Source organism: Patella vulgata, chromosome 4, assembly GCF_932274485.2.
Source record: "Patella vulgata chromosome 4, xgPatVulg1.2, whole genome shotgun sequence".
In the NCBI taxonomy this organism is placed as follows: Eukaryota; Metazoa; Mollusca; class Gastropoda; family Patellidae; genus Patella; species Patella vulgata.
In genome coordinates, this window is record NC_065882.2 from 28,467,230 (window position 1) to 28,539,318 (window position 72,089).

Genomic DNA, 72,089 nt, shown 5'->3' on the forward strand with positions numbered 1-72,089 from the left:
CTGCCTACAGTCTACAGATTGTGTTTAATGTGAAATTATGCAGAACTTTAACATGAACGTGTAGTCTACACAGAAGGAAAGACTATCAGTCCACAAATTAGGCTTCATTTGAAAACTTAAGTGAGAAAAATAGCTTTATTTAGTTAGCATGATCTGGCGTTTTGACTTTTGCCAGTTTTGGAGGGAAAATCTGTTTCCATCATTGATTTAAAACTTGTTCACAAGTTTAAGAGACAGCTATTTTTTTAAAAAGAATATTTATTGTTCTTCCACCTATATGCAGTGCCAAATGTGTCCTGTTTTTCTGTGTGCCATCATTATGAAAGTCAAAGGGATCCTGACTTACCATCAAGACTATTCACGCTCATCATCGACATTGTGTTAACCTGAACTTTGAGGAAAATTTTGTCTTCTTCATCTACAGTAATTTACCTACAGTCATGGTTTGCTAACAAAAGAAGACTAAGCTTATTCAATGACAATCTTTTTAGTGAAGAATTTTGTATCAACAACTGAACAAGACATTTTTTTATTATTTTTTTCCTTGCATTTGTAAAAGAAGGCTTCAGTAATTCCTCTCATGATCAAAATATCAAAATTCTTTTGGCTATGAAATTGCTAATAAGTTGCTAATATCATTAGAAATGTGTGAATTCTGCTGATGAAGGGTTTTGTGGTGTGATTCTGATTATTCATTTTTTTCACGATTTCAATCTTGTCAATTTTCACAAAATATTGCCTATTATTTATTAGTATCTGATAATTTGTTATATTTGTGGAATGTTTCAATTCTTTGTACTCCACATTAGTTTCATGATAAGTTATATATTAATAATTAAGTTCGTTGATGTTAATCTAGCCACTGTTTTCAATTTCTGAAATTTGTCAATATTTTTTTGAATTGTGCATCTAGAACGAATGAAACAAGGTCAAGGTCGTAACGTGAAACTTTATTTTTACGTTTTGGTTTATATTTCTATATATATCATGGCTAATCGTCGCAATAATGAATCTAGTACCGGTACTACTAGTAAGCGACTTCCTACATTTGATAAATTTGAAGGTACACAATTAAATCGAGACCTAGCCTTAGCACATTTTCTGTCTTTCGAAGACTTCTTAGTGTATAATGACGACGAGTTGAATCCTCAGTCTGTAGCAGCAATTGATACACTTTTGAATATTTTTAAGCAAACTTTGAAAGGAAAAGCCCGCCTATGGATTGAAGGCAGAGTATTTCGCAGTCGTCAAGATTTAAAAACACAATTTCTCGAAAGATTTTCTGAAAATAAAACTTCTTATGGGTTGCATCATATGACACATCTTCTACACCTGCTGAGAACCTTGAAGCATTAGAAAAACTTGGGAATCAACTGGAAGTCAGTCGTGCACAACTCAAGCATACGTTCATTTCAGTTCTTCCCACAAATTGTCAGCAGGCTGTGGCAATGACCACTTCTGAAAACACTTCACTAGCTGATATACAAGCTAAGGTTCAATGTTATTTTGATGTTACAGTAAGACTTCAGCTGTAACATCTAAAGAGATCTCCTTCGCTACCTCTGATATTTCTTCTATTCGTGAAGACCTAGATGCCTTGAAGCTGCAGTTCGAATCTAATGAAAGATCTCACCGTTCTACAAGCTCACATATTATGAGACAGAATTCTCGAGGTCGTTCAAACTCACACAGTCCACATAATAGATATGACAGTCCGCACAGATATCGTTATTTAGATAGATCACGTCTAGAACGTTATTCAGATAGATCACGTCCACATCGCTATTCAGATAGATCGCAACAAGATTCCCATTCCCCTAGTAGATACCAGAATTCTAGTAGAGATCAGAATCCGACATATTATCATAATTCACAAAACGCACGTTCTAATCGTTCTTCAGGAACAATCTTCTGTGAATATTCTCTCAAACCTAATTATATCTGGCGATCATGCTATCTTCGTGAAAAGCATCTCGCTGCTAAATGTCAACGGGATTTTTAACTGAGGGAATTTGTTCTACTGCTCAGAATGAATTCCCTAATCACTCTAAACAGACCAAACAAAGCCTGACTTCTTCCCAAAATTCTACGGAAGTAATTTCTATTCAACTCACAAAGAGAAATTATTGTCAAGGTGAATTTTCTGATGGTCAAAATGCGCTCTTATTAGTTGATAGTGGTGCGTCAAGGTCAATCATTTCATCTTTAATAATTAAATTTTCGTCTTATTTGAGTGGTCTGCCTGTTCACAACCTGTCACAATCAGTTAATGGGCAATGGTAATGTTTTGCTATGTAACCATACTATTAAGTTTGATATTACAATTCAGAATGTAAGGTTTACACTTTTGAAGCCTATGTCGCGCCAGAATTAATTGGCATTGATAATGATATTATAATTGGCCAGGAAGCTCTTGCAGAATTACATGGTTCTCTTAATTTTCGAGACAACATATTCAGTTGCAAAACTTCTAACATTACGTTTTCTACTGCCCATAGCGTCTACGTTAAGCCACATCACAGCCGTTTTATTACAGTCCATGGCAAAGTTCCTTCAATGTTTCGGAATCGTGATGTTGTTATGAATTGTAGTTGTCATATTTCTGATGCATGTCCTTCGACACGTTTAGTCAAATTAGACAGAAATAAAGCTATTATACCAATTCACAATACAACTTCTAAGACTTTACATATCAGACTATCTAGAGCGATTTCATCAATATCTCTACATGATATAGTTAGTTGTGATGGTGTTAATCATTCGTCAGACTCTGATGCGGGTCAAGAGAATGTTCCATTACACAAGGTCAAATTGGCTCTTCAGTCTCAGATTGACTTGTCTCATAGTAAACTAAGCCCTGTTCAACGAGACAAATTCTGTGATATATGTCAGAATCAAGAAGCATTCAGTATAAATGGTGAAATAGGAAAGTGCCCTAACATACAGGTAGACATTGAAGTTAATGATGATAAGCCCTTCTACATTCGTCCTTATCCTAAAACTGAAGCAGAGAAGAAAATTGTTGATAATGAATTACAAAAGCTTGTTAAGTTAGGAATAATAGCTGCTGGACATCAGTCACATACTTCTCCTGTACTTATTCTACCCAAGAAAGGAACAAATGAAAAACGTGTAGTTGTTGATTTTCGATATCTCAATTCTAAGATTAAACGTCTGAATCACCCCTTTCCCTTATTTTCAGACACCATAAAGAGGATCGGCCATGCTATGCCAACATTTCTTAGTTGCTTAGATCTCAAGTCCGCCTGACAGTTATTCCTTCTGTATTGCCCATCATGGTGATATCATTCTCTTTAGTCACGATATTGAGTCATACAAAAAGCATTTAAAATTAATATTCAAAGTTTTAATTCAAAATTGATTAAAAGTTGCACCTAAGAAGTGTTCATTTTTTCGTACTGAAGTTGTTTATATGGGTCATAAGATTCAGACGAACACTAAAGGTTCGGTGACAATTCAGCCACTGTCAGATAGATGTCGCTCAATTCAGAATATCTCTAGACCTAAGTCAACTAAGGATGTTAGGAAGTTCATAGGTGCAGTCAATTATGTGTCGAATTTCTTGCCTCAATTACAATCGGTCCTGCAACCATTACACAAAATTTCTAACAAAAAGGCACATTTCGTGTGGACTGATGATGCGCAAGAGGAAACATTTAAGAACGTCAAGTAACTTCTAGTTAAACCTCCTATTTTGTACATGCCCAATGATACAGGCCGATTAACCTTATACAGTGATACTTCAAGAACAGCTACAGGATCTTATCTTACACAAATTATAGATGGACAAGAGCGAATTCTAGCATATTATTCCAAACGTCTTCCTAAAGCATGTGAGCGTTATTCTGTTACAGAGTTGGAATTATTTGGACTTCTTATTAATATCGTAAATTTCCAATATTTACTACGAGGGGTCGAGTTTGATGCTTATGGCGATCATGCTGCCATTGTTAATCATCTTTTAGATTCCAAACGGCAACCGTGTACCAATCGCTTACAGAAGCTTTTAGTCAAATTGTCACATTTCTCTTTCAAAATAGGCTATAAGAAAGGAACAGAAGTCCACTTGAAAATGATTCAGAGATCGATACAATTGTTCCTACAGTTTTTGCACTCGCTACCCCTTTATCTGAAAGACCAGTTACTCTTAATTATGCAAGATGACGTAATATATCTGTTCCAGAATTATTTCCTTCAATCAGGCCCGAAACTGTCCCACCTGCTTTGTCCTCTAGTCATCAACCTGCATGTAAAGGCAAACAGCAGTCATTCAAGAATACAAGAATAACTTGTTTGGCTGAACAGCCAGCTGCTAAAAACTTGGCTCTTCATCCTTTTGAGATACCATCTTCTTCACAGGATCCACGCCTTGTTGATCCTGTTATTGAACCTGAAACTTCAGAACCCGTAGAGATACCAATAGAATTGTGTATTCCTCCAACACCAATAATATATAATGCTGATAATGTGATTCGCACACATTTTCCAAAGCAGAAGGAGTTAGATAAATTAATGAAGGTGATCAAAAAGAAGATAATTCGTGATTTTAATCTCCATGTGGATAAAAACAAACTTAAGTTAGAACAGGAAACTTCCATCTTTTTCAAACCTATTTACGGTTTCTTGTCCCATGGTATTCTTCCTTCTAATCGTAAAGTCGCCAAATCAGTAAGACACAAAAGTGACGAATATATCATGTGCGATCATATTCTCTTTCGTCTACTCATTCATAGCGACGAGAGTTTTTCTCTTCAATTGGCTATTCCGGAGTCATTATGCAGTAATCTCATTGCTATATATCACGACAGTGTCTTATCCAGTCATCGTCGTGATATATAGCAATGAGATTACGTAAGCGAGGATGGTATTGGTGGTCTAGAACAAAAATTAGAGCAAATAATTTCGGACTTTCCAGATAGCAATATTATTCTGTGCGGTGATTTTAATTCCAGAACTGGAAATGATATAAATGGTGACTGCATTTTAGATGACACAACAACTTACTTACCGGGCCTTGAGGACGCAGAGTACAGAAATGATAACTTTAGAATACCGAGGAAGTCCAAAGATAAAGAAACAAACAATTTTGGAAGGGATTTGTTAAGGTTATGTGTAACTTTAAATCTTCATGTAGTCAATGGAAGAAGTGAGGGTGATTCTGAAGGAGAATTTACTTGTATAGAATACAATGGCGCCTCAGTTGTAGATTATGTGTTAGTGTCAACTAATATTTATCATCTCATTAACTCATTTAGTGTAGAGTGTAGAACTGAATCTGATCATTTACCCTTAAGCTGTACATTGAACTATAGCATACCCAATACCCATGTCTCAAATCATGGAAACACAACCCCGTATTCCAAATTAGTCTGGAACGACGCATCGGCACCAACCTACAAGAGTAATATATCCGACAACAAAGACAATTTATTCATAGAAATTAGTGACATTCTTCAAAGTAGCAATACATGTACTAGCATAGACGATGTTCTCTCACATTTGCAAAAAACGATTATTTCAAGTGCCCAAGATTGTATGGTCACCCCTTCTGCTATTAAAATCCCCCCGGTAAAACGCCAACCTGTATGGTTTGATAAAGAATGTATGCAATCAAAGAAAGAGAAATATTCCACATTAAATTTGTTTAGGTTAACAAACAGCCCTAATATTCTCACTGAGTATAAAAATCAGAAACGTGAGTTCAGATATATATGTGAAATTAAGAAAGCTTTGTTCGAGAAAGAGCGTCATAGCCAACTTTTAAATAATTTATCAAATCCTAGTACATTCTGGAAAACACTAAAAAGTTGGAAGCCAAGGGAAATAATCCACCCTGGTATAACTCCCGAAGAATGGGCAAACTATTTCGAATGTCTTCTTAACCCAAGAAACGATGAAACTGGCAATTCGCTCTCGAACGAAACTTTTAGTAGTGTAGATACCTTTGATAATAGCTGTACGGTTGAAAATTGTAATACTGAATTGTTAGTTAATTGTAATATTACAGAACAAGAGGTTAGAAAATGTCTGAAAGACACAAAAGCAGCAACGTCGCCTGGTCCTGATGGAATAAGCATTGACTTTATCAAAGCTTGTCCCGAGGAACTAATACCTACCCTCACTGTGCTGTTTAACACGATATTTGACACTGGCTTTTTTCCGACTTCTTGGACTAGAGCTCTAATAACCCCTCTGGACAAGAAAGGTTCTAAATCAGATCTCAACAATTACAGGGGTATTTCTTTATTGGACAGCATTGGCAAACTATATTCAGCAGTTTTAAATAATAGACTAAAATACTGGTCAGAAAGTCAAGGAAAACTAGATGAAGCACAGGCAGGGTACCGCCAAAGTAGGTCAACAATAGATCATGCTTTTACATTGCAGGGTTCAATTCAAAAATATCTATCGAAGTCCAAGGGGAGGTTATTCGTATTATTCGTAGATTTCAGTAAAGCATACGATACTTTAAGTAGAATTAAGCTAATGTCTGTACTAATAAACAAAGGTTTGCATGGAAAAATGTATACTGCTTTAGATAGCATGTATAAAAATGTCTCCTCGTGTGTGAAATTGAACTCGTATTTAACCTCATATTTTAATTGTAACTCTGGTGTCAGTCAGGGTTGTATACTCAGTCCACTATTATTTTGTCTATACATTAACAATTTGGTTGAAATGTTGGATGAAGAAGGCCATAGAGGCATATTTACTATTACCGACGCATCTGATTCTGTTGGTAATTTACAACATAAGATTAATGTACTAAGTAGCTTTTGTAAAAATTTTAACCTCAAAGTCAATCCTGATAAAACTAAAGTTGTTGTCTTCAGAAACGGTGGAATAATTAAACACTATGAAAAATGGTTTATAGATAATCAAAGAATAGAAACTGTAACCTATTATAATTATCTAGGACTAATATTTTCTTCCAGATTAAACTGGGGTAAGAATACACATAATTTGTTAAAGCGGAAAAGGCCTTGATACCTATAAAAAGTTTAATCCTAAAAACAAGTTTAGGGGTGAAAGATTGTTTCAAAATATTTGATATTGTAATTAAGCCAATTCTGCTGTATGGTAGCGAATTATGGGGTGTAGAATATAGACCAGAAATAGAAAAAGTACATAATAAGTTTTGCAAGTTTATTTTAGGAATAAGCAAGAGTTCGTCAAATGTTGGCACCTTCGGAGAATGTGGAAGACACTCTTTAAGTATTTACTATGTGTTATCTTGTATAAAGTACTGGTGTAAACTAATATATATGCCTATTGAAAGATACCCCAAGCAAGTGTACCTTATGTTAAGACAAATAGACCAAGCAGGAAGAACAAACTGGGTATCCAAAGTTAGAACTATTTTAAACTCTTTAGGATTTGGTTTTGCTTTTGAAAGTGAGTGTATTGGAAATAAAAAAGTGTTTTTAAATCAAATTAAAGTAAGATTAATAGATATAAACTTACAAGAATGGTCAGCAAAATTACTAGAAAGTGAAAGTTTAAGAGAGTATTCTAACTTCAAAACTAGTTTAAGCCAGGAAACCTATTTATCAAGTAATATTCCCTTTAAACATAAACGAAACATCACAAAGTTTAGATTAAATCTTTTACCCACTAAATCAATTCTTTTGAAGAGAAATCTAACTGTCGATTCCACTTGCCCGTTATGTCACCATTGTGAAGAAGATCTATTCCATTTTATGTTTGAATGTTGTAAAACAAAACATATAAGATCTGTTTCTTTTGATACTATGGAATTGTTCTATTTAAATCGACATAATTATTTAAGCTTATCAAATACCAGTGCTCCTCATATTTTGTCTTCAATTTCTATGTATATCTATAATGTTACAAACTACCGTAAAAGTTTGTTCTAACAAATCTGTTTATACATTATATTTTATTTATTATAAATTATCTATTTAATCTATTTACCATGTCACCAGTTCATGATTTATGGTGTAAATATTGTTGTATATATCATATTTGTAACTTTTGGTCTTGGACCTATATTACAGAATAAATTAGTCGTATTCTTATTATTCTTATTCTTATCCAGTCATCAAGGTATCATGAGAAAACTGTTCTATTTTCCCAGTATTTTCAATACCATCTCTACGTACATCAACACTTGTCATAAGTGTCAACAGTTTAAAGCAAAAACAGATCATGCACGAATGTATCATCCACGGATACCTATAGAATACCGTACATTTGATAGGATATGTTTAGACTTTAAATCTATGCCTGAGTCACCAACAGGATTCAAACATATCATGGTTGTCTGTGACGAGCTTACTCGTTTTCTTACCTGTGTTCCACTCAAGACTTTAGATGCCGAGACTATTTGTGAGGCCATTATTCAAAAGATTGTCTGTACATTTGGTCCTCCGTCTGTTCTTATAACTGATTCAGCTTCGTCATTAACGGGAAAGCTTATTTCTGTATTATTTTCTGCTCTACAGATTGATCATAAACTCATTAGTGTTGCCAATCATGGTAGTCTTTTAGTAGAGAGGCATATCAAATCAATTTCTGATTTATTAAAGATCAATTTAAACCAATACGGTACAGATTGGGTTAGGTATGTGTCCACTTGTTCTTATGCATATAATTCCTTTGCTTCCCCTCAATTAGGCAATCACAGTCCATATGAACTTGCTTTTGGTAAATCTCCTAAGAATTTAACCTCATTGAGTAGGAATTTTTATGGTGTTTGCAAGTCATATGAAGATTAGTTAACCCATCTTCGAGATAAATTTGATGCTATTTCATCTACGATGCTCGATCTTCAACGACGACAGCAAGAGAGTCAAAACATAAGCATAAATCATAGCTTGAGTAAAAATCCCATATATGGTTGGGGCCAGTTTGTATATGTCTTAAAGCCCTCGTCGTCTTCACTCACTTCGAAATCGAGAAAGATTAAAGCCGAATGGTGTGGTCCCCTTATAATTCACCAAATTTTAGATCGAACGCACTATGTCCTTTCCACTTTAGATGGTAAGGTACTATTAATAGATTAAAACCATGTTTTGTTCGTTCTGATAAACCAAATCACCATTTAACACATATTGATCAATTAAGACAACATTTGGGTAAAACTGTTAACGAAAATGCTCACTTATCTTCTAATAATGATATAAATTGCCTATTTATCTTTGAAAATGGTTTAGTTTTGCCTGAATATGATGTCGCAAATATTGTTAGTAATAGAGTTACTACACCAGTTGATATTTCCCATTGTGTAAATTATCTTAAAGATAATCAAAACCCACCCTCGGTTACCCAGTGTACTCATTCCGTTCTACTCCACTATACCCTGGGTTAATCCATAGGGTTTCCACGATTTCAAATTATCTGCCCTGGCCTAGAATGTAGCTACAATCTACGAACCAACCAGAAAACAGTTTACAGACCAATCGTAGATAACCATATTCATGTCCATTTACTGAATGATTTATGTAAATAATGTATATATTTATAATTTATTTATATTTAATTGTATTATCAAAATCTGTAGTATGTGTTGTTGATTTCAAATATGTATAACATCTATATATTTGACTTTTGTTATTATTATTACTATTCGTTCTTTGTCTGAAATATGTCATTTTGTTATGTCTATTATTATTGAACTTATGCTTGGCAATTTGATTCACAATAACTTGTCTACGATATCACGTGGACATAAAATTCCGGGAAAAAACTCCTAACATTGTTCGATGAGAGTTACTTACCTTTGCCAACTTCCTTTTCAAATAACAATTTATGGGATTGGTCGATAAAAATAGCACAATCATCAAGGGCGGATAACTTGAAAGCGTGTCTCCCCCATAGATTAACCCAGGGTATATTGGAGTAGAACGGAATGAGTACACTGGGTAACCGAGGATGATCAAAACTTAGCTCAATTTCTAAGTTAGATTATTCACAAATGGAGCAACAGTTAAACCATTTAACTGAAGTTGTTAATGATGATCAATTAATTCATATCAAGAAAGGTCGCATGAAATATGGAACTTTGCAAGTGTTGGTAAATTTTAATTTGGCCAAACCAAATAAATGTGAATGGATCAATGTAAATACTAATCCGGAATTATGTCACATTACTAAACAATTGTGTAAAGATGATAATTTGTCAATTACTGGTAAATTTTGTTGTTACTAATTTGATTCGTTCTTATTCGTGTTCACATCAGATGTTTTAAATATTGTATTCCTTACAATAGTCTTGATATACAATTTAAGTAAACCTATTATAACGTATCTATCTTTATTCCTTACTCACTTTTGTTGTGATGTTCAAATCTTCATTAAGTAAGGTATTTAAATTTTTTGGGGATAGTTGAATATACACTAAGTATGTTTAGAAAATATATATGTTAAGGTTAGAGCAGTACTTAAACTCAAGTTCATAGACAAACATTTCTGAGAACTCATGTAAATATGTTTAACTTTTCATGTTAATCGAATTTTAACTTTTCATGTTTCATTATATATGAGTGAGAGTGTGCAATTTTTTTTTGTTTTTTTTTCATTCTGGTATTAGCAATTTTTTCAAAAATCCTATATGGAGTTTTTGTTTAGAGCAGGGGGATGTCATATATAGCCCCTATTACTTGCTCACTGTTCTACTTTAACAAAGTAGATTAATACAAATTAGTTAAATGTGGTCTGAAGCCTTCTTAAAACCATTATGGTATATAGAGTTGTTACCCTTGTTAATAAAAGGCCTTAGCCCTAGAGCATTCTGGGATTTGGTGAAACTTCAAGATAGATGTTTGTTTGTTGACTCTTAATAATTAAAACTAATCCAGGACAATCCTAGAAGAAACACCCCAATACAACACAATGACCTTCACCATCTATGAGCATTACTCCGCGTTAAAGTATTTTTTAGCTCAGTTTTATAATTTACCTTAATATGTGTCTTAATATGTGTCATATTATGTGTCATACTCTTTGACACATATCAGTAAGAGTATGTTGCATATATAATAAATTGTTGCTGAAGTGTAACTTATTGAATTTAAATTGGTCGATCTGTACTATTGCGATTCGCTGTAGAACTCCCGGAAGGTGTCATTCGGCCTCCAAATGTCATCAATTGACAAAATTGACAAAAACTTTATTTTGTGAATATTTCTTGGGGAATATTTTGTTACGATAAAATTTGAAATGTATTACAGCATCAGATAGCATCGATGTCATTCGTGATCGGGATATCGATCTCTGGAGATGTGGAATTTTGTAAAAAGTTTTGAAGAATATTTTGAAGAATTTTGTTTTATATATTGGTAAGTACAGACTGCATTACTGTATTGAAACTTATATTGTGGTGGTATCCATCGCGAAAAAAATAATTGATTAATGGGTTATTTTGTATTTTGTTTGCGACTACGGAACGCCGAAGGTAGCACGTGCTGAACACGCCAGTAAGCTTATTCATTTATTTGCTTAATCTCTTCCTGAATAGTTTGAATTTAAAGCTATCAATTGACTATACCAATTTTTTTCAGCGCTATATTTTATTGGAATTTTCTAAGCTAAATTTATTAAGCTTAGCCTTGCTATAATATATTATTAAATAAATTATTTTGTGTCTTATTTTATTTAAGGCCTGGTTTGTTGTGATTCTTATTGTATTTGTAAACATTATTATTATTATAATAATTATATTATTTTTCTTATTATAATATCAAATTTCGCGTGTGATTTATTTCAGGTAAACTTTTCATTGATATATATAGTCTACCCATTACATTTTCTTTTTAAATTATAATTGTAACCAATGAGTTTAAATTCCTTGAAAAAATATATCAAAAAGGATACATCACCTCCAGATGGACAGAGGAAATTAACTCTTGTCATTCTTTCGGACAGCAAAGGTCGGTATTTGCAGGACCAAGTTTCCACCCCCTTTCAACACGAAATTATTTGGAGACACCGAGAGGGAAGAACAACTAAACAGGGTGTTGATTGGCTTAAGCAAAATATACGTCGTGTGGTAAGAGACCTGGGAGACATTTGGCTGTACGTCTGGCTCGGTACCTGTGATCTAACATCAAAAACAAAGTCTGGTTGTATCAGTTTAACGTCCACGGACGACAGTATTCTTGAGGACATTTTTCAACTACACAAAGAACTTACAGATATCCTCAACGAATATCCTGTATGTAAACTGACCTTTTTGGAGACACCAGTATATTCGATCAAATCCTGGAATTCTAAGAAAAAACACAAAGAACCATCACAGTTCGATGCCCAAGACCTACAATTACAAACTCAGGTTTTGGCAATAAATAAACATATTCGAGCTCTGAACGATTCTAACATCCATCGTTCACCTCAATTTTCTTTGAATCTCTACAGGACTTCTAAATACAAATCGAAACCTGGGGTAGTGGCCAAGACAAGAGCCTACTACAACTTTACACTGTACAAAGATGGCATTCATCCTTGTCCTCTACTTGCTGAGGCTTGGTTGAAAGTAATCTGTGAGCAAATAAAGAAGGATTGCTGGTAGTACATTGTACCGACCACAAACAGTACCACCGAGAAGAAACAGCTTTTCTTGCTAGGGCTTGATTTATGTATCTCTGGGCAGACCGATTCTCAGAAATAATTGTTTGTTAAAGTCAGTTGAGGAATGACCTCGCTAGTAGCGTCTGAAGCACTACCTCCGCTACCACTAAGAAGAAACAGATTTTCTTGCTAGGGCTTGATTTATGCATCTCCGGGCAGACCGAGTCTTAGAAATAATTGTTTGTTAAAGTCAGTTGAGGAATGACCTCGCTATACTACTAAACATTGTTTCTTGGATTTTGTCTTGCTCGTCATTGATCAAGTCTCTAGTAGCGTCTGAAGGACTACCTCCACTACCACTAAGAAGAAACAGATTTTCTTGCTAGGGCTTGATTTATGCATCTCCGGGCAGACCGAGTCTTAGAAATAATTGTTTGTTCTAGTCAGTTGAGGAATGACCTCGCTATACTACTAAACATTGTTTCTTGGATTTTGCTTTGCTCGTCATTGACCAAGTCTCTGGTACCTGACATTTCAAGATGGGTGTCTCCAGAAAGAGAGCCAGGCGTACTTTCAACAAAGCTTTTGGTAGGTATGCCTTCAAAAATCGTAAACTTCCAATTAAGATAAAAGCCAAATTATCACACTGCTCAGAGTTCAGTAAAAGAATACCAAATGACCAGCAACAACCAACTTTGATGAGCAGCACAGAAAGCCAATATCATGAAACAGAAGAAAATGAAATGGTGATCCAAGTACTTAATAACAAACATGCATTCTGGACAGATGGATCCTCATTGTTATCACAAGATCATTCTCGAATAGCAATATCAGGAACAACCCTTACCTCTATTGAGAAAGAAATCATTGATGATGTTAGACCAATTCTACAACGAGTAGCATCAAAATCATCAAGGCTTTTTGGAAATTTTACAACCAATCTGGCTGTAGCGTGGATGAATGTCCGAGCCAAGTTTGACGGTGGTAAATTCTTCAACAGATGTCAACGGGGCTTGTGGCATGCAAGATGCTATGGTGGAGCGCTTCGACAAAATCTAGGTGTTGCTTGGTCTCCTACTGTGTGGAAAAAAGTGACCAATACAGACCCAACAACTGCATTCACTGTATTATATGATGCTAGAGAAAAGAAATGAAATGAAATGAAATGGAGTTTAACGTCCTACTGTTCTGCTCCTAAGCTGGGCTAATGAAGACGGGCATACGCCATACAGTGTGCTATGAGGGAAATTTTGCCCGGACAGCGGCACTACGGCCTACTCTTATATCGAATTCCAACTGCCAAGGGATCTTTTACGTGCACGCCAATGTGTACACGGGACCTCGGTTTTTCGTCCCATCCGAACGACTAGACAGCTTTCCTTGTCAGCCCCTCCGTCCTGCATCACTGACAAGGGAGAACCACGCCGGAAAATCTGGATGAACTTTCTCGGCCAATGCAGGGATCGAACACCCGACCTCCAGGCTAGAGAAAAGAAAAATCTAGCAGACTAGGATGCTAGCAGCAAGACCTGTGCAAAAAGCAAGACGATGGAAGAAAAAAAAAATGCAAAAAACAAAGTTAGTGCTTCTCAAAAGGCTCAAGAGGAATATGGACCAGTAGCAATTGATGTGGTTCCTGATGTTAGTCCAGATGAGTTGAATGCAAGAATGACTGCTTTTGTACTGAGCCATTTAAACATTGGTGCTGAAGCCAAAAAGGCAATTGAAGAAAGCACCAATGCTCAATCTCGGTCTCATTTGTGGCAAAGTGAGAGGAGGAAAAGACTGACCTCATCAAACTTTGGGGATCTTATAAAACGCAACACCCATATCCCAATTCAGCCCATAATAAAACGACTTCTGTATGGGACTTTTCAAGGCAACAAATTCACATCTGTAGGACTTGCATCAGAGGCTGCCACAATAGTTGAATACAAAGCCCTTAAATCTTCACAAGGTGATCCTGTTTCGGTTGAGCCTAAAGGCTTATGCATTGATGATAACTATCCATTACTTGCTGCTAGTACCGATGGTCTTATAACATCAGCTACAGATGGACAACAAGGCCTACTGGAGGTTAAGAACTTGCTGCAGAATAAAAAAAACTTACCTTTACAGAAGCTGCCAAATCTGTTCAAAATTTCTGCCTAGCTGTTGTCAATGGAAAACTACAACTGAAGACAAGCCATAAATATTTCTTTCAGATCCAGGGACAATTGAACATTTTTAATCTAAATTGGGCTGATTTAGTAGTGCAAGCTACCAATCCACACCAGCTACATGTTCAGCGTGTTCCTCGAGACGAAAATTTATGGCAAACATCTATGCTTCCAAAACTTAAAGCATTTTATTTTAAATGTCTTTTGCCAGAATTAGCTGTTCCGAGATATGGAAAGATTCCTGGAATTCGCGAACCTGGCAATTGGGTACATGCTATTCTTTATCATATAATCTAATATAAACATTTACTAACATACATTTCAGATACTGTAAAATTGATTTTGTAAACGTTATAATTATTTATTTGTGAATGGGCATAAAACTACAAAGGTCTCAAATTATATAAAAATATAACTGATATTTATTTCTATTTCAGTTTTGTTCTTCAAATCGAAACCAGTCAAAAGCACATGCCAGTACACATATTGCACAGGGATCTGTAACCTCTGAGTCTCCAATACTATCAACATCCAATAACGCTACTGTATTGCCAAGATGGCCATCATCTAATCGTGTCATACATCCACATTTAGTTGGACGTCGGATATCACACAAGTTTTTGTTGATGAAGCTTCGGGTAAGTAACAATGTACATTCTTTATATTAAACGCAGCTGTCCAGAGTTTCGTTGCTGTTCATTTGAAGTGGCTGATACAATGGACAAATAGTTTAGCATGTTGTCTATATTTTTGTATTCCAACTGTTTAGTCAGATTATTTAATTCCAGGGAGTGTATGCTTAATCTTTTCAAACACCCAATACATATCACATTGCACCAAATCTTCTTTGTAATTTCGGGGGGTTTGGATGGCCGAATGGTTAGCAGGTGCGCTGTGTCATAAGGCCTGTCATTGAGTCAACTGGCATGGTTTCGATTCCCCGGTTGTACGTGACAAGGAGTAGGGTCGCCTGTCCAACCTCGTGGGGTTTCTCCTGATCCTCCGGTTTCCTCCCACTGCGCAAGCAAATTATTTAAATAAAATTAAACCATATGTTAGTCCCGAAATGACCTAGTTTGTGTCGAATGGACATTAAACCCATTTCTCTCGCTCTCTCTCTCTCTCTCTCTCTCTCTCTTTGTAATTTCATATGATTTCTTTTAGGCATAGCCAAGTGGTATGATGGGACGGTACTTCAACTTGTCCGTGGTGTTGATGGTCATAAAGGAGCTGTATATAACGTGCAGTATGATTCAGAGAATGATGCTATTGAAGTGGATCATTTGGTTGAAGATTTTGAAGAGAAATCAGTGACATTTATAGATGTGTAGTCAGTTGTGGTTACAGAAAGTAATACCATCATATAATACAATTTCCACGCGTAAGGTCTCGATCTTCATAATACAACATAATGTATGCCCCTGTCGACTCCATTGTGATCAACAATCTGTGAGTATCCTTTATGTAGGCCATTACACTGTGTCCGTATTTTATTAATTGCAATTTTATTTGAAGTGAGGGTTGACATTAAAATACCATTCAGTATTAGAAAATTGAAAAGGGTCATAGATTGATGTTAAACACAGTTCTATGGAAGACAAGTACTTTTTATTACTGAGTGACGTTTCAACTAGGATTTACTAGCATCCATCATGCAATTAATGATGTCCATTCTGTCGGGGACATGCCATTAAGGTACCAGTGTGTCATTTAAGGGTAATCAGAATCACGTGCAATCTACAATATCTATCCAAGAATGGCTCAATTACATTATTATTTACAAAGATATGTTGAATTGAAATTTATTTTATCCGGGATGCTCACTATGTAATACATGTAAGCCAGTCATCATTTTATTCTCGTTGAATAATTATTGAATCAAGGTCAAGTGATTATCCTGCATTGGTATTTTTATTTTTTGTTTTCTTACTTACATTTGAAATAATCAAAGTAAATACATATTGGTGTGGATTAAACCATGAGAAATTAGATATTTATTACAAATGTCATTGACACATCGTTACTTTACTAAATATATATTGTAAAATCATATCATTTTAGTGTGATGCCAAGATGGGAGTAATTATTCTCATGCCTCAGATTGGTCATCATTAGCTATGCAAATTCCTTTTGTTTTTACATATTTATAATGGAAAGGGGGGAGGGGGTATGTCCACTTGATACAAATTATTGCATTTCTAGACAAACGTAATATGGTAGAATTTTATACAGAGCGCCATGGAAAACGCATCACTTAGTTTTTCGTATAACAAAATGATCCTGTAAACATATCTTATTTATTTTGCTTCTTATTGTGAACAATATTCAAATGGGAACACATCAATAACAACACATTTGTACACTTATGGATGTTTAATCTGTAATCAACGGTACAAAGTCAGAGGGGTCAAAACCAAAAGTACGACACAGATGTCAGTAGCGCGTGTGTCCTCCACGGGCTCTTACGCACGCTGTGCAGCGACGTCGCATGGAATTAACCAATGTTTGAAAGAAGGCCTGGGGCAAATTGTTCCATTCTTGGACAAGAGCAGCTTCTAAAGCAGCAATGGTGTGCATCTGTGGTCTCCGATACAGACGGCGTGATAAAGATGAAAGTGACTCTCATCACTGAAGAGCACACTTTGCCAGTCTACTCTTCTCCATGTCTGGTGTCCTTGTTTGAGTCGCTGGGCGGAATCTGTCACGCAGATGAGTGACCCGGATGTAGCGGTCTTGAGTCTGGGTTGTAACGCGTTGTGGATCAGGACGTTGACGGTCACGTGTTGATCCAGTAACTCGAACACGTTCCACCAACCTTACATTAGTGGACTGATGACAATTGAAGTGTCTGGCAATAGCACGTGTAGACATACCAGCCGGGGACATTCCCATGGCTTCATTCCGTTGATTTTCAGTAAGTCTTGGCATCTCTAGCTCGATTCCTTCACACGTCCAACAACAAATTACGACAGATTGACGTTTCACAGTTCATGTACTGCACATTGAAAACATGCTTTTAAAGGGCTCACACACAATGCTGCACGTGAATATTGGGTTTTTCCTGTGCATCTCGTGCAATTTTTTTTGTGCACACGGGCCGATATTTTTTGCGTTTTGGGCATTGTGTGAAACAATAGTTCATAGTATTGCATAATATTATACATACAAAACCACCTAGTAATAAAATATTTGGGAAAAAAAGTGATGCGTTTTCCATGGTGCTCAGTATATTTCCATAATTCACTTGTGTCTAAGGGTTTTTAGCATTGAGAGGAAAGCGGAGGGCCCAAAAAAACCCACAAAGTTGATCAGACGACCTTACTCTTAGTCACACAAAAGCTTGGGATTGAAACCCGCGCCACTAACTTGACTCCATGACAAACCTCATAATTCAAAGTGCAAACATAAGGCCACCCCACCACAAAGCTCGGGACAACAGTTTTTGGTACTATCCAAACAACTAGACAACGTAAAAATCTGAGTAACTGTCTCAACCAACTCCAGTTTGGGACTCCGGAGTAAGCGTCTTTATCACTGATCCATCGTGGGTCTCTTTGTATAATGGTATCACTTGCTTGATAAGGTATATATGTCTGAAATGAATCCAAGTTTCAATGTAAATTTGTAGTAAACAGTAATTGTATTCCATAAAATTATGTGACAATTATTAAATTGCACTGAAACAGATTGTGTCATTTGGTCTGTCAGTGATACGATGGATATCCTAGATTATTGTGGTATAAACGTCTTGTTAGAAAGGACAATACAGACAAATGGCAAGTGACAAATTGTATAGAGAAAAGAGTTGATCTTGGAGAAAATTAAAGAAATGAAATGAGAGGGACAAGGTGTCTAAGTCTGTTTGTCAAATGTACATGTACCTGGTCTTATAATATATACTGATAGAGAATCTGTTTCGGATAAGTTATTTGATATATTATGTTATCTTGCTTACGAACACAAGTGTAATAGATTTTCGAAATAATATATATAGTTACATTATTTATGAAATAGATTTTCCATATTGTGTTGTTTGTCCACCCTAACTAATCCATTAATTAAATATCTGAAAGTTTGAACACAATTATATTTATATAAACGGTATAGGTCATTCCTAAAATGGGGATCACGTGGCTAAGTGGGTAAGACGCTAGCTTGCTAGCCTGGAGGTCGGATGTTCGATCCCTGCATTGGCCGAGAAAGTTCATCCAGATTTTCCGGCGTGGTTCTCCCTTGTCAGTGATGCAGGACGGAGGGGCTGACAAGGAAAGCTGTCTAGTCGTTCGGATGGGACGAAAAACCGAGGTCCCGTGTACACATTGGCGTGCACGTAAAAGATCCCTTGGCAGTTGGAATTCGATATTAGAGTAGGCCGTAGTGCCGCTGTCCGGGCAAAATTTCCCTCATAGCACACTGTACGGCGTATGCCCGTCTTCATTAGCCCAGGTTAGGAGCAGAACAGTAGGACGTTAAACTCCATTTCATTTCATTTCATTTCATTCCTAAAATGGCAATTGACATACAAAACAAAATTCGAGCCAGATCTAAAATTGATTTATAATTCTATTTGCAATTGACCCTTACAGTTCATCATTTTGTGACATTTGTTGGGGTCTCAATTTAGACAATATTGTCAATTTAAAAAATAACTGAACGTATGTTAAAGCTGTTGCTGGCTGTACGGTGTTGGTGTTATATATAGGAATTCTTTCAAAATGACTACCTGTAATTGAAAAAACTAATTTTACACTTCTAATGCTGCCTACATATATATAGTATTGGGGGAATAGGTGTGATTGGTACTCAGATTGGCACAAATATTTTGATCTCATCATGCATGATCACTATTCATCCAACCCTTCCAAATTTCAATGGTGTATATTTCGAAATTATGCATTGTAAATATTTGGGTTTCAACTAAATGGAAAAGTTAAACAATTTCCAAATTCCATATATAATTTATTAACATACAAATCTCTTGGTATCCTCAGTAGTCTCATTATTATCCACTCCACTATACACTGGGTTCGTCTATGGGGTGTTCACATATTCAAATTATCTGCCCTTGATGGTAGTTTGATTCTACAAACCAGTCTTAGCTTCACTGTTTATGTTCACAACAATATTGTGGGGTTTTTTTAAATAGATTATTTGAAATATTGCAAGAACTTTTATATAAAAGAAGAGACATGCACCCAAGGGTATATTCTAAAACATCCTTTTGATGGGAAATATATATGTTTTTATGTCAGTTTTTATGTATTTCTTTGATTGGTCTACAAAAATAGCACAATCATCAAGGGTGTATTATTTGAATATTTGTCTCCCCTATGGATGAAACCATGGTATAGTGGATGACATGTACATGTAGCAATACTATTAAATTACCTTTCTGTGGAAACTATAGATATTTGGATGTTAGTAAAAAAAAAACCTGGATATCCCACTGCAAAATTATTTAATGATTTTGTGAATTTATCATGAAAGTACTAGACAATTTGGTGATGTTCATTTTGCAAGGGAAATTATGACCCCTATAGAAATAAGTGTTGCATTATTTTAAACCTATACTTTGTAAACAAGTGTCCTATACTGCAATTGGATTTTATGTTATTTGGCATGTTCATAAAATAATACCAACTTGAATCAAGGAAAAGATGTTTTGTTTAAAATTTCAAATCTTAAAATTTTGGAAAAAGAAAATTTTTGAACCACATATGCAGTCATTTTGGTTTTTCTAGAGGAAATAAGAATAACCTTTTTAGGGCCACATTGAAATATGGTCCTATATTGGTGTCAACCCAACTGCCTGTCGGTCCATCCATCCGTTCATCTGTCCGGCATCAACAATTACTTGTAAAAGCTCTAGAGGCTCTAAAGTCATTACCAAATTTACTTAAAATGCACACTCAGTGTGTATTGATTTTCAAAAATTTATGATAATTACTGCCAGAGTTGTGGCCATTGAGCTCTTTTAAAAAATCTGTAGGATTATCAAGAAAACAAAATTAGCACCCGATTGACTTTAAATTTACAGTGTTTACAGTGAAGCGTATTGATTTGCCTAGGTTTCTGTTAAACAGCACAGCTTAACTCATGAGTCTATATGTTTTGTATAGAGGTACTAAATGGGAAATGGGTACCAACGTGAAAAGTTCCTCGCCGGAATTTGGTACTCATGGTACCTTTGGTTCCGTAAATGGCGGAAAAATCCGAACGGCAGGAACCGTCTGAAGAACAAACGACCTAAACGAATGCAGGTATCGCCTTGAATTTTTCAGGGAACCTAGGTACCAACGTGAAAAGTACCTCGCCGGAATTTGGTAGTCATGGTACCTTTGGTTCCAGCGTGGCGCATGCGCAAAGTCAAAAGAAATTACGGTCGATTTTGGGATTTTGGGTATATTTCGGAGTGGTTTGGTAAGTGACGGTGGATCGGGGACCCGGAGGGATCTAAGATGGCGGTCATAATACAATATTATAATAAAGTTGAAGAATGAGCAAATTTTCGCGACCGGGCCGGGTTGATTTGCTCTGCCCAGGCAACGTTCCGGTGGTCCGATTGCCTTCAAATTTGCACAGAATGTACCTTGGGATTCAAGCTATCACATATTGAAAATAGAAGAGTGTGGAATTCCGAGAACGTTGAAAATAAATTCGAAACCCACCCCCACCCATCAAAGTTTTTTTGCTTAAAAAATTGCCGTATTTTATCGAATTTTTATTGTTCTTGATATCTGAGCATTTTCTCCTTTTAATATGTGATAAATATCATCGCGGTGCAGCCAACCGCTAGAAATTCCAGAGATTTGGACCACCAGAAGGATGCCTCAGCAGTCAAAAAAGGTCAAAATAGGCGATTTCGGTTTCTAGTGTCGATACATCGTTGCGGTCATTTTAAAAAATTGTCTTTTAAGGATAATGTGTATAGTACTAATACCTATCAGATATGGAAGAGGCGATAAAATCTCTTTGCATTTGCAATTTCAAAATTAATTAAAACCAATATTAAATTCCGAAAATCGTTTCTTTGCTAAAACTCTTTTTTTTAATGGGATCAAAATGGGAGTAAAGCACAGAGTCCGGGGTGGTAATGGGCGTATTGTGTCCAAATTTCATGGTTTTCGGGCAATCGGTCCCGGTGTCGCGGCGAAATTCCACTTTTTTTCCCCTTATGGAAGCAGGTGACCTGGAGCCGTGCCAAGAACAGTTCCTCGCCGGAAGTTGGTACTCATGGTACCTTTGGTCCCAGCGCAGCGCATGCGCGAAGTCAAAACCAGCTAAACTCGAAAACAACCTTGTCGGCACGGAAAACATCAAAGGCGAAATTCGAATTTTTGAAATATTCAAATACCAAACATTCGACCATGATCCAGGCTATCCTGAAATGTAATAGGAGACATGACCAATTGTGTATGTTTTCAAGCCCATTAATGTGGATTTTTCACTAATTTTCATATTCAATTCAAAATTGCGTCCATCAGTTGACCTAAATCAAAATTCTAATCCGATAGATTTTTAGGCTTTTCTTCAAGGATTCAGAAAATTTAAATCTTATGTCTGTAAGTAAAATATTGCAAAAGCCTTATGGATTTTTCACGTTTTGAGATGGTGGCACTTCCGGTTCGCTCGACAAACTCCATATTTTGTGTACACATCAGTACTGTCTTAGCTAGTACAGAAAAAAATTTCAAGGCAATCTGACCTATATTTCGTCGATTTTTTTGAAAACCTTGATCATTAATTTCATCAAGGGGAGATAATTTAGAAAATTTCTAATGACATCTTTCAAGTCGCATCCGTAAGATCTACTTACATACTAAATTTCTTGAAAATCGTGCAACTATTAAAGAAGTTGTCAAGTTGGTTTCAATTTCCGGTTCGAAATCACAGCGACGAATTTTCGAAATTCGAAAATCCGAAATTGCAGATTTGAAGTAAATGTTTCAATGTACTCAAACAAAAAATTTTAGTAAAATAGGTCAAATAGTCACAAAGTTACAGCAATGTAGGTCAAATGAATTCGTTCGTAAAATTCGGTGATTTCGGATGAGTAAAACGTTTTGAAAATATATTCATTTCAAAGCCACCACCCATTCTTGGGGGGGGGGGGGTAGGTCAAAGTTTTAGAAAGATCCTACGGTTAGATTCTGAGATATAAGATTTGCAGGAAAAACACAAAAATATTGCAAAATCCGTATGGATTTTTCACGTTTTGAGATGACTGCACTTCCGGTTCGCTCGACAAACTCCATATTTTGTGTACACGTCAGTACTGTCTTAGCTAGTACAGAAATAAAATTTCAAGGCAATCTGACCTATATTTCGTCGATTTTTTTGAAAAACTTGATCCTTAATTTCATCAAGGGGAGATAGTTTAGAAAATTTCTATTGACATCTTTCAAGTCGCATCGGTGAGATCTACTTACATACTAAATTTTATGAAAATCGTGCAACTATTAAAGAGGTTGTCAAGTTGGTTTCAACTTCCGGTTCGAAATCACAGCGACGAATTTTCGAAATTCGAAAATCTCAAATTGCAGATTTGAATTTAATGTTTTAATGTACTCAAAGAAAAAAAAATATAGTAAAATAGGTCAAATAGTCACAAAGTTACAGCAATGTAGGTCAAATGCATTCGTTCGTAAAATTCGGTGATTTCGGATGAGTAAAACGTTTTGAAAATATATTCATTCCAAAGCCACCACCCATTCTTGGAGGGGGGGGGGGGTAGGTCAAAGTTTCAGAAAGATCCTACGGTTAGATTCTGAGATATAAGATTTGCAGGAAAAACACAAAAAAAATAATAATAACTGGATCTGCTAAGCAGATATGAAAGCTTTCATATTCACAATCACTTTCTGTCTCATGTCAAGGGTCATATAAAGAATCTCAACAAGATAAAAAAAAACCAATTAAAATCGGTCAAAAACTAAAGGAGCAATTCGAATTTTCGAAATATTCAAATACCAAACATTCGACCATGATCCAGGCTATCCTGAAATGTATTAATTTCGGTAATATGAGACAGATTCTCTAAGCCACGACCAATTGTGTATGTTTTCAAGCCCATTAATGTGGATTTTTCACTAATTTTCATTTTCAATTCAAAAGGGCGTCCATCAGTTGACTTAAATCAAAATTCTAATTCAATTGATTTTCAGGCTTTCCTTCAAGGATTCAGAAAATTTAACTCTTATGTCTGTTAGTAAAATATTGCAAGAGCCTTATGGATTTTTCACGTTTTGAGATGGTGGCACTTCCGGTTCGCTCGACAAACTCCATATTTTGTGTACACATCAGTACTGTCTTAGCTAGTACAGAAAAAATATTTCAAGGCAATCTGACCTATATTTCGTCGATTTTTTTGAAAACTTTGATCCTTAATTTCATCAAGGGAGATAATTTAGAAAATTTCTATTGACATCTTTCAAGTCGCATCCGTAAGATCTACTTACATACTAAATTTCATGAAAATCGTGCAACTATTAAAGAAGTTGTCAAGTTGGTTTCAACTTCCGGTTCGAAATCACAGCGACGAATTTTCGAAATCCGAAATTGCAGATTTGAAGTAAATGTTTGAATGTAAAATAGGTCAAATAGTCACAAAGTTACAGCAATGTAGGTCAAATGCATTCGTTCGTAAAATTCGGTGATTTCGGATGAGTAAAACGTTTTGAAAATATATTCATTCCAAAGCCACCACCCATTCTTGGGGGTGGGTGGGGGTAGGTCAAAGTTTCAGAAAGATCCTACGGTTAGATTCTGAGATATAAGATTTGCAGGAAAAACACACAAAAAATAATAATAATCTTAACAGAAACAACAAGCTTTCATATGTAATACATATGAAAGCTTAATAATCTTAACAGAAACAACAAGCTTTCATATGTAATACATATAAAAGCTTAATAATCTTAACAGAAACAATAAGCTTTCATATGCAATAGACATGAAAGCTTAATAATCTTAACAGAAACAATAAGCTTTCATATGTAATACATATGAAAGCTTAAACATGCATTATGCAAGAGCAAAATCTGCTTATTACAAGTCTTTCTTTAGGCCTGAAATGTTATCTAAATTATCAATTAGACATTAATTAACTTATCCAGACCATAATAAACTCTCGATGTCAAGGCTAGCCTTCGATGTTGGCTGGATTAGATTCCTATATGCCGCTAACGGCCATTGATAATTAAATTTAAAAAAGTGGATAATAGAGACTATGCTGTTTATATTAATGATTTTAGTAATGATGGCCGAGACTGCGAAAATTTCACCCGCTTCTTTCTCGGCTCATAGAGGATCAATTTAACTGAAATTTTCAGCAAATTACCTTTACACTATCTAGTTTTTATACGCCCACATTTTCATGTGGACGTATATTGTCGTCGCCCCTGTCCGTCCGTCCAAAATTGTTTGTGAACAGTCTACAGGTCACAATTTTTATCCGATTTCAATGAAACTTGAAATATAGGTTTATCACCCTACGATCTCGGTTCCTTTCGATATTGGCATGTATCGGACTGTAACTTCATGGATTATGGCCCCTGATTGTGCGAAAAATCACGTTTTTAGCTTGTGAACACTGTAGAGGTCACAATTTTTAACCGATTTAGTTTAAACTTGAAATGTATGATTATAACCCAAAGATCTCGGTTCCTTTCGATATTCGCGCGTATCGGAACGAAAAATCGCGTTTTTAGCTTGTGGACCATATAGAGGTCATAATTTTTTATCCGATTTAAAAAACCGTATTATTATATCACCGTTAAACCCTAAGGACGGCTGTGTTGGAATTTCGTGAAAATCGGCCCAAAACTGACAGACAAAATGGCCGCCGTTCGTTCTCAAATAGCGTAAAAATATGGTATATCAAGGTTGTGGACCCTATAGAGGTCACAATTTTTATCCGATTTTGTTGAAACTTGAAATGTACGTTAATAACCCAAAAATCTCGTTTCCTTTCGATATTCGCGCATATCGGACCGTAACTTCCTGAATTATGGCCCCTGATTGTACAAAAAATTGCGTTTTTAGCTTGTGGACCCTATAGAGTTCATAATTTTTATCTGATTTGAAAAAACGTATTATTATATCACCGTTACACCCTAAGGACGGCTGAGTTAAAATCGGCCCAAAACTGACAGACAAAATAGCCGCCTCTCGTTCTCAAATAGCATAAAAATATGGTATATCAAGGTTGTGGACCATATAGAGGTCACAATTTTTATCCGATTTTGTTGAAACTTGTAATGTAAGTTTATAACCCAAAGATCGTGGTTCCTTTCGATATTAGCGCATATTGGACCGTAACTTCCTGAATTATGGCCCCTGATTGTACGAAAAATCGCGTTTTTAGCTTGTGGACCCTAAGGAGGTCATAATTTTTATCCGATTTAAAAAAACCGTATTATTATATATCACCGTTATACCCTAAGGACGGCTGAGTTCGAATCTCGTGAAAATCGGCCCAAAATTGACAGACAAAATGGCCGCCCTTCCTTCTCTAATAGTGTAAAAATATGGTATATCAAGGTTGTGGACCCTATAGATGTCACAATTTTAATCCTATTTTGATAAAACTTGAAATGTAAGTTTATAACCCAAAGATCTCGGTTCCTTTTGATATTCGTGCATATCGGACCGTAACTTCCCGAATTATGGTCCCTGATTATACGAAGAATCACGTTTTTAGCTTGTGGACCCTATAGAGGTCATAATTTTTATCTGATTTAAAAAACCATATTATTATATCACCGTTACACGACTGAGTTCGAATTTCGTGAAAATCGGCCCAAAACTGACAGGCAAAATTGCCGCCCTTCGTTCTCAAATAGCGTAAAAATATGGTATTTCAAGGTTGTGGACCCTAAAGAGGTCACAATTTTTATCCGATTTTGTTGAAACGTGAAATATAAGTTTATAACCCAAAGATCTCGGTTCCTTTCGATGTTCGCGCATATCGGACCGTAACTTCCTGAATTATGGCCCCTGATTGTACGAAAAATCACTTTTTTTTAGCTTGTTCTCTATCCATCTCTCGAAAATGTGGGCGTATCCTGCCTGGCAGCCGCTGGTTAACTATTATAGCGAGAAGTGCCATCTCTTTATCTTATCTCCCATAATGTATCTTTAATAACTAGGTCTGCAAAGCAGATATGAAAGTTTTCATATTTACAGTCACTTCTGTTGGTTATATGAAGAATCTCAGCAACCTCTAACTAGTCTAATGAAACGGACATGGGTCATAGCGTGAACTATGTGGGAAATTTATTTTGGTCGGCAGCGCTCTGGCTTTTATATCGAATGTTGCAATGATTCTTTTATGTGGATGACAATAGGGTTCTTAATGTTGCAGGGTAATGTGTACAAGGTACAGCCATTTTTGTTCGATCTGAATGACTGAACATTGTTCCTTGCAATATGCTGTCCATTCTGTAATACATATGAAAGCTTAATAATAATAATAATCTTAACAGAAACAATAAGCTTTCATATGTAATACATGTGAAAGCTTAATAATAACAATCTTAACAGAAACAATAAGCTTTCATATGTAATACATGTGAAAGCTTAATAATAACAATCTTAACAGAAACAATAAGCTTTCATATGTAATATGAAAGCTTAACAATAATCTTAACAGAAACAATAAGCTTTTCATATGTAGTATAAAAGCTTAAATAGATCTGCTACTGTCCCATGGAGATATAAAAGCTTTCATATTCATCGTCACGTGACATGGATTATATCAAGTATCTTAAAAGAAAAAAGAACAAGAAAAAATAATTATGAAAATCGGTGAAAAACTCGCGAAATTACAAGTCTAAATATAGTGAGAAACATTGCACCCGGGCAAAAGAATAATCTGGAAACTAACGGGAAATAATTGAGACTTGGATTGATGTAATCGGAATAACTTCCCGTTCCAGAAGTCTCAAAAAAATGTGTCAAGCCTTTTAAAAACGGGACGGATAAGAAATGGAAATGGCAGGAAAATATCGAAAATTAAATCAGATAACTTAGAATGGAACTAATATTTTCAGAATCAGATTGACCTCAGCTGTTCGAATATATAGGTTAAATTTGTAAATTTTGATAATTAAAGACATAAATTGTCCTGTAAACAACTTTGTTGGCACATAAAAGGTGAAAGTCGAAATTCTGAAATTTTCAAACACCAAAAATTCGACCTTGATCCCGACTATCCTGAAATGTATTCATTTCAGAAATAGGAGACGCATTGAACATAATACAGCCTAATGTGTTTATTTTCACGTCCGTTAAAGTGGATTTTTCATTGTTTTTCATATTCAATTCAAAATGGAGACCATCAGTTGACCGAAATCAAAATTCTGCTCTAAACGGTTTTTAGGCATTCCTTCAAGGATTCAGAAAATTCAACTTTCATGTCTGTAAGTAAAATATCGCAAAAGCCTGAGGGATTTTTCACATTTCTAGATGGTGGCATTTCCGGTTCGATGGATAGACTTCATATTATGTGTATGCATCAATAATTTCTTAGTTACTACAAAAAAAAACAACAAAAAAACAATTTGATGGCAATCTGACTTACATTTTGACCTTAATTTCTCCAAGGGGAGATAACTTAGAAAATTTCCAATGACATCGTTGAAGTTGGATCAACCATTTCTACTTACATTCTTAATTTAATGAAAATCGTACTAATATTCAAGAAGTTATCATGTTGCTTTTACTTCCGGGATGAGCTGTCAATGACGTAATAATCGATTTTCGAAAATCAGAAATATCAGATTTAAAGTAAATGTTTTAAGGTACTCAAAGAAAAAAGAATTTGTAAATTAGATCACAATATCACAAAGTTACAGTTGTGTAGGTCAATTTTTTCATCAGTAAATTTCGGTGATTTCGGATTCGTAAAAAGTTTCGAAAATATATTGATTCCAAGGCCACCACCCATTCCTGGAAGGAGGCTAACCAGAAATGTATTAATTTCGGAAATAGGAGACGAATTCACGAAACGCCGGCCGATTTCGATTATTTTCAAGCCGTTAATGGTAATTTTTCACTCCAAAACAACTTTGTCGGCACGAAAAACGTCTAGGGTGATATTCGAATTTTTGAAATATTCAAATACCAAACATTCGACCATGAGCCAGGCTTTCCTGAAATGTATTAATTTCAAAAATAGGAGACGCATGCCATCTTTCATGTCGCATCGGTATGATCTAGTTACATTCCAAATTTCAGGAAAATCGTGCAACTATTAAAGAAGTTGTCAAATTGGTCTTAACTTCCGGAACGAAACCACAGCGAGGAATTTTTGAAATTCGAAAATCTGAAATTTCACGTGAAAATGACTTTCGTCAAGGTACTCAAAGAAAAAAGAATTAGTAAAATAGGTCAATAAACAACAAAGTTACGACAAACACTCACCACCCATTTTTTTTTTTGGGGGGGGGGGGTAGGTCAAAGTTTTAGAAACATCCTATGGTTAGATTCTGAGAAATCCGATTTGCAGAAAACACACACACACATCTTAACAGAAACATGAAATATGAAAGCTTAACTAGATCTGCTACGCAGATATGAAAGCTTCCATATTCACAGTCGGTTTCTGTCACATGTCATGGATTATATAAAGAATCTCAACAAGGAAAAGAATCATTAAAATCGATCAAAACTCTAAGTTATATACGTATATATAGTGAGTAACATTGCACCCGGGCAAAAAAAAGGGAAATAACTGAGACTTGTATTGCTGTAATCGAATTGACTCCCCGTTCCAGAAGTTTAAAATACGGGTCTAGATGTTGAAAAACGGGACAGATGAGAAAATGAAATGAAAATGGCGGGAAATAACTCAAAAATTGTAGGAAAGTGTCGAACAAGTACATTGTGCCGTAGGATGATCATTTGGAAAATTATACAACCCTAAATTGCAAAGTTATTAATATAAAATGAAATGGAATTTAACATCCTGCTGTTCTGCTTCTACTGGGATAATTAAGACAGGCATACACTATACAGATTGCTATGGGGGAAATTTTGCTCAGGCGGCGGCATTATGGCCTACTCTTATATCGAATTCCATCTGCTAAGGGATCTTTAACGTGGACCCCAATTTATAGACGGGTCCTCAGTTGATCGGAAAATGCTGATATTTATGCATATATATAGGGAGTTACATTGCACTCGGGCAAAAAGAAATTTGGGAAATAACAGAGATTTGTATTGCTGTAATCGAATTGACTCATCGTTCCAGAAGTTTAAAATACGGATCATTTCACTTTTTTTTTATTTTAAAACTTGAAAGATATTTCTATAGTTCAAAGAGCTAGAATAAAGTCGCCTGGCTGAAACAGCAGGTGTTTCCATATATCAGACAAAATCAAAACCATGCTATGGACAATATTGCGCAAACATGAAACCCCAAAATGTCAGAAACTGTTCGAAAATAACATATTGAATAGGTTTTATGTCGGAGAATTCCCCCCCCCCCCAGATTACGACACTTACGAGAATAAATATTTTTACTTTATCCAGTTGACCCAAGCCGCTGCTTTAGAGTAGACACGTAGGACACAAAGGTAGAACTGCAACAAATACATTACAGATTTATGAGAAAGATGCGCCTACTCGTCAGATAAACGAGAACATTTAGAAGAATCTTGGAGGCGATTTCTAGATGACTGCTTTTATATCCTTTCGGGTGAAGAGGACCTAGATACAATCCACGAAATATTAAACTCTCATTTTTTGAGGCTTTTGGGCTCACCAGCTAAGTCAGCAAGACCTTTAGCAATCAAAAAAGTAGAGGTTTCAGCTAAGTTGATATCATTGGTACTCTGTATAACCAGAAATCTAGGATAGTTTCGGGAAGTTTTGTTTGGTATGTTATTTGGTTCCAATTCCTCGACTGACGTACGCTTTAATGAACGAGTCTTCTTCGATTGGGAAGTCATAAGTATAATTTTAAAGATTCATCCCTGCCTACTCTCCAACCACCAACGGGTTGCAACATCCATGCAGGCTACTGCGCAGATATCCAGCGCATACGCCCTAAGAGGACAGACAGGGATATACCTAGACAAAGTAAAGAATAAATATTTTTACTTTATCCAGTTGACCCAAGCCGCTGATTTAGAGTAGACACGTAGGACACAAAGGTAGAACTGCAACAAATACATTACAGATTTATGAGAAAGATGCGCCTACTCGTCAGATAAACGAGAACATTTAGAAGAATCTTGGAGGCGATTTCTAGATGACTGCTTTTATATCCTTTCGGGTGAAGAGGACCTAGATACAATCCACGAAATATTAAACTCGTTGGATTCATCACTCAAGTAGCTCGTTTTTCGAGATTCGCCAATATCAAAAAACAAGGAGAAATATCAGTTTTATGTGAATCCACTGCTCAGGCATCCTCATTTATGATATTTTTAGTTCGTTTTAGAATACTTATATAATCAAATGTGTTTTGGAAACATTCTGTAGATATACATTAATAAAATTGGTTATTTTTGACATTCAAGCCTGAATATCGAAAAACGAGTAGCTCGTTTTTCGAGATTCGCCAATATCAAAAAACAAGGAGAAATATCAGTTTTATGTGAATCCACTGCTCAGGCATCCCCATTAATGATATCTTTAGTTCGTTTTACAAAAACGAGTAGCTCGTTTTTCGAGATTCGCCAATATCAAAAAACAAGGAGAAAGAGCAGTTTTTATGTGAATACACTGCTCAGATATCCTCTATTACGATATATTTAGTTCGTTTTACAAAACTGATTTAATCAAATGTGTTTTGGAGACATTCTGTCGATGTACATTCATTAAATCTACTTTTTTGAGATTCAAGTTTGAATATCGAAAAACGAGTAGCTCGTTTGTCCAGATTCGCCAATATCAAAAAACAAGGAGAAATATCAGTTTTATGTGAATCCACTGCTCAGGCATCCTCATTTATGATATCTTTAGTTCGTTTTAGAAAATGTATTGAATCAAATGTGTTTTGGAGAAATTCTGTAGATATACAACCATCAAATCTGCTTTTTTGAGATTCAAGTTTGAATATCGAAAAACGAGTAGCTCGTTTTTCGAGATTCGCCAATATTAAAAAACAAGGAGAAATATCAGTTTTATGTGAATCAACTGCTCAGGCATCCTCATTAATGATATCTTTAGTTCGTTTTAGAAAACGTATTTAATCAAATGTGTTTTGGAGACATTCTGTAGATATACATCCATCAAATGTGCTTTTTTGAGATTCAAGCCTGAATATCGAAAAACAAGCTACACGTTTTTCGACATTCGCCAATATCAAAAAACAAGTAGAAAGAGTAATTTTTATGTGAATCCACTGCTCAGGTATCCTCATTAATGATATCTTTAGTTCGTTTTACAAAACTGATTTAATCAAATGTGCTTTGGAGACATTCTATCGATGTACATCCATTAAATCTACTTTTTTGAGATTCAAGTTTGAATATCGAAAAACGAGTAGCTCGTTTTTCGAGATTCGCCAATATAAAAAAAAACAAGGAGAAAGAGCAGTTTTATGTGAATCCACTGCTCAGGCATCCTAATTTTTGATATTTTTAGTTCGTTTTAGAATACTTATATAATCAAATGTGTTTTGGAGACATTCTGTAGATATACACGATTAAAATTTGTATTTTTGACATTCAAGCCTGAATATCGAAAAACGAGTAGCTCGTTTTTCGAGATTCGCCAATATAAAAAAAAAAACAAGGAGAAAGAGCAGTTTTATGTGAATCCACTGCTCAGGCATCCTAATTTTTGATATTTTTAGTTCGTTTTAGAATACTTATATAATCAAATGTGTTTTGGAGACATTCTGTAGATATACATGATTAAAATTTGTATTTTTGACATTCAAGCCTGAATATCGAAAAACGAGTAGCTCGTTTTTCGAGATTCGCCAATATCATAAAACAAGGAGAAAGAGCAGTTTTTATGTGAATACACTGCTCAGGCATCCTCTATTACGATATATTTAGTTCGTTTTACAAAACTGATTTAATCAAATGTGTTTTGGAGACATTCTGTCGATGTACATTCATTAAATCTACTTTTTTGAGATTCAAGTTTGAATATCGAAAAACGAGCTCGTTTTTCGAGATCCGCCAATATAAAAAAACAAGGAGAAATATCAGTTTAATGTGAATCCACTGGTCAGGCATCCTTATTTATGATATCTTTAGTTCGTTTTAGAAAACGTATTTAATCAAATGTGTTTTGGAGAAATTCTGTAGATTTATAACCACCAAATCTGCTTTTTTGAGATTCAAGTTTGAATATCGAAAAACGAGTAGCTCGTTTTTCGAGATTCGCCAATATCATAAAACAAGGAGAAATATCAGTTTTTATGTGAATCCACTGCTCAGGCATCCTCATTAATGATATCTTTAGTTTGTTTTAGAAAGCGTATTTAATCAAATGTGTTTTGGAGAAATTCTGTAGATATACATCCATCAAATGTGCTTTTTTGAGATCAAGCCGGAATATCGAAAAACAAGCTACACGTTTTTCGACATTCGCCAATATCAAAAAACAAGTAGAAAGAGTAATTTTTATGTGAATCCACTGCTCAGGCATCCTCATTAATGATATCTTTAGTTCGTTTTACAAAACTGATTTAATCAAATGTGTTTTGGAGACATTCTGTCGATGTACATTCATTAAATCTACTTTTTTGAGATTCAAGTTTGAATATCGAAAAACGAGTAGCTCGTTTGTCCAGATTCGCCAATATCAAAAAACAAGGAGAAATATCAGTTTTATGTGAATCCACTGCTCAGGCATCCTCATTTATGATATCTTTAGTTCGTTTTAGAAAATGTATTGAATCAAATGTGTTTTGGAGACATTCTGTCGATGTACATTCATTAAATCTACTTTTTTGAGATTCAAGTTTGAATATCGAAAAACGAGTAGCTCGTTTTTCGAGATCCGCCAATATAAAAAAACAAGGAGAAATATCAGTTTAATGTGAATCCACTGGTCAGGCATCCTTATTTATGATATCTTTAGTTCGTTTTAGAAAACGTATTTAATCAAATGTGTTTTGGAGAAATTCTGTAGATTTATAACCACCAAATCTGCTTTTTTGAGATTCAAGTTTGAATATCGAAAAACGAGTAGCTCGTTTTTCGAGATTCGCCAATATCATAAAACAAGGAGAAATATCAGTTTTTATGTGAATCCACTGCTCAGGCATCCTCATTAATGATATCTTTAGTTTGTTTTAGAAAGCGTATTTAATCAAATGTGTTTTGGAGAAATTCTGTAGATATACATCCATCAAATGTGCTTTTTTGAGATCAAGCCGGAATATCGAAAAACAAGCTACACGTTTTTCGACATTCGCCAATATCAAAAAACAAGTAGAAAGAGTAATTTTTATGTGAATCCACTGCTCAGGCATCCTCATTAATGATATCTTTAGTTCGTTTTACAAAACTGATTTAATCAAATGTGTTTTGGAGACATTCTGTCGATGTACATCCATTAAATCTACTTTTTTGAGATTCAAGTTTGAATATCGAAATACGAGTAGCTCGTTTTTCGAGATTCGCCAATATCAAAAAAACAAGGAGAAATATAAGTTTTATGTGAATTCACTGCTCAGGCATCCTCATTTATGATATCTTTAGTTCGTTTTAGAAAACGTATTTAATCAAATGTGTTTTGGAGACATTCTGTAGATATACGCAACCATCAAATCTGCTTTTTTGAGATTCAAGTTTGAATATCGAAAAACGAGTAGCTCGTTTTTTTCGACACTCGCCAATATGAAAAACAAAACGATGATGGAGAGCTTTTTTATGTGAATCTACTGCTCAGACATCCTCATTTATGATATCTTTAGTTCGTTTTAGAAAACGTATTTAATCAAATGTACTTTGGAGACATTCTGTAGATATACATCCATCAAATCTGCTTTTTTGAGATTCAAGTTTGAATATCCAAAAACGAGTGGCTCGTTTTTCGACATTCGCCAATATCGAAAAACGAGCTAGTTGTTTTTCGTTATTCGCCAATATCGAAAAACGAGTAGCTCGTTTTTCGTTATTCACCAATATCGAAAAACGAAAAACGAAAATCTAGCTAACTTCACACTGCCCATATTGAGACCTAATTAAATTCTTATTTATTTCCTGCCAACTTCTTTTTCCGTTGACACCCCTCAATGTTCCCCAAACCGCCTAACCATTTGATCAAGAAATAGCAACTTCTCCCCAGTCAAGCTAGCACACAATAAGCTGGCAGACAACAGTCGGGTTGTCAGTTAGTGATACCCTGACATTTTTGCCCATTGCTTGCCCCATTGGTGTTTTTCGGGTAATCCAGTATTTTTCCAGTAAGATTGGGTGTCTATACTTTCCATATATACCAAATTTGCTATACTTTTATTCGAAATAACCACCCGATAAATACTTTCGGCACAATGTATCTTTAAAGCCATGGAATGCCATTTACATTTTTCAGAAACTTTTGAAAATCCAAGCCTGAATGTATACCAATTAATTATTAAAGAACTCAAAATCAAGATCGCAACGATAGATAATTTTCAGGCTTGGATTCAATCGAATTAAATAAGAGGCGCATGAAAGAGGTTCAGCGAAACGTAAAGATGGCAACGGCTTGTTTAAAAGGGATATAGACGAAAAGGCGTTAATCCAAAACGACCAAAACTTATATTACCGCGTAAAGTTAAAACGAACGAAAACAAAACGGCCAAAAATGTGATAAAAATTTAACTAAATATACGTCAGTGGGTTCTTATTAAAGTTAAGAGTGTATGGTTCTATTATTTGGAACCTTCAAATAGCCAAAAATGGTTCTAAAAGCATATATTAATGTAATATGAATATATGTAAAGTGATTATTCAATTTTTGAAAAAAAAATATTGTAATTTCTAAACAATTATGTTCGGTGAATTACGCGAACAGTTCAAATTGAACGGCATTCGTTTACGCCTGCTTAGTGCATTCTACACGTTTTTTAAATTATTATTTTGTAGTTTGTGAATCAGCCTTTACTAATTACTTCCACATTATGTTGTAGGATATGTTTTTATTTGTTCATTACAAAATGGCACCCGAAACCATAGGGTACTGATAATAAAATGTTAATTGTGTCTTAAAAAAACATCAATATTGATTGAAATTGATCAATATTGAATTCTAATTCGTGTTTTTAATTTCAAATATTATGGAAAATATTGGGTTAGAGACTTAGCTCCTTAAAACATACATTATGCAAGAGCTAAATCTGTCTATCGGAGGTCTTTCTTTAGGCGTGAAATGTTATATAAACTATTAATTAGACATTTATTAACATGACAAGACAATAATCAACTCCGATTTTCAACAGATTTGAATCATATCTGCTGTTTAATGGCCGTTGATAATTAACCGTAAAAATGTTTTTTGTTTTTGTTCGTTTTGACTTCGCACAGTTTTTAATTTCCTGTTAAAATGGAAAAAAATCGCTAAACTCGGTAACTTCTGCAGACAATAAAAACAGCCAAAAATCAAAATTTTAAAAAGTTTTCCGAAAAATATAAATAGCGTTCTGTGGCTTTAAGGACAGCATTAAAATTGATGAATCATGATATTAATATGAAGTTGGTGGGAGTATGAATTTAATGAGAGTATGAACTTTATGATTTTTATGGAGGCATGAAAATAACGAATGATATTTATGGGAGCATGACATGAATGTGCCGATTCTGTAACATAAAATAAAGTACGGCGTTAACCTAGCTATTCGATAAATCGGTGTATGGCGACCTTAAAATAAGTTACTCATGGGCTTCTCTGTATCTTGTAATAACAAGATAGCTTGTTATTACACGATAGGCTATCTTAGGTGCAATTAGTTTTAACTAGAATCTATTAAAATTCCATTTTAAGTTACAATCGATCTTCGTGAAGCGCATAAAATTTTAAATTTCATTTTGATTTTAGCTAAAATTAATGACCAACCGTATCTATGGTCAGCGTTTCAGCGGACTTCCGTAAACGCGATAGAGGCTACAGTTTTTAACAGAATTATAAAAAAAATGATGAGATGATAAACACTTTCGATGTTCGGCGTTCTGCGACTTTCCGTTTTGGATTTACACGTCCCCCACCCACTCTATACGGAAACCGTGTGTACGCGATAGATTCTAGTTCTTGACAGAATTTTTCAAATTAAGTGTGAAGAATTCAGGCAAACCCGGGCAATGAGATGATGAACCCTATCCATATTCAGCGTTTAAGAAACTTGTGAACATCATATGGTCTACCTTCGTTTCAAATCTGGTGTTAAGCATGATAGAAGCCACAGTTTTTAACAGATTTATTCAAGCTTGCTGCGTGGCTATCTCTTAAAGTATATATCCAATTTTGTAATATACACAAAGAAAAAAATATCACGACACCCCTATTTGAATATAGTGCTAGCGTTCGATCAGATATATTAGCACTTTTACAATCTGGAAGGTATTCGATATTCCTGAACAGCCTAGAAGAAATACTGAACCAGTAAAGAAAGACAAAACTGAAATTAAAGTAGATGATTCTATCGATTTTAAAAAAAAAATAGATGTGGAAATGGGTGAAATCAAGTCCAAACACCGTGGCTGGTACAGGTCAGTAGGAAATCCTACATTTCAGCTCATTTCATTTCATGTTCAAATTTTCCATACAGCCATCGTCAAAACAGGGAATAGGTCAACATGGTGTAGCCGCCACCAGTCTGGATCAATACCAATGTGTACACGAGACCTCGGTTTTTCGTCCGCAACGAATGGACGCTGATCCTTGCCCTACTGACAATGGGAAAAGACGCTGGAAAATTGACACGAACGTTCTCTAGCAACCCCAGAATCTATCTCGGGCCCTTCTGATCAGTGGACCAGCTGCTTATACTCACCGAGCCATCGTGGCTCATCACCTCGTGTGGAATATGAATGCTGTAATGGCGCATGACTCACGTGCTTCTGCTACTAATACACGCTTGGACCCCCTTTTTAAATAGATAAGTTAGAACACCGGCACCTTTAAACTGATTCAGCATTCAGACTTAAAACTTTTGTCCATTAATTTGTGCGGTGTGGGGGGGGGGGGCACGGTGGCTACGTGGATAAGACAGTTGGAATTCGATATAAGACGTTAAACCCCATTTCATTTCATTTTCATTTCCATTAATTGGGGACACTTTCAAGCAGTATGTATATTAAAAGTTAAGTCTAGCGTCTGATTCAAATTCACATAATTATAAAAAGGAAACTGTTTTAATGAAAGAGTATTTGAATTGTTTGAATTTTAAAACAACTGGAACATAACATAGATTTATATATTATCTTAAACTGTGAAATCAATTACCCTTTAATATTCTAATGTCAAATTTTAAAAAGGAGTCTAAAACACTCTTATTTTGAAAGGCTTATAACACATATTAACACTATTATTTTGCCTATTGTCTTTCTTGTATGTATTTTCTTTAGAAATAATTGTTTATTTAATGCATTTTTATCTTTTTGGTTAATTTCACTTTTCGAATGTATGTTTTGTTACTCTGTAAAATGCACATGTGAAAGGGGTGCTATATAAATTTTGTAATAATAATAATTCTAAACTTAAAAGACAAGTAATTACATTCATCGAATTTTGTTTATTGAAAAAGCAATTTACAAATATACGTAAGTGAATTATTCTGTAGATACTCTTTCAATGCGTTAATAAACCGCCCCATTCCGTTCTTGTTGGATCAACGAACCATTAACTTTAGTTCCGGTTGTTGCGAATTCGGAAAAAAAGTATGTCACTTCATGGTATTTAGAAGATGACATGCTAACATTCGCCATCTATCTAGTACGAACAAATTAAACATGAAATATCTGACAAAATGACGAATGCCGACATAATGTCATTTTGCCAGAACTCAATGGTGCAGACATTTTGATATTCGTCACTTAAAATGCAGATTGTCCATAAAGTATAGAGCACTAAATTTTACATTTTGCCTTTAAAAATTCAATATCGGTAATCGCCGATTCGTCAAAATGCAACGAATCACATTAAAATGAATTTTGAAAAGAATGAGGTTTTAATGTGTCATATTTCATAGGGCAAAACCAATTGCAGCATCAACGTTGTATCAATGACGAACATTAATTTTGAAATGTTAATTTAATATCCCCCCCCCCCTTCCCAAACAAACACCCTAACACGCTTAACCCCAATTTTGTACTCCTCCCTCCAGGGTAACCAAATATAGTTTTTCATAGTTTTTCATGTGGTAGTTTATTTTTTTTTGTGTACTCAACATGCCAATGTGGTCGCATGTTGTCATCTCTCTTGTGTGCCCATCCAATCTTAGTTCTACTCACCATACAGCAGAGTTAAAGGGACTATCCCGATTTGAACAGAGTCTCAAAATTAAAAGTCCGAGTACGTATGAAAGTTAAGCGTCAAAATATAAAGAAATGGTGTATTTACCCTGTCTCAAAATTTCAGCTCAAAATATGGAGTCATTTAGACGTGAACGTCAAAACTGCTTATCCGGACACTTAACCCTTTTAAGATTTTGGGTCAATTCTTTCGTTGGGTGACCTGATAATCGATTCCCATTTCTTTAGAGGTTTATACACTGAATGACCCATGTGCTGTACTTGATAACGAAAGGTAAATTTCACTTACACATTATTTTTATAAAATAAAAGGCTGGTTTTATCCAGACACCGCATAATACAGCTGTGGGCACCGGTCCCCACTTCCAGATTAAGACTGATGGGTTTAAGTTGTTTGAAAACGTATCAAATATATTGAGTTAGTGCTCGATCGTAAGGTAGAGGATTTTAAGTGATTTTAACACAAAATGAACCCGTTTTATTCTCCAAAATATTATCGGGATTGGCCCTTTAAGTTATTTGTACTCGCACAAGAGATTTTCACTGAATCTTAAAAAAATAGCCAGTAGCGAGCACGGTACATGTTAATTATGATTGTTGCCCAAAGTATAATTACTATGGTACACTGTTAAAATTATGTGAAGTAAAACACAGCAAGGGGTGTGAATCATTACACTTTGTTTGGGTTAAAATCATGGTTACACCACAATAAGCGTAACATTGCTTAAGGTGGTTACACGCACGATGATGTTGCACCAAAATAAGTGTTAGGTTGACTGTTTTTGGGTGTGTGGTGTTAGATACCCTTTTTTAGCGCAAGCTATTTCGTTACACTAAATTTGGTGCGACTATTTGGACTGAATCCCGAGTATTTTGACACATAATAAAGTGTAAGGATAATCCTTTGTGTGCTTTTAGTTTCTTGACACTGTCCTTTGTGCAAGATCAATTTTCCACTGAAACACTCTACACCCATATCGGACTATAGTGACCTGCGAAATTTGTTTGCTGCAAGTTCATCGCACAGCCTGATGAGTGGTGGTGGTGACTCCGTGCATGAGGTGCTACAGGCTTTCCAAACTGCAGGTCCCAGGTTTGATCCTGGTAATGACCAAAAAATTTCCTTTAGATTTTCCGGCGTGGTTTCCCTTTGCCAGAAGTGTAGGACGGAAGGCCTGACAAGGACCTATGTCTAGTAGTTCGGATGGCACGAAAATCCCCCCCCCATTCCTTCCTAACAGACTACATATGGCCTAGAATTAAATTGGACCTAACGCCCTTTTCATTAGCTCGGTGTAGCTGAAAAATAGGACACAAAACGGGTCACCCCGGAACTAACATATGGTCAATTTTATTTTAACAATAAGCTTGGGCAGTAATTCTTCAAAATATCTCAGGTCAAAAAGTCGAACATGCTAAGCCTATCTGCACCCACTTTTTTTTGACATGCTTTAGATCGTAGATGGTTCCAGCGGTAGGCTATCGTTATCAATCAACTCCATATCAACTACTTCAAGTGTAAAGTATTTCTCCATTTGGTGTTGGTCCTGTGAGTAGGCCTAAGCCACGCCTATCCCAGTCTGTGGTTAGTTAGCCTACAAATCGAGAATCGAAAAACCAAAACATTTTCATAATTAAATCACTAGGCCTACATATTGTGTATAAAAACGCGTGTTTTATAAGTTATAATAATAATCGTAAAACTAATAATACACTACGGTACCCAAAATGCATCGCGTATTCCCGCCACTGAAGACTTGACATTTTCTGCCAGCGTGGAAATGGCAGTGATGGAGAAAGACGAAGTCACCGGGTCGCAGAATAGTGATATCCCCAAGAGTAATAAAGGTAATAAACTGGGGGTGGTGAATTCGCTGATGATATGTAATTTATTGTCAAAGAACATCAGAAAGTAGTTTATGTTTGATAATCCATTGCAAATTTTAAAGCAAAGTTAGTGTAACTTGTGTTTTGATAGTATCCCATAGCAACGACTGGCTTAGAGTTATTTCCCTTTCCAAGATGGTTGCGCACATTTCGCATGTTTGTTTGTTTGTTTTGATAAAATATAAACATGTCTTCAGAAAATGTTTGCACAATCTGTGGTACATTTTCTTCCAGGTCTACAGTTTCATGTTCGATCATGCACATTTTCTGCATAGGCTGTTACTAAGTTTTGATGAGCAGTTTGATTGATTCTTATGAAAAAGATGAAGAATGTCCAATTAAGTGAAACGTGTCATCATTTATTTTGAGATTTCGGCCCGGGGGAGACGGGCATCAGCCTCACTGTTGGCTTGTTAGTATACAGACCTTGAAATGCATCCCATTAACTTTCTTCTTGACACTGGAAGTCCCATTGTACTAGCTGCTGTGTTCTAATGACTGTGCAAACTGTCTAACATTGGTGGTTTACTCTAAAATGGAAACTTACTCTTATCAATGCTCTAGGTTGAAAATAGAGATAAGAGTGAAATCTGGTAGAAAGTTACTGAAAAGCATTCTAGTTTTGTGTGTACTTTATATAAGGAACATTCATTCAGCAATAAAGAAACCACGGGCATCCTTTAAGGCACACTTTAGAGAGGAATAGACAGTAGCTTCTACTTTTTATGTTGACAGGTTTAATCAGTCCTAAGAAAACATTTTTGGTACAAAATGGTATTTCTACCAAGATAATACAGTTAACAGAAACAGAAACATTAGATGTAAAGATAATGGAAGCATTTAGTATAAGAAAAAAATTATATTTATATTTCAATAAAGAATGGGGTTCATTCATTGACATAGATGATGTGAATTATCTTGAAAACAATTCAAGATTACGGGTAATATTGTCAGTTTCACAAGATAATTGTGAATTAGCTTTGTCAAAAAGTTGTGAAAGCAATCCTTTTCCAGAAGGAGCCAGTGTTAATGCCCCTGTGGATGCATCATGGCCTGAAAAACCATTGGAAACAAGTACATTTTCTATGGCCCTTCAGCAAGCTCTAAAACAATGATGCAAAATCGACTATTGCAAAACATACAAGATCACATATTTGCAAATACATTATATCCAAAAGCCGAACATATTCAGCAGTTCAGCAAAAACTTGATAAGACAATTCCCTAGTCTCAAGGAACCAATAGGAAGTGGATATGATGGCTTGAAACAGTGCATAAAAAAGTCCAGAAATGCAGATTAAAAACAAAAAGTCAAACCATTATATAGTGTGTCAATAAGTGTTGCAACATCAACAAAACTGCAAATAAAAGGTGTGGCCAATTGGGCTACAGCAGATTTGGAAGAAAATGAAGAACTCGGCAGAATGATGACAGATTTGCAGACGATAAGATATACCATGAAGACGTAAACCTTATTTCTAATTTAATGCACAAAACATTTGGTACTAACTGGACAGAAGTAATTTCAGGTACTCCCATTCATACTCTATTAACTAATTTTCCTGGACTGAAAATCCAGTCTGAACTTCACAATGAATTTAAGAGTCGTATGCCTAGTGAAACAAAATCAGTTAAGGAACTGCTGGAAAATATCCACAGACATGCCTTGGCTACATTGTACTTTGCAGAACAAAGAAAGAAAAAGTCAGAATATTTGATAACTTGTTTCAAAAAACTTGCTGACTATAAAGACATTAAACTGAATAATGATAAAGAATATTCCAAGTATTTTTATACGTCCACATTATGAATGTGGACGTATATTGTCGTCGCCCCTGTCCATGGGCGCAGATCCCGGTGGGGACACCGGGACGCGTCCCCACCAATATTTTTAGTGGCGGGGACACGATATACCGTGTCCCCACCACTTATTTCCGATGTTTTGCTTACTGTTTATTTTTTTTAAATTGAAATCATTCCAGAGCTTTTATTGACATTTCAGAAAGTGTAGAGTTGGTCCCAGGCACTAGAGGACAGGCACCTTGAAGTTGTACAGCTGCACCCTGTGACCGATTTTTATTTAACAGGGAATAAGTGATAATTCATATTATAACAGTAAATAATTAAAAGATTCCATAGGGATTATAATATGTATATCATGTATGTGTGCATATCTGATACGCTGGGTATTAAAGGGTTAAGTAATAACTGAGATTTTGTTTTTATCTGGTATACTGGATGATAAATCACCTAACTAAAGGATTTAGTTTGTATATCAGGGGAACCATTCATTGCTAGATTTGCTGCCATACTAAATAAACGTATTTTTAAAGACTGGGTTCTATCTCTCTCTGTGGAATAGAGGCAATTAAATCTAAAATTTAAGACTCGAACCCTCTATTTTTTGAAGTACAGTAAGCGGAGCCAAGAATCGTGTACTTATTATTACAAGTAAGTGAAATGTTTTTGCTGTTTAGAAATTTAGGAAATTTATCGGAAAAGACATGTTTTAAAACCTGTCATGGGCCGTCCAGAAAGAAGAAAAAGGGAAAAGAAACGGGCAGAGTGGATATAAGTGTAGGCCTACTGTTCTTTAGTTTTAAATATATTAAACACTTTATTGAATGTTTTTTTCTATTAAAAAATTGACGTTAAACTCCATTTCATTTCATATTAAAAAATTGCTCTCTGAACTATTTTGTTATTGGTAAAAACTCCTCAGAATCGCTGAGAATGCATATTTAGACACCATTTTGCAACAAAAATTAAAAAAATTGTAAAAGACAACCACCCCCTCCCCACCCCACCTCACCTCACCTCACCTTACCCCACCTCTAGCAGCTCACGCCAGCGGCGTTCGGTTATATAGTCGGTCCTTTTATTTCACAAACGAACCCGCTCACCTTGCTTCCAGCCTACGGGCCCGACTCTATATGAACACTTATAAATTTCTAAAGAAAATATTCTTTAAGTTATTATTGGGATCGAACACTACTGGTAATGGAGGCGGAGCTGGAATCTCAGTAGTGTAAATATTTCTAATACTTGTAGTGTACATGAGAGAATAAATCGTGAACGGTGGCTTGAAGATTTGTCTTTAGATTAGATTTCGTATCATTTGCTGCCTCAGGGATTAGAATTGTTTGCCAGAAAATGATGCTGAAAAGACCCACGCGTCTAGTTTTCAAAAAATTTCGGGAGAGGGCCCCCGAACCCCCCTCTTTACCAATAGTCGTCCGCGCATGGACTTTCCCCATCACTAATTTTTGCCGATCTGCGTCCCTGCCGCATTTCTTAACGTATCATAGTGAAACTTTGTATATTTATTCTTTGTACCCTAAGGAACATCCCTATCGTTTGGGGTGCATGTCCAACCCCCAGGGGCAGAGCCACGCCCATTTTCTTTTTGTGTATCTGTGTGTCGCCTACAGGCCACAATTCTTAAGTGATCATCTTGAAACTTTACACACGTATTCCTTATATCCTATGGATGATCCCTATTGTTTTCGGTGCCTGCCCGATCCCCAGGGGCAGAGCAACGCCCATATCTTGTATTTGTTTGTTTGTCGTCTACAGGCCGTATTTCTTAACGTATCATCTTGAAACTATGCATACTCATTCTTTGTACCCTAAGGAACATCCCTATCGTTTGGGGTGCATGCCCAAACCCCAGGGGCAGAGCCACGCCCATTTTCTTTTTGTGTGTCTGTGTGCCGCCTACAGGCCACAATTCTTAATCGATCCTCTTGAAAAAATTTCGTATGAATTCCTTATACCCTATGGATGATCACTATTGTTTTCGGTGCATGTCCGATCCCCAGGGGCAGAGCCACGCCCATTTCTTGTATTTGTTTGTTTGTCTTGTTTGTCGTCTACAGGTCGCATTTCTTAACCTATCATCTTGAAACTTTGCTTACTCATTCTTTGTACCCTAAGGAAATCCCTGTCGTTTGGGGTGCATGCCCAACCCCCAGCGGCAAAGCCACACCCATTTTCCTTTTGCGTGTCTGTGTGCCGCCTACAGGCAACAATTCTTAATCGATCGTCTTGAAAAAATTTCGTATGAATTCCTTATACCCTATGGATGATCCCTAATGTTTTTGGTGCATGCCTGATCCCCAGGGGCAGAGCTTCACCCATTCTTGTATTTGTTTGTCGTCTACAGGCCGCATTTCTTAACGTATCATCTTGAAACTTTGCATACTTATTCTTTATACCATAAGGAACATTCCTATCGTTTGGGGTGCATGCCCAACCCCCAGCGGCAGAGAGCCACGCCCATTTCGTGTATTTGTTTGTCGTCTACAGGCCGTATTTCTTAACGTACCATCTTGAAACTTTGCATACTTATTCTTTGTACCCTAAGGAATATCCCTATCGTTTCGGGTGCATGCTCAACCCCCAGGGACAAAGCAACGCCCATTTTCTTTTTGTGTGTCGCCTACAGGCCACAATTCTTAATCGATCGTCTTGAAAAAGTTTCGTATGAATTCCTTATACCTTAAGGATGATCCCTATTGTTTTTGGTGCATGTCCGACTCCCTGGGTCAGAGCCACAGGCCTTAACAGATCATTTTGAAACTTTTGCATACCTATTCCTTATACCCTAAGGATGCCCTCTATTGTTTTTTGGTAATTGTCCAACTCCCAGGGGCAGAGCCACACCCATTTGTTCTTTGTGTCTCTGTGAGTTGCCTACAGGCCACGATTCCTAACGGATTGTCTTTGAACTTGGGATATGTATTCCTTATAGCCTAAGGACAACAACTGCATGTCCCGACCCCCAGGGGCAGAGGCACGCCCAATTTTTGTGTTTATCGTTTACAGACCGGAGTTCTGAATGGATCAACTTTGTACTTGGCATATGTATTCCTTATAGCCTAAGGACGTCAACTATTGATTTTGGTGAATGCCCCGACCCCCAGGGGCAGAGCCACGCTCAAGTTTTGCCTTTAGCGCCCGAAGGCCACAATTCTGAATGGATTATCTTGGAACTTGGAATACTTATTCCTTATACCCTAAGGACGCCAACTATTGATGTTGTCATTTCAATAACAGGGTGGTACCTATTTATATTGTTCCATATCCAACCCCCAGGGGCAGAGCAACACCCATTTTTTTGTATTTATCGTCTACAAGCTGCAATTCTGAATGGATTATCTTGGAACTTTGCATATTTATTCCTTATACCGTAAAGGCAGCAACTATTTATTGCTGGAATGTGGACGTATATTGCAGCGTTAGCGATGCTCTTGTTAGATGTAGATAGAAATTTAGCATTTGTAGAGTATCCAGTAAGTGTCAGTATTGTGTATCATTATTTTAGCATTAGATGTAGTTGCAGGATGTGATAATATATAGTTGTATAATTGTATGGAATAGTTGTATGGAATGGTGGTTGTAAGGGAACATACTTGTAGAGGGGTGCTGCTTAACATGCAATGAATATTAGTTTTGTTCATGTATTGGTTAGAGCTGCACTTCAGGTTAAGTGTCTGCTTCCCCCCCCCACCCCCACCCCCCTCACATCCACACGTTTAAAATGTACGTTTAATCACCAGGATGATTGCACGTCAATAATTGCACGTCAAAAGTCAGTTTAGTTTATTGCATGTAGTTTGAAGATAAAATGAACTGAAATGAGGGTTAACATCTTGCTGTTATTCTCTGACTGGGCTAAGGAAGATGGGCATACAGTGTGCGATGAGGGAAATTTTGCCCGGACAGCAGCACTACGAACTACTGTTATATCAAATTCCAACTGTCAAAGGATCTTTTACGTGCACCCCAATGTGTGCACGGGACCTCTGTTTTCGTAGAAACTATACGTTGTCCCTTGCTAGGCTCTCTGTCCTGCACCACTGACAAGGGGAATCCTGATGAACTTTCTCTGCCAATGCAGAGATCGAATACCCTACCTTCATGTTAGCGAGCCAGCATGTTACCCGCTGAGCCGCCGTGGCTCCCTGCATGTAATTTAAAGTGACAGTTACACATATAATTAGCTACAAAGACTATTTTTCGTATACTTAAGATCTCAAAAGTCCTTTAATTGATCTATTTTTGCATAAAGTGGGACTCCTTTGTATGTTTTTATTTTTCAGAACACAACATCCACAGCTGATATAATCGAAGGTCCACCCAATCCACATATTGCTAGTGTGGGTACCATACAAGAATCCAGTTTGTTTTATCTCATAATCAAGGGAAATATTCTTCTGAATACAGATTAAGAGTTTACAGCCTCTTTGTGTCGTATTACGTATTCAACATTTAATACCCGAAAAATTATCTTCAGTACTGTTTAATGAACACAACACCCAAGAAAAGATCACCATCAAAAATTATAAATGTGTGGGACAAAATTCAGAAAAAATGCTTTTGATAAATACTATTTCAAGCTCATGTGATAAACATTTCAAAGGAGGTTAAAAATTGTGTCAAATTTTAAGTGAGACCTTTTTTAAAGAAAATATGTGTGATCAATAATGGTGATATTGTTGTTGGTGATATTACAATTACTTGTATGTTTTACATCTAGTGTTTCTGTTTCGTTAGTATTATGATATAAAGAATTCCCTATTTCATCAAAGCACATCTAATTGCACAAAGAATTACGATGCTGAACTACTAATATGTAAATAAATTAAATAGAAAGGTGGAATATGAGCAATTTCCCCAGAATGTTAAAGGCGTGGTTTATGTGGGCAGATAAAAATGGCTACATGATAGTTCTACTTTCCTTGTTGAGAGCGAGAAACCAAGCGCACTAAAAACTGTTCTAAGTGCTGTTGGGTGTCCGTCTGCCAATCAACTGTATTCTAAAAGATCTTTATAGTCCCTCTATTTAACAGCATTTACAACATGTGATGTTGTACCCTCTTTAAATTTTGTCATGTAGCTGTTTTGATGTTCACTATATAATTTTAATATTTGTCTTAGACTGAGGTTTTTATCCACAGACATATTTCTTTTTGTCCCATTGCATGTTGGATAACTTATGTTTATTAAACTGTATTATATATTTCCTGAATGATTATGCAGAATTTAAGTTTTTATCTTTCTGTCTCATGATTCATTCCTGAATTTCCATTTTCAGGTATTAAAAATTTACCAACTTGGTTAATATCTTTCAATACATTAAACAGAAGGAAAGATTAGTGAGTCTCCAATTTGTGTGCAAAAGATTTTGGGGCATTGTTCAACTCTCATCGCTGTGGTCAAGTGTTGATGAAGATATCATTAATAGCTATCTAGGGTTGAGTCATGTTACTGTTATGCATTATAATCAAGTTAAGAAAATAGCATTATCTGGTTCATGGTTGTCTAGCTTATCACCAGGTGTCCTGGCTACACATTTGCCGTTGTGTGACAATTTGACCCATGTAACTGTGCTTAGCAATTTTGTGACAGAAGTTAGCCTATTTTGCAGACTTGAAATTCCTCAATATTTCACATTGTCCACGCATAAATGTAAACTCATTATTTAGAGCTCGCGGTAGATTAAATTTGCAATCTTTGGAGATGTGTCATTGTTACACACTTAGGGAAACTGAACTAATTGAAGTTGCTAGACTTGTACCTGACATTGATGTTCTGGATATAAGTTTTTGCAGCAGACTAAGTCTTACAAAAGTCATAACTATCATCGAAAATTCAAACATTAAATATCTGAAAGTTACCCCATCGAATTTTGATTCAAACAACCTATCATTTGAAAGTGTGCAAGAAATCTACAGAGACTAGTTTCTTCAATCCTTATGACCTACACTTTTGTAGGTAAATATATTGGTGATATTCGTAAAGCCTTTCATCCGTTTATTTATAGAGTCACATGTACATCAGTAGAACAGTATATTCTGATTATCTTAGTATGCTAATATGATGCATTATAATGTGCATTTCTACGGTGGAAGTAGGGTTAATTTTCTTTTGGTTTTAATAATATTTACAGTCTTTCAATTGCAAGTTATTGTAGTTTTTTGAAGGGGTCTTTCTATTATTGAAATTTCTAAGCTTTTTGTTTTTGCTACAAGTAGTATAAGGGGGTTCGGTGACATGTACCTGTTGTAAAAGTGTTTTCAAGTACCGGTAGTACTTAAGTTCCTGTACTTGTTATTATTTCAGTTACTGTATTTGTTAAGTTAATACACAAGTTACTGTACTTAATAGTGTGCTTTTAATATACAAGTTCCTATACTTGTTAATACTTAAGTTACTGTACTTGTTGGCGTACTTTATAGTAAGTTCCTGTATACTTGTTAATACTTAAGTAATTGTACTTGGGCTATAAGTTCCTTTCCATAAGTATAAAATGATCCCGAATGTCAATGTTGTCTCCAACAGGTAAATTTCCATGTTAACGATTTCTGACGTTCTCCATGAGCAGTCGTAATTTTCCAGCAATCAGAAAATCATGACATCATTTAAGTCCTTCAGGTTACCGGAAAAGCATTATTAATCATTTAAATAATGGAAGTAAATATTTCGCCATATCCTTTCCATAAGTATAAAATGATCCCGAATGTCAATGTTGTCTCCAACAGGTAAATTTCCATGTTAACGATTTCTGACGTTCTCCATGAGCAGTCGTAATTTTCCAGCAATCAGAAAATCATGACATCATTTTATACCTATGGAAAGGATATGGCGACATAATTACTTCCATTATTTAAATGGTTTATAAAGTTTTCTGGTAACCTTTAAAAAGTGTCTAAACTAAAATGTACTCCAAGTACATTTGAAGATATGACTATGAGGCTCCCTTAAATTATTTTGTTAATATATGATTGATGTAGAGTATTCAACAGTTTCTGTGTTTTTGTTGTATGCTGATGTAAGGCAAGGATAGCCTTAGTTTTGTTCATCCTAACTTTTGTTTGAAACTATTTGGCCATATGTTTTAGTTTAGACAATGATGAAGAAATGTTTTGCAAATAATTGATTTATATATGAGAAGATTATTTCTTACATTTCATAATTCGTTACATTTTTTATACATTCTTACTTTTTATGAGGTATTGGTATTTTGAATTGAAGTAATGCAACAAAGGTGGATTTGTAAAATGGTTTAATATTTTTTGTGTGCTCATATTTATGTGTGGGTGTATCATGTTGTCCCCCATGTCTGTAGGTGAACAATTGACCCTTTGACACAATTTGGGCTACGGTTTTAACAGATTTTTTTTCAAATTTATGTGAAGCTTTTGGGTAATGAGAGGATGAACAATATCAATTGTCAGAGCTATGCAACTTGTCATTCCTATGTTATCACCCCTTTCCCAAAACATTGTTAATGCGATAAAGGCTGCAGTTTTGCAGCCGATTTCCATACCATTACGCCCCTATCCGTGGGTATGTCAGTTCACATAGGGTCACAATTTTTATCCAATTTCGACAAAACTTGAAATATAGCTATACATGTATGTCCAAAAGATCTTGACAGATTTGGTTTATGTGAATAATTAGGACTGTTTGAAGATTAACCCTATTAATTTTCAAATTTGTGTGAAGCAATCTGTGACTTTCTGTTCCAAAGACATATTATCTGTCTGGATAGAGATCAGATTTTTTTTTGTAGGATCATAGATCCTTTATGTAAGTGTTCCTTTAAAATATGCTGCTGTTGAGACATAGCTGCTTTATGGGCGTATTTCTGTAAAGCAGTAAAGTCCTAATTTTTTTTAGTCCTCATTGATGTCAAAATGTTTTACCTGTATACTTTAGATAATATATAGACATGATAAATCATTTGCTTATATATATATTGATTTATAATCTTTATAATAATGTTTAAAGATTTTGTAGTCTCTTGCTTTCATTAAATTGATATCAGTAGATATGTCAGTATTATTTCTAATAATTTGTATTATCAAAAACAAATTTATAATAAACTATTTTCTGTATCTTATAATCCTTTTTGTTTCCTTAAAAGGTAAAATCTATATATTTATATAGATACTTAGATCAGTGCTTCTATATGATTTTATAAGTGTGGATCATTATAAGTTTTCATAGATCTGATAATTTTTTTTGTTAAACCTTATTTAGCTGTTACTCTACAACAAAATTATTTTGTGTAAAGTGCATATTAAATCTCTTTGGGTGGCAGCAAAAGTTGCCACCAAGAAGGGTGTAAGCATTACGCCATATTATACAGGGTTTGTGGGGTTTGAAAAGCACCTATTGAAGTGATAGTATACACCTACCAAATGTGTCTTCTTTATTACCCCATAAAAAGTGTTGTGTGTTATTTAAACATATAAAAGTGTAAACCTACACCTCATCCAGTGCAAATTAAGAGAGAGAGAGAGAGAGAAATGGGGTTTAACCTCCACTCGACACAAACTAGGTCATTTCGGGACTAACATATGGTTTAATTTTATTTCAATAATTCGCTTGCGCATAGGGGTCTATAGCAGTGGGAGGAAACCGCAGGACCCGGAGAAAACCACGTACAATCGGGGATTCGAAACCACGCTAGTCAACTCAATGACAGACTTTATGATACAGCGCGCGCACGCTAACCATTCAGCCATCCAACCCCCGTGCAAATTAAGAGGAGTTAAGATAAGTGTAATGAGCTGTTTACCTTCAAAGTAGTGTAATGTTATGCTTTCTCTAGTTACAGTGTAAACCTAGCAGGGGTTGTGGTGTATTTTCATGGACAAAACACCATATAAGGAATACCGTATGAAAGACACTGTGAGTGTGTATGCTCACACAACACCAACGCAAGTGTCTAGATTGCATTATCTATGGTGTTAATAATACTGCATTCCAGGTATAGCTTTACACAAGTAAAGTGTTATTTATTTTACACTAAAAATGGTGGCAGCAAAGTTGCCACCCAAAAACGTGTAAAGTGGCTTAAAATTTTTTAACAGTGTAGGGCGACACATGGTCAAACAATATGTGGGGCTTATTTTAGCATTCATTATTATATGATAAGACTTGCCGTAAAAAAATCATTCATCAACAATCGAAGTCTAGCCACGTTTGATTTTTGAGGATATAACCATTTTGGCATTTTTTAAAAATTTGTTCAAAATACGACCAGGGCCCATTATCAAGGCAGTTAACTCTTGGTGACAAAACTAGTTATGGATCTTGGTCACATTAAAATTTAGACCTACGTCCCTGGCTGGACGAAAATGTCTTCATCACAGCCGGGAAACATCGATTATATCGATTATATTCTTGCCGCGAAGTAACGGAATACACTCTATGAGACGATTGAATTTTCAATCTCTGTGCGCATGCGCAAACGCTGCTTAGTTTTTAAAAAATTTTTTTTTTACACGATATGCCGACGCCTTCAAACTTCAATACAATAAATTTCTATTTATCAACTGTGTACAATACTCAGTGACAATTAAAATTCACGTTTAGCTGGTTATGGAAAGATCGACGTCAACGAATCTTTTGAAGATTAGCCTAATATAAAAATGAATAGTGATTTCATTTCTTTATACCCACGGACATCTGTGTGTTTATATGACGAGAAGAGAGGGAGGGAGCTCTATAAATCTAATAATTTGAAACTTTAATTAATTTTAGTCCCACAGATAAATAATATATTGTGCAGCCCCACAGATAAATAATATATTGTGCAGTATTATCTTTGTTATGAAAAAAGAAAGAAATCACATTGCCGGATAAAGTACAAGGAAATTATAATGACATGTAATACAGAGGGGGAGGGTATAAAGGCCTCTATAAATCTAATGATTTAACGTTTTATTTTTAGTCCCACAGATGCATAAATATATTGTGCAGTAAAAACACTAAATACCGGAAAACACACTAAATACCGGAAAATACCCTAAATAGGTATAGCCCTTCTCCGGGTTACCTATTTAGGGTGGTTTCCGGTATTTAGTGTGTTTTCCGGTATTTAGTGTGTTTTCCGATATTTAGTGTGTTTTCCGGTATTTAGTGTTTTTCCGGTGTTTTCCGGTAGTTTTCCGGTTGTTTTCCGGTGTTTTTCGGTGTTTTCCGGTATATAGTATAGCCCCGGTGTCGGGTAGTTGCCGCGGCAGTGAGTTTAAACGATAGAAAAAGAACCAAACTACACAAGGTGACTCTGAACCGACAATCGTTACAATACATACGTCACATTTTACAATCAACTAAATCATAACTAAAATCACCGAGTTTTAGCCAAAGTTTTAATCAAGTTCGTAACTACGTAATTTTAAAAGAGTAACAAAGAAGAATTTTTTTTCATGGCTTCATTGACAAATTGGTGAATGAATATTGTCACGTAAATGTCTATTTAGGGCGAATGTTTGCTGCCTGCACTGCACGAGCAAACCCGTGACTGAACTTTTTTCATTCGCTGTTGTTGTGATTAGAGCGGAAACAAGCTAAACAACAGGTTAGTAATTAAAGCACAACTTTTTGAGGCAGTGAATCACCCTAACTATGGTCGTCTTTACTCTGTTCTGTTAGATCGTGATCATCATTTATTCTACAGCACACTAAGGCCGAAACCTCATGCAGGTAGAAAATACGGGGGGAATCATGGGCCGCTAAAGCACGGTGGGGTTGTTTTATGTTGTCCGCTAAGACCAAGCTATTAGGAAAGGGTTCAACTAAGCATATTGGTAAAACACGCGAGACTTCATTATACTTTTAAATGTTTCTACGCGATATAACGAAGAAATATGTGGCACATGTTGTGTTTTTAAATTTGTGAATGTCTATAAAATAAATGAGTAGCCTAATCCCATCTTTATGTTCAATTGAAATATACAAAAATAATAGCCAAGATCTACTTAAGCTTGCCGTGTATATGAAGATTCTTTGTAAATATATAGAAATAAAGACATAAGTACATGAAATTCTCCATAATTAACACATAATAAATGATTTCCATGCATAAATACTAATATCACAGTTATTAATACCAATTCATGGATGGTCCTTTTTTGAAAAGGCGATAATGTATGTTCTGAATACTTTTATTACGTCAGATTTAAAAAGAGAATGTCCTAACATTTCGATGATTACCGCATACACTGGCATCCAACACTAACATCCACGTCTACAAATTGCCAGTTCCTTCTGAGAGATACTGGAACTCTGTGATCACTACATCTTGTGGCCAAACACAGTTTAAGAACTTGGACACTGCCATAAACAGACGTACAGTTATAATGTCCATACCAACAAGTATCACTCAAACACTGTACTTCAAACAGACGGCTTGGGTAATGGTTTTCACCAAGTAGCTTCCAATGAGAGTTTCTGCGACAGCTCCAAGGTAACGGAGCACCGGGTGCAAAGGGCTCTGAGGTTGTTCTCTTATTTAAACTAAAGAAATCCTCGGCTTCGCTCCTTCCATTCACCAGAGTGGATCCAACGTATGCTGTTTCTGCTTTTAAAACAATTGCCAAGACAAATGTCCATACGATTGTCTGTAAAGAAAAGGAAAAAATTCCTTATTAGTATATACTGAATGCAATTAGTCTAATTTTGGATCGCAAATCTTTTGTTATCTAAATTTGAATATGCCAGTGCTCTCGAAAGAAAATATACATGCACTCGATCAGGCCGTGCTCCTATTGAAGTCTATCAACTTATTTTAGTTTTAAATAACTATAGTTTAACTTAGACGACAAAGGGCTGTTGGATGGCCGAATAGTTAGCACGCGCGCGCTGTATCATATTGCCTGTCATTGAGTCAACTGGAGTGGTTTCGATTCCCCGGTTGTACGTGACAAGGAGTAGGGTCGCCTGTCCAACCTCGTGGGTTTTCTCCAGGTCCTCTGGTTTCCTCCCACTGCTAAGGACCCCTACGCGCAAGCGAATTATTGAAATAAAATTGAACCATGTGTTAGTACGTTAAACCCCATTTCTCTCTCTCTCTCTCTCTCTCTCTGTTAGACGACAATTTTATTATGTTATGCATATTCAGAGTAGTATGGTCAATAAACTGAATTTGGTTAATTCAGGCCTTAATTTGCATATTCCGAAAAACGCCCAAGATCGTCAGGGTGGCATCACGCAGTTTCTTGTTCTACACATCTGAAAGAATCTGTGTAGGTACGCAACTCCAAGATTCACCCCCAAATTGACCTTTCACTGTCGAGCTATGGGAAATAAAGTCATTAAAAGCTGATAAAAATAAATATGTTTTAAAAATTATTTAAAAGAGATATTCACTTTGTCGATTAAAATTTGGGAGCATTAAACAACAAATATCAGTAGTATGACGACATAAATATTTTTTATTTTACATTAGAACTAATTTTCTTTACATTGATCGACAAGCCATTTCTTTATGGCATGGCGTAGTGATCATAAATATACTTAATCAAAAATATCAAAGTTATAATGTAGTTTTGGTCACATAATGTTAGGTGGCTAAATCCCAAGACGTCGCTGGTAATTATAAATAGATATTCTCAACATAAGTCACAATCATATAAAATAAGATGAAATAGCACGTCATCTTTTCGAAAGATAACCAATTTGTTTTAATGTGATTTCCAGCCGTTTGCATTCTGATATGAACCCACTAAGAACTATATACTGAAAACACGGCTGTTTCCCACGACTGGCAAATTAACAATCACTTCCGATGCAACGCGTACTTTCTGACGGGGTTGTTTTAGAACTAAAATTAAATAGTCAGTGTACTTCTGGTGAGTAGATATTATATGACTCAATGGGGTCCAAAATAATTACAGTTTGCGCGACAACAATGCCCCAATGTAATTTAGAATGCACAGTAACACAATGTTTGAAATAGGAATAGCAACAGGCCCGGCGGAGTTGGGAAGGGGGGGGGGGCTTTAGCCCTCCCAATAATTTGGCCGCAAGTATTTCTTTCTCTAGGTTATTGCACGCAAGTAACCATTCGGTTAGATACAGTGACTTAACTGGAAGAGGCCTTATTTTAACATAGAAGTGAGACTTCTAGGACGTACATTTTCAGAAGGGAAACCCCTGCTATACCCTATACTGATCCCCTAGATGCGAAGGTCGCGATTAGTTAACTGAGCAATCTTTATATCAAGCCTATTTCAATTCCGTTGTATCTATGGCAGATTAGGTTAATTAACAATGGGATAGTTTTTCTCACACTCTTTCCTTGTGTCCCACATCCAAATAATTCACTGCTTATCGCCAGTTAAATAAAACACGCCCACATTTTGGAAGAAATGGATGGGGAAGAGGTAAACTTAGCAGGGCTCATACTTTTACAATAAGTTGATTCTTAACATATTTGTTAAGTTTCATTTGAATGGGTTGTAGCCCCTCTGGAGAGCCTACAAAAGGCTACACTGGGCGCCATTGAAAACGCATCACTTTTTCCCCCAAATATTTTATTACAAGGTCGTTTTGTATGTATAATATTATGCAATACTATGAACTATTGTTTCACACAATGCTCCCAAACGCAAAAAATATCGGCCCGTGTGCACAAAAAATAATTGCACGAGATGCACATGAAAACCCCAATATTCACTCGCAGCATTGTGTGTGAGCCCTTTAAAAGCATGTTTTCAACTTAATGTGCAATACATGAACTGTGAAACGCCAATCTATCGTAATTTGTTGTTGGACGTGTGAAGGAATCGAGCTAGAGATGCCGAGACTTACTGAAAATCAACGGAATGAAGCTATGGGAATGTCCAGGGCTGGCATGTCTACACGTGCTATTGCCAGACACTTCAATTGTCATCAGTCCACTATTGTAAGGTTGGTGGAACGTGTTCGAGTTACTGGATCAACACGTGACCGTCAACGTCCTGGTCCACAACGCGTTACAACCCAGGCTCAAGACCACTACATCCGGGTCACTCATCTGCGTGACAGATTCCGCCCAGTGACTCGAACAGGTGCAGCAGTCGTTGGAAGACAAGGACCAGTAAGTGCCAACACCGTAAGACGTCGTCTAAGAGAAGTAGGACTCCGTGCAGGACGACCTTATGTTGGAGCTATCCTCAGGGATCATCACCCTCAGCGGCGTTTGATATGGGCTCAAAGACACCAGACATGGAGAAGAGTAGACTGGCAAAGTGTGCTCTTCAGTGATGAGAGTCGCTTTCATCTTTATCCGGACATGGCACCGATAGAACATGTCTGGGATGAGATTGGACGCCGTCTGTATCGGAGACCACAGATTCACACCATTGCTGCTTTAGAAGCTGCTCTTGTTCAAGAATGGAACAATTTTCCCCAGGCCTTCTTTCAAACATTGGTTAATTCCATGCGACGTCGCTGCACAGCGTGCGTAAGAGCCCGTGGAGGACACACGCGCTACTGACATCTGTGTCGTACTTTTGGTTTTGGCCCCTCTGACTTTGTACCGTTGATTACAGATTAAACATCCATAAGTGTACAAATGTGTTGTTATTGATGTGTTCCCATTTGAATATTGTTCACAATAAGAAGCAAAATAAATAAGATATGTTTACAGGGTCATTTTGTTATACGAAAAACTAAGTGATGCGTTTTCCATGGCGCTCTATTTCACATTTTGCGACAAAAGTATTGGCTCTAGAGTGAAAGATCTGATGCGTACCAAAGTCGAACTCATCCAAGAACTTTTGATCCTTGACACACAGTTTAAATGAATCGGACAACAATTATCGCCTCAGGAAGGTCGACAATTTTTTATTATATAGGACATTCTGCGTACAGGCGTACACTACAAGACAAGGGTTGATGCGCACCAAACTTGAACTCATCTAAGAAATATTGACACTAGTATTTTAAGTTCCATCAAAATCGGGTGAAAATTCTGACCTCTAGATGACCCACAACTTGATATTACATGCTTTTACACTACATGTATTTGCGTAAAAGGGAGCAGCCATTTTGTCCGGCAGTTTCGGTCTGATTTTCATGAATTTTAAACTCAACCGTAATTATGATGTAACAGTGATATTTGAACAGTTTATACAATCAAATAAAAATTGTGACCTCTAGAGAGTCCAGAAGCTCAAAATGTGATTTTTCGTACACTAGGGGGCCATAATCCAGGAATATCGACAGGAACAGAGATCTTTGAGTTATAAACATACATGAAAATCGGACAAAAATTGTGACCTCTAGTGGTTCACAACCTTAGTATTATTACGCATATATTTGTTCAGTTCAGCATCAAAGGAAACCACCATCGACTGCCTGTTCGTGGTAATTGATTTAGAAAAGAATTAAAACTTCACTGCTAATTAATTTTATTAGCAAGGAATCACACAGAAAGCATCTCCGACGATCTAGCCCCCCAGCAGCTTTAGGCGGACCCCGAACCTTCACCTAAAGTCCTAGGATGGTAGCCCCCGCAATCATGAATTGCTTCCGCCGGCCCTGAGTAAGCAGAGAATAGAAACTTATTCAGATATATATTAATGTCAAGCATATTAAAGACTTAAGAGATTTGAGCAGAAGTCGTTATGGGTACAGTAATTATGTTTAGATTATATCTGATATGTCTAGACATTCCCAAGAGATTAGACATTTAAATAAACATAATCGCGCTCTATGATATATATTGAAAGACTAAAATTTTACCATTTTTAGACAGGGGTTGGCCAATTTCACATTTCCATATTCTTGTCAATTTGTTTATGAAATCATATACATTTTGGATATGATGTGTAGAATATGCATATCTAAAACATGTTTTTTCCTTGGCGGTCACCTTTTGCAATACCTTGGGTGCTATCCCAATGTCTTTAAAAGATATAAGAGTAGGCCGTAGCGTTGCTGTCCGAGCAAAATTTCCCTCATAACACAGTGTATGGCGTATGCCTGTTATCATTAATTCAGTCGGGGCAGAACGGTGTGTTAGTCCCGAAATGACCTAGTTTGTGTCGAGTGCACGTTAAACCCCATTTCATTTCATTTATATATATAGAGAGAAAAAATGGGGTTTAACGTCAACTCATCACAAATCTAGGTAATTTCGGGACTAACATACGTCACTTGACCAAACCATTCGGTCATCCAACCACCTACACGTACATCCTTTATATATACTACATTATGTTTGGTTTAAACATATTTTATTGACAAATATCAAAAGGATTGAGCACAAGTTTCAAAAACTTAGAAAAGCCCTTTCCATACATAGAAATGATAGACATTATTTAATACACACAAGATTGCAAAATAGTATATACCAAAAAAGCTAAAGCTAATAATTTATTCTAAGATGTAACTACTAACAATAACTTTTATTTAAATCGTTTTGAAAGTTTGATATATTTGTGAACTTCAAGGAAAAGGTTTGTATTCATCTCAATTGACAATTCTGAATTGCCGCACAATAGGATATCTATATTTATCACAGAATAACTTGACAATGTATTTAATAGTTCAGCACGAATTACATCATATAAGTGACATTGCAGGAAATAGTGTTCGGCATTTTCTATAAATTTGCCACAAGAACATGTGGGATCATTCACAACGTTTATTTCATACAAATCATTTTGCAACGAACTACACCCATGCCGTATTCTAGTGTGAATAATATTTTCATGTCTATTACCTTTACAGTAGTAGATTGACGCTTTATGTATTAAGGAACGTAATTTTGGTTTGTATAGATATTTGAAGGATTTAAGAGTGGTTGATTGCTTTATGGGGTCCTCTAATAATTCCCAATCTCGAATTGTTGTGGGGAAGTACGAAGTTTGGTGTAATGTTGTTCTACAATAAGGATATCTATATTCGCTAATGTTTCTTAAATTGTATTTTTGTGGTGTTTGTTGATAATATTCTAGAATGTCATATAAGTATGCTGGGTTTCTCTGATTTTTAATTTGAAAAAATGTAGTTAGTCGCTTTTATGTACGTCTGTCTGACAATTTATTCCATCCGGTTTCAAAATAAAGCGCTTCACGAGAACAAGTTTTAGTTAGTCCAGTCACAATCCTGGCAGCTTCTAGCTGTACCTTTTCAAGTTTTTCGGTATTGGAAACGTTACACCCATCCCACACTTCACATGCGTATTCCAATTTTGGCCTTATGAATATCAAATATACGTTATTTAGAGTTTGTCTATTAAAGGTGAATTTTAGTTTACGCAAAATATTTAATAATTTTGAGGTGGACGAGATAATAGTTTCTATATGGATGGTCCATTTGGCGTCATTTGAAAGGGTAATGCCCAAGTGTTTGTGACATTTAACCACTTCAAGTGCTTGATTATCGAATATCAGACTCGGATAATTTTCTGTTTTTTGGAGCTAAAAAAAATAGCTTTTGTTTTGTTTGGATTAAAGTTTATAAGCCAATTATTCGCCCAAATGTTGAGATTTGTCAGATCGTAGTTTAGGGACTGTTCTATCTCTGAAACTGACTGTTTGCTACACCCAAGTGCCGTGTCGTCTGCAAATAATCTAGCCACATTATGGAGTACATCTTGTACATCATTGATGTAAGTCAAAAACAAAAAGGGGCCCAAAACTGATCCCTGGGGAAGTCCTGATTGAAGAGTAATTTCTGATGACACAGAGCCATTTACGAATACCCGTTGAGTCCGGTCTTGGACATAACTAGACAACCACGTAATTAGCATGCCTGAAACCCCATAATGATTTAATTTGTGTATCAAACCAGGTAAATATACGCGGTCAAACGCTTTAGATATATCGCAAAAAACATAGCAGGAATATAGTTGCTTATCTATTGCAGATGAGATATCATGATACACTTCTAAAAGTTGATGAACAGTTGAGTAGTTCGGTCGAAACCCTGATTGGTATTTGTACAAGAGATTGTTTTCATGAAAGTAGTTAAACAGGTGTTTGAAAACTACCTTTTCTAATAATTTACTCAAAGAACTTAATAGGCTTATAGGTCGGTAGTTTGAAACTAGAGAGCTGTCTCCTTTTTTATAGAAAGGTAGAACATTTGCTTTTTTGTTTTTTTCCAAATTGTTGGAAAAACGCCTGATTCTAGTGATTTGTTAAAGATATATTTTAATGGTACACATATTGAGGTTTTGGTATATTTTAGTAACTTGTTACTAATATTATCAAATCCATTGGCTTTTTTCAATTTCAGTGTACTTATAAGATCTGCGATTTCCTTTTCTTCGACTAAAGGAATATCAAGTAGACAATTTGTTCGCTTATTGAATTTTGGTAATTCTCCTTGCTGAGTGTTATTTGAAATTGATCCGAAATATTTGTTAAGTAATTCAGCTTTATCAAAATTTGAATGAGCAATTCTTCCATTGGGGTCTAAAAGTGGAGGAATATCATTTGATACATTTTGGCCTAATACTTTCCTTAAGTTATTCCAGTAATTCTGGCTATTTGTATCGTTAGAATTCAAGAAATTTGTGATTTCTTCCTTGTATTTTGTTTTTAACGCTTTTTTAAAATTATTTACTTTATTTCTTTGAACTTTGTATTTTCTTAAATCGCATTCATGTTGTGTTTTCAAAGCTTTTTTGTGTAACCTATTTCTGATTCTTATCGCTCTACGTATTTCTGTATTGAACCACGGTTTGTCAGTTAGTCTTATAGTTATTGATTTCTTTGGTATGCACAATGTAATATAGCTATTTAGAATTTCATAAAATTTTGAACATACTAAGTTAATATCAGAATTTGCAAAGGTACTCTCCCAATCGTGTTTTTTGATAAGAGTATTTAACCTATTATAATTACCATCCTTATATACAAATATCTCCCGTTTAAAATTCCTGGGACTTGAAACTGGAAAATCTAATAATGCATAAACACCCTTATGATCGGATATGTCAGGAGTGACATTAATCGTTTCACTGGAACTAATCTGAATTTCATCATTTACTAAAATTACGTCTAATAAGGTTGATGACGTCCGAGTAACGCGTGTAGGTTCATCAATAACATTTCTGAGATTATTTAAAGATAAAATATCCCGTAGCTTGCAGCGTGGTGCTAGCAAGTCATCATTTAGATCACCTAAAATTACAACCTTAAGCGTGGTTTGATAGGCTAGTTCAATGGATCTTTCGAACAATGACCAGAATTCAATTGTGCTGTTTGGCGGGCGGTAAAATAAGCCAACAAGTAATACGATGTTTGGAAATTTGCATTCAACCCAAATACTCTCTATACCTGTAACCTCAAGATCATCTCGCCGTTTGCAATAAATGGTTTTATTAACATATAATAATAATCCGCCACCATGCGACGTCCGATCCTTCCGGTATGGAGAATGGTAACCGTCCCATTTTAGAGATGAATCTAACACATGAGTCTCAGTGAAACTACAAATATGGTAATCATTGACATCGTTGTATATTGTTTCAAGTTTGTGTCTTATACTACGTGCATTTAAGTGATAGACTGATAGGTTTTCATTTGAATCGCGATTTAAAGGTCCAGGATTTTTATGAACGTCTCCTGATCTTAGAACTAATAAGGCTTAAACAGTACTTAGCAGACATAAATTATCAAGTTCACATAAAACTATTAGAGATATTATTCGACATTGCCATTTCTCAGATGCCTCGTGCCATTTCTCAGATGCCTCGTGCTTTACTGTGTAGTAAATGTCAACTATAACAGTAGCAATGAAAATATAATGAGTGTTGTACTTGCGCCAGTATTGCACGAAGGGACTGAGAAATCATCAAACAGATCTTAAATATTTAGTGGTTAGTTTTGGTGGATATAGAGACATGAGAACATGGTGTAAATAACTAGTAAACATATAAAACATACATACAGACAAAAACAGTGAATTTTTTACAGTTAAAGCAATAGTATATAATATATAAACATTGAATTTTCGGTCATAGTTAAGTTAATATAACAATATCGTACGATGATATCTAAAGCAGGCAATTTTGACAAAAAATGAAGATGAAGGTTAAAGTGATAATACTTAGAGGGTGGTCAGTTTAACAATCCAATATGCAACAATTTTGATGCAAGGACTGAGTTCCCATAGTTGACAATTATTTAGATAATTGGCTGTATATATTTCAGTAAGTTAAATGGAATAAAAAACGAAATCAAAAGTTTAAACTGAGATGATAACCCAATTAGTTAATATTTGAGAACTTTTAAAAGATACGCCCATTTTAAATGCATAAATAATGTGGGCATAGTTTTATACATTCGATTCTTTTTATATCATAATTAGTTATATAATAATATAAATGTATAACTACATGTAACTATGTATTATAAACTAAACAGTGGTCTAAGCTAATATTACTCTGTAATAGTTAGACAATGGGGAAACAACAAGTAAAATACATGTACATGACTTTACTTTACAGAAAGATTTTGTCATTGTTTTAAAAATCTAAGCAAACTTATTATTACATGAAGGATAATTGGGGCAATGGTGAATGCATGAAACGATTTGAGGTACTATCCAGTTGGTCATCAACTTAAAGATACATTATGGGCGATTAGATAAAGAGCTGGCATCTCTCACTATAATAGCTAAAAACTAGATAATGTAAATGGAATTCGATTATCCATTTCATGATTAAATCATGAATGAAAGCTGAGCAGCAAATCGGATCCTACTCCAGTAAATATCGCAGGCTAGCGATGACAACGAGAGTTGATTATGGTCTGGATAAGTTTTAATTAATGTCTTAATTAATAATTTAGATAAAATTTCAGGCCTAAAAAAGACCTGCAATACGCAGATTCAGCTCTTGCAATGGTAGGGTGACCCATGTACACACAGAAATACAGTCCACCGCTGATAGTTCGAGACTACCACTGAAGCGTGCACATTCGCCGTGCCGAGACCAACTTTCTGACAGTATGATACTATAAATATCCATGGCACGTGCAATTCTCTACAAATCTATCAACTATTACAGCCGTAAAAAAATTATTGTTGACGATTTTAAATAGCAGTAAAATTAAGCTTCTTGGTTATTACAGCAGATTTAGAAATTACGTTCATTTCATTTTTTAAATCGCTTTATCATTAACTGTACCGTTAAGAGCGGCATCTTTTGGTTTAGTACAAATAATATCTCTGAATCACTCGGGTTAGGCAGGAACATGATACTAGCAGTAGTTTCATTTTACTTTTACAAGCTTCTTAAAACGATTGTTGAGCTACCTAACGTGCTTATTTCTAAATTCAATTTCTTGTTCTAGCTTTCTGTTATGTTTCGTAAAAAAAGAGTCTTGATTATCCCGACCTGTCAATCAGACGTAGAATGGTCGATAGACTGGTTAAGCGAGACTAATTTCAAAACAAGGGCACGTAACCTATATTTTACTCAAAAGTGTCTGGATGTTATGGACGACTCTTGGAACCAGTTTTCAGTCTATTATTTATACATGATTAATGGTCATAGCTTATTAAGTACAACATGATCGTTTATTTAGTGACTATAATTGTGTGAAACTGATTTGAGGCTTGGCATATATATAAATATTGTGGCGTAATTGTCGAGATATATGGAGATATTTATTTATGGTGGGTCACCCTAGCAATGGATGTTTAAATATAATTAAATACGTATATATATTCATGCATTTGTAGACATTAAGAAAAACAGGAAAAATCAGTACACAATAAGGTACAGTAGTTTGGGAATGATATTGATGAATGAAATTGGTTCAAAAATATAAAGATACTGTCAGGCATCATTATTTCTTTTTATCAGGCTGTGGGGTCGAGGCAAATCCGCCAAAATCTCGTAAGGATTGTTGTTTTAATGGCCCAACTCTGTTATCATCGTCTATACAGTCGGAAGATGTGTTGATTGCAGAATGTGATAAAGTAGCTTCGTTGTAGTTAAACAAAGACTTATTAGCTTGTGAATTTATTCTGTTTGTTGATGTATGAAAGTTATCGAAGTCCTGCTCACAGGTTATGACAATATTTCGGTCGTCTGCTAGAGGTCGTATGTAAACTCGACCATCATACGTCCAACAGTTTTTAATTAGCTTTGATTTAAACATATCACGACATCTTTTGTAGAGTGCAGCGCGTTTACGAGTGAGGGCTTCATTGATAAAGATCTTGTGAATCTGGGTGAGGTTTCTCTGTTTTAAGTTGCGTTTAGAACCATATATCTTTGCCCTGTCTCTATAACTATTGAAACGTACTATTATATCACGGCCCTTTTCTCTGCGTTTGGCTCCAACCCGGTGAGTTCGGCCAATTTGACTTAGTGTGAGTTTAGCCTGTTTTTCAGGAAGTATGTCATTGTTAATAATATTTAAAATTATATTATCAGTGTTTTCTTCAGGTGTTTCGGGGATGCCACTACATTATGTTACATCAATGATTATGTTTTTTGAAAAATGTGAGACACGCCAAAGGATTAATTTTATACCCTACATAAAGCTATTCAATTATCATTTACGTACTGGTTAGTTTGTAATTGGGTCTAGAATTTGAAAATTATATACTTAATATTAGAAAAAAGAATAATCCGGAAATGAATAAACACTAAAGTGGAATATGAATAAAATCAAATGCTATTTGGTGCCAGTTTGGCGTATCACATACGTTTACGTCTTTCTGGAAATAAAGGTGGGTAGCTAGCTTCCTCTCTCGGAAGGTCACTAAATTAGCTAATCTGTTGAATAGCTTTCTTAAATTTTGAAGTAGACACGGATAATTTCAATTCCATTGTCACAGAAATAACCCAAATCCGACATTAATCTGCATGAGACTTCATTCCAAGAATAGATTAGAAGCGAGAGTGTTCTCAGATTTTTGAAACAGTAACTTTGATAGCCTTGTCGTATTGAATCCACCTGCTACATTTTGCTCATTATCAGCTATCTGTTACAGACGCAGCTACTGATATAATGTCAAAATGTGTTGAATAGTCTAAGCCATCCGCACCTAACCCTGAAAATCAGCAGATTTGTCTTATGGGTATGTGTAGTGTGGTCCCCCTGCACTGGTTATTAGTTAGGAAGGTATGTTGAGACTAGCCGATATACAAAATAAAACCGACTCCCCTCGAGCAAACTCTGAAATAGTAACCTAATTAAGGAGGTGTTCCGTTTCATATCCATGTGTTCAACGATATAATATCAGATTCCTTAATTTAGTTAATCAAATCAAGATTTAAATATTAAAGCCACATATACCAGTTTCAATAAATCTTATCAAACCATCGTCAATGTCAACGTGGCCCGTTCTTAGATAAATCAGATAATAGACGAAACATTCTGAAGACATAATAGTATAGTTTAAAATTCTATAAGCTCAAAATGTTTACATTTAGAACTTTTATAATTGGTTATAAACAAAGTATGAATTTGTATTATTCTAACAGGTATGTTTGAAACATGTGGTTAAATAATGAATTGTTTTATCTGTAGTTTGTGCCTTGTAGTATTGTAAAATTTTAGGAATTTTATGAATTGGTTTAATAATGAAATTTTAAGATTATGTGGTTAAATAATTACCTATTTAGCTGTATTTATTGACTTATAGTATTCGGAAGTTTTAGAAAATGATATAATAGGTTTTAAACTCTTATGCATAAATTCTGTTAATATTCTAGTCATTTGTAACAATTTAATGAAATTAATAGTTATTATTATCACTTACATACGACCCAATACTCCCACATTAATACCAAAACCCTATTGCTATGGAGGGGCGTTGCGTGCGCATTGAATCATAAGGTCTGTTATTGAGTCAAGTGGCGTAGTCTCGATTCCCCGCTTGTACGTGATAAGGAGTAGGGTCGCCTGTCCAACCTCGTAGGTTTTCTCCGGGTCCACCTGTTTCCTCCCACTGCTAAAGTGTCCCGCTTTCTATTGCTATGGGAATTTTCCTTTTGACATACCGTAATCGTATGATTTATCCGTAATCGTATGATTTATCTTTTAAATTCTAAACTTTAGCAATTGGGTACTGTCCGATTTTAGCGAACAAAAGAATGAAATCAGCAATAATCGGTTACTTTAAAAGATTAACAAGAGCACTGAATACCACTTCTCGCCAATATCATAAGTTATCTGTCGTTCATTACGCGACGCTTAGAAAAAATCTATGAATATAGTTGTACATTAACGAATTAAAGAGTGGAGGAAAAGAAATGAAATGAAATTGGGTTTAACGCCCTGCTCTTATAGATACGAACTGGGCTAATGAAGACAGACATAGGCCATACAGTGTGCTGACTGAAATTTTGCCCAGACAGTGGCATTACGGCCTAGTTTTATTTCGAATTCCAGCTATCAAGGGTTCTCTTACGTGCATGCCCATATGTACGTGTGACCTCGGTTTTTCGGCCAAGCTGAACGGCTATGCGTTGTTCCTGTACCACTGACAAATCCCGATGAAATTTATCGGTCAACACAGGACCTCCAGTTAGCTAGGCAACGTCTTACTCACTGAGTCACCGCGACTCCCATATGTGGCGGATAAGGGTGTACACTTAGGGTAAACCCAAAAAATTATCAATTAACAATATTGTTTGAAAATGATAGTTCGCAGTATCCGAAAATGCGAGTCAAACTTTGAAAGTGACGAAATAGTGTAGTTTTGGTGGCCATCGGTTCCCTTCTTTTAAACCACGAAAATTTAAATCTTTGAATTGGGTTTAAAATAAGTTTGTCGATTTAATTAAATTTTGCGTGTTGGTGTGTTTATAAAAAAAACACATCTAAAGGATAAAAGCCAATGTTGAGATATAACCGATTTTTTGTTCTAGTATCGACACGTTAAGTCAAAGTTAAAGCTATAAATAATAAATAAGTCGTCTTACGCTTAATTTCTCGAAACACACATTTTTTTTGATATAGCTATTCTCACCACTAATCCAAAAGCAGATGAGATCAAAATATTCAACACTTTTTTTTAAACATTAATCAAAAAGATTTAGCTCCTTTAAAAAGAAAATGAAAATACTTTACAATATGAATTAACAGTTACCGTTTATTGTTTAAAAGATAAAACAAATGGTCAAATTCTAAACTACAATTAGTGATTTGGCTAAATCGTGGAATAAAAAAACTTAATTATATTTTATGACAAAAAAATGAAAATCCATTAAAGGATTAGGAAATAAAGTTGAAATAATTTAACAAAATGTGTTGGAACATACCTCAGCCCTTAACTCAGCCATCATACCACTCGATGAAATTTTAAAACTAGCTCCAAGAATGATTTAAAATCGAATCATCATTTATATACAGGTAGTTGTACACGGAGGCTAATAGATTTATATACGAAAGTGATTAAGAAACAAACGCCCACCTTTTCAACTGTCAGCTGCCTGCAAAAATAACTCGTTTGTACTGGATATTGGTTGATGAATCTTAAGCTAAATCTAATACAACATTATTCCGTAGGCATGTATATTTTGTACTCCCTGGAAAGAGTTCTAACAAAGAAAAAAATCAGCATGTCATAGGAAAATACCATATCTAAGACCCACGTCTGAAATATATGAATTACAATATGTATTTGATACTTGTCGCCAACATTTCTAACGATTTTCTCTTTCTTAGTCTTCTTGAACAGATCATATAATTTATTTAAAAACTTGGTTTAAATTCAAAAGCAAATTCCAAGTTTACGAACATTTCACCGAGTACTATATCGCTTTCAGGTGTTTTGAAAAGCAAAACATGAAAGGAAAGTTAATTGTTTGAAACGCGGTTCTAAATTTGAGATTCGTTAGTTTTGAAGTTCCTATCCAAAAGAAAAATTCCGACCAATTCGAAAAAATTCCCATAAATGCCCTAGTCTGCATAGCGGCATACATAGATAATGATAATATATATAAACACACTAACCCATTCGCTCCTTGATCAAAGATACAAAATAAACTACTTTTAAATTAATGATACTCATGTCTTTACCTAGTCTTCAGTTGCCGGATACCAATTGAATTATTATCAAGCGTATTAGATATTTAAAGGCCCGACGGATTTTAAAATATATAGCCTAAATAAAATTTGATTGTTAAAGCCTACAATACAGAAAACCATTCAATGCAAGTCATTCCCCTATTGACATTCAATAAATGAAATCCCCGTTGGTCTAACTTTCTAACAACAGCCGATAAACCGTCTGTCGAGAGTTTTAAAACCGATTGTGCCGCCTCTGAATTATTTTACATTTCCAACGGTATCTAACCTAAATTAAGCATAAAACAATAGACCTACCAATATTCATCACAAAGATGGAAATTTGACCTAATAGTGAAATTTGTCAAAGGTTTTCAATGGTTCACGACTTCGACTTAAGCATTTTGCCCATTCACATTTTATCAGCGAGTACGACAACTTCAAAATCGTTATGTGGACATGAAAGTATCAAGGCGTGTTAAGGCGTGTAATGTATTGTTTGAATGTGATGTTCCCTTTATTGCGTTTGTTCCCTCTGATGATGAATTGTCTGTTCAGATTGACCATCAAATCTGTAATATACAACAAGGTAACTGTATTTAAATACGGTTATAAAATAAATATTGTAAAATATTGTATGATGGTTTATGAACAAAATAGCACCGCTGATGATAGCAGTCCTACCCCAGCGTGTAGTCACTAGTTAAGGTGTGGACACCTCACGGTGCTCGCTCCTATTTATTACATTTGTCACATGGTAGATTTCATACTGCAGTTGGAGATAAATCGACTATGACATTCTACTGGCAGCATTTAGGTATTATAATTAGATGGACTTCCGGAAATGACGCGAGGTGACGGGTTTTCCCAACCATGACAGTTTAGGCACTCAAAAATGGCAACAGGCTCTACAAGTACAGCGAGGCCGCGTAGATTGACGGCGGAACAGGTGGCCCTGATACTTGGCTTTCTGACGACGATAGATGTTGTTGATGAATCAGAGGATGATCCCGATGCCAGTGTAAGTGGTGATAGTGGGGATGAAAGTGATTCTGGGGATGAACAGGCCGTGGAATCGGAGTCTGATAGTGATGGCCCACTTCCTCCTAAAAGGGGAAAGGGGGTGGGGTGGCGTGGTAGTCAGAAATGTAAACAATCATGGTGCTAGAACACATGACTGTGGCCGTACTCAGCCTACTATAGTAGATAACAATTGGTATGATGTTACTGGGGCTCAGAATGACACTGCTGGTTTGAAATTACCATTTGAGCCAGCCAAAGCTCCAGGGCTACTCGGTGACCTGGATCAGAACTCTGGTGAAATTGACTGTTTTTTTTAAAAAAAATATTATCACCTGATTCAATTTATAAAAGATCAAGATGAGCCAATAAAACATCCAGACGGATAACCCTCCAAGACGAGGATCAGTGTACCCTTCATGGATACACAGTAGGAAAGGTGATCATTTGTTTTCGATCGATGTATAATATCAGGTTTTTCAGTCGGGAATTTGTAGGATAATTCTCAAAATCTAGGAAACTAAACAAAACAAAAACCTCTTATCGTTCTGGCGTTATCCCAACTACCCTACACACTCTTTGATTTAGTGCTGATTTTAGTAGTTGCGATAATATGCTGTTTCGATCTGTTATGGGACAAGTTTCCAGGACGGAGTTATCGATGGGAATTGTTAGAAATTGGCGTTCAAGGATAAAACTTATTGTTAATTTCTAAAGCACCTTGCCAAGTTATCTGTCTTTACATTGTAACTGCAAAAAGCTTGTGAACGCAATACAACAAAATGGTCTTAATGGAATTTTAGAATTTAGTGAGGTAGTTTATTTGGCGGAACCCGTCAAAATTCAGAATATTTGTATCGTCTCTACTTTTAGTTAACCTTCCTGAAACGTTGATTTAAATATATACAGAGTCAACCTTTAGTTCCTTGAACTTATTAGTTGCTGATGCGAGCATGCTTCCTTGCTCAGAAACCGAGAGATACCATGATGTGGTCAAGAGGGCATAATTTTTACCTAGAATATATGGATGCTCTCGGGTCTTCCAATTCCAACATGCATTATAGACTATTTAAAAAGGGTAAGGATTAATACAATAGTTAAATTTAACATGTTGAAACAGATATGTAGGAAATGTAACTCTTATAATATGGTGATCTACATTTAATTCAGAATACAATACAATGAAAATGGACTCCACAATCATAATAATGAAATGGTTGGTTCTAATATTATTGGTCACTGGCCTTCATTTGCAAGAATTGACACCTTTGTAAAGATTATTTATTTATTTATGTAAGAATAAGAAATATCCTGGGAGATTGGTATAGACTTCGTTGGCTTTATGTAATTGTTTAGTGGAGTAACATCCACAACCCATCGTCTTTTTCAATAAATTATTCAGTAGGGCCTTTACCACACCGTAGTATCTTTTATCAAGATGGATCTAGAAGCTTCGAGAGAGGGGGGGGGGCGTTTCCAAATCTAGGGCGTCATCCGCAATCCCATCCCACAATGAATGTCAACAAAATACAAACTATAACACTGTCTGAGCACCCCGGTAGAACTTAGATCGTATTGCCTATATATAGTTGTTAGCCGATCGTTATCTCACCGAAAAGCTGTTTTATTCAAGTTGACATAAAGTTCATGCCATGCATGACCGCACACTAGTGCTACCACTAACTGGGCGATTCACTATAACCGTGAAGATGATAGTGATTAGAGAGTTTAAGACCACATATCTTGCAACTGCTCTTTTAGCGACGTAGGCGCAAACAAATTCAGATAATATGTAATTTGGGACTAGGTCTAAAGGGACTTTGTCTTGCGGGGCTTGTTCACGCTCTATAGGTCCAAGGTAATATCCAAATGACTTTAAATTTATACACAGTGTTTAAGGTCATGAGGCGAAGAAGCCTCTTGATTTTCAACGATTTCCGATAATTTCTGCCAGAGTTATTGTCCTTGATCACCACCGTGAAATATCTTGTAGATGCTCTAGAGACCCAGGTTATCACTCGATTGATTTTAAATTTATACACCTATATATTTTCAAGGATTTCCAATAATTACTGCTAGAGTTATGCCTTTGACTACTTCAAACAATCTCGAGGATGCTCTACAGACCAAAATGATCATTCGATTGACTTTAGATTGAAACACAGAGTTTAAGGTCTTGGGATGAACAAGTATATTGATTTTCAACGATTTTTGCTAACATGAACAGCTAAGTCCATGATATTAAATGTTTTGTATACTAAACGTTAGCATAAGGCAGAA

General features: G+C 35.6%; 1 long non-coding RNA gene across 1 annotated transcript; it reads left to right on the forward strand.

Annotated features, from left to right (window-relative positions):
- The first annotated feature begins 11,219 nt into the window (after positions 1-11,219).
- LOC126819661 (uncharacterized) lies at positions 11,220-50,825 on the forward strand. Its single transcript, XR_007679717.2, has 4 exons — positions 11,220-11,321; positions 15,146-15,346; positions 15,873-16,157; positions 47,121-50,825. It is a non-coding gene; the product is annotated as an uncharacterized LOC126819661 (long non-coding RNA).
- The last annotated feature ends 21,264 nt before the right edge of the window (positions 50,826-72,089 follow it).